This window comes from Phoenix dactylifera, chromosome 15 (genome assembly GCF_051530095.1).
Source record: "Phoenix dactylifera cultivar Ajwa chromosome 15, Ajwa_hap1_PhDact_Kaust_v1.1, whole genome shotgun sequence".
Lineage (NCBI taxonomy): Eukaryota > Viridiplantae > Streptophyta > Magnoliopsida > Arecales > Arecaceae > Phoenix > Phoenix dactylifera.
In genome coordinates, this window is record NC_143204.1 from 19,703,684 (window position 1) to 19,772,500 (window position 68,817).

The 68,817-nt window shown below is 42.1% G+C and overlaps 5 protein-coding genes and 1 long non-coding RNA gene across 7 annotated transcripts; 3 read left to right on the top strand and 3 right to left on the bottom strand.

Annotated features, from left to right (window-relative positions):
• The first annotated feature begins 647 nt into the window (after nucleotides 1-647).
• Nucleotides 648-2,422, top strand: LOC103723731 (serine/threonine-protein kinase-like protein At1g28390). The gene has a single exon (XM_008814748.6). It carries the CDS (start codon nucleotides 1,117-1,119, stop codon nucleotides 2,161-2,163), a length of 1,047 nt encoding a protein of 348 aa, XP_008812970.3. The 5' UTR covers nucleotides 648-1,116; the 3' UTR covers nucleotides 2,164-2,422.
• A 4,264-nt stretch (nucleotides 2,423-6,686) lies between these two features.
• Nucleotides 6,687-9,302, top strand: LOC103723728 (SNW/SKI-interacting protein A-like). Its single transcript, XM_089927640.1, has 2 exons — nucleotides 6,687-6,863; nucleotides 7,216-9,302. Exon 2 carries the CDS (start codon nucleotides 7,261-7,263, stop codon nucleotides 9,046-9,048), a length of 1,788 nt encoding a protein of 595 aa, XP_089783766.1. The 5' UTR covers nucleotides 6,687-6,863; nucleotides 7,216-7,260; the 3' UTR covers nucleotides 9,049-9,302.
• Nucleotides 9,303-20,910: 11,608 nt separating this feature from the next.
• On the bottom strand, nucleotides 20,911-23,675 carry LOC103723729 (transport inhibitor response 1-like protein). The gene is made up of 3 exons (XM_008814745.5): nucleotides 23,084-23,675; nucleotides 22,471-22,990; nucleotides 20,911-22,380 (listed from the first exon to the last, which is right to left on the bottom strand). The coding sequence occupies exons 1-3, from the start codon at nucleotides 23,641-23,643 to the stop codon at nucleotides 21,622-21,624; spliced, it is 1,839 nt and encodes a 612-aa protein (XP_008812967.2). The 5' UTR covers nucleotides 23,644-23,675; the 3' UTR covers nucleotides 20,911-21,621.
• Nucleotides 23,676-24,140: 465 nt separating this feature from the next.
• Nucleotides 24,141-46,833, top strand: LOC103723733 (GLABRA2 expression modulator-like). Of its 2 annotated transcripts, XM_039134483.3 has the most exons (4): nucleotides 24,142-25,530; nucleotides 25,678-25,779; nucleotides 29,445-29,716; nucleotides 46,347-46,833. In XM_039134483.3, exons 1-4 carry the CDS (start codon nucleotides 25,470-25,472, stop codon nucleotides 46,710-46,712), a joined length of 801 nt encoding a protein of 266 aa, XP_038990411.2. In that variant the 5' UTR covers nucleotides 24,142-25,469; the 3' UTR covers nucleotides 46,713-46,833. The 2 variants fall into 2 exon arrangements, with proteins under 2 accessions (XP_088567948.1, XP_038990411.2); XM_088711822.2 differs by lacking the exon at nucleotides 25,678-25,779 and having other exon boundaries at nucleotides 24,141-25,530.
• LOC149751259 (uncharacterized) lies at nucleotides 33,752-35,568 on the bottom strand. Its single transcript, XR_016398571.1, has 2 exons — nucleotides 35,486-35,568; nucleotides 33,752-34,414 (listed from the first exon to the last, which is right to left on the bottom strand). It is a non-coding gene; the product is annotated as an uncharacterized LOC149751259 (long non-coding RNA).
• Nucleotides 46,834-58,672: 11,839 nt separating the features above from the next.
• On the bottom strand, nucleotides 58,673-60,023 carry LOC103723176 (zinc-finger homeodomain protein 2-like). Its single transcript, XM_008814009.6, has one exon. It carries the CDS (start codon nucleotides 59,707-59,709, stop codon nucleotides 58,870-58,872), a length of 840 nt encoding a protein of 279 aa, XP_008812231.1. The 5' UTR covers nucleotides 59,710-60,023; the 3' UTR covers nucleotides 58,673-58,869.
• Between the last annotated feature and the right edge of the window lie 8,794 nt (nucleotides 60,024-68,817).

Sequence of the window (68,817 nt, forward strand, 5' to 3'; positions counted from 1 at the left end):
GGACTTTTTGACTTTTTTGGATGAGCCCTTTCGGAGATCTGGACCTATGAAGCAGAAAATTCAGGTTGCTTATCTAGCTTACCACTGTTAGCTAGACAGGAATGCTTGAGTTTTTGAGGATCGAGGTGGGCACCTGAGAGGCTGCTGGGGGTCGGTGGATCTTCGATCAATCTATCACAGGTACCGAGGTCAGAGCTGCCTGAAAGAGTGTCTCCTATGCGAGATGAATGCTGGGGGCGGATTGCATTATTTTTGAGGGGGATTCCGCGATGGTGATTGAGGAGATTCAAGGTCCCGGAAGTGCTGTCAGGGGGATGTGGCTGCTCCATGATATTCGTCGACTACTCGATGAATGCGACGCCTTCCAGGTAACCCATGTATTCAGAGAGTCCAACAGTGCGGCGAATCGGGTTGCATCATATGCGGGTCATAACTCTGGAGACTTTATAAGGGAGAACCACGTATCTGTTTTATCTCCCTTGCATTGTATTTTGCTGTCTGACTCTTCGGGCTGTACTCATACCCGTTGTGTGTGAGCCTTCGATTTATCAAAAAAAAAACCACATAAAATCAAAAAAAAGAGCAACCGTGGAACCAAATCTCATGAGCAATTTTTTTTTTTTTTTTTTTTTTTGATACAATGAGCAATTCTTTCAAATCAAAAACTAGCGGCTCCAAAACTATTGGCACCTTAAAGATTTATTACACCTTTAATAATTTTTTTTTTCTGATGGAAAGATTACTTAGACATTAATCCTATATTTTGGTGTTGGTGTGAGGGTGGTTGTGATATAGAGGGCCCGGAATACCAGCAAGCAAGCACATGCACCAACTCACGAGTCACGATCTGTCTCCCATACAGCAATATATATATTTCTCATAGAAAATGCCGGTCTCTACCCATTCCTCCACTTGGTTGGGTTCTGGTAATACTCCAACTTCCTCGTCGGTCGCGCATTCCCTGCCTTCAATCTTGGGGAAAACATCCCTTCATTATAAACTCAAACCAAATCTCTCTCCACCAAGCCTCAGATTACTTCAGCTCTCAACAACTCAAAACCCAACTAACCCCCACCTCCTCCTCCTCCTCTCTCTCTCTCTCTCTCTCTCTCTCTCATGGGTCTCTTCTCCTGCGGCAAGGACACCACAGCTCCAGCGACCACCTCGAACAAGCTCCGAATATTCCGGCACGAGGAGCTGGAAACCGCCACCGCCGGTTTCTCCCCCTCCTCCCTCCTCGGCCGCGGCAGCCACGGCTCCGTCTTCCTCGCCTCCCTCGACGGTGGCCGCCTCCTCGCCGCCGCCAAGGTCCCCTCCGACGATGACTACTCCACCTTCGACGCCGAGATCGCCCTCCTCTCCTCCCTTCCCCGCTCCCCCCTCCTCGTCAACCTCCTCGGCGCCACCCCCGCCGCCGGCCCCACCCCACGCATCGCCGTTGTCGACCTCATGCCCCTCGGCTCCCTCCACGACCTCCTCCACCACCCCCTCCGCTCCACTCCCCCCTGGCCCCGCCGCCTCCGCCTCGCCCTCCACGCCGCCGCGTCTCTTGCCGCCCTCCACGCCCTCCAACCCCCTGTCGCCCACCGCGACGTCAAGCCCTCCAACCTCCTTCTCGACGCCAACGGCCGCGCCCGCCTCGCCGACTTCAGCCTCGCCATCCGCCTCCCGCCCCCCCAAGCTCTTCCCCCTGCCGGCACCATCGGCTACCTCGACCCCTCCTACCTCCGCCCCACCGATCTCTCCACCGCCACCGACGTCTATAGCTTCGGCGTCGTCCTCCTCGAGATCCTCACCGGCCGCCGCGCCATCGACGTCGAGTACAGCCCGCCGTCTCTGGAGGACTGGGCGGCGCCGCTCGTCCTGGCGGGGCGTTTCGCGGAGCTGTGGGATCCGCGGGCGCGGCCAGCGGAGGGCCTCGAGGAGGAAGCAGCGAGAGACGTAGCAGTGCTGGCAACGAGATGCATAGCGCCAGCGCCAGAGGAAAGGCCATCCATGGAGGAGGTGTTGGAGTGCCTCCGGGAGGCGGAGCGGAGGGTCCGATCGAAGCCGCCGCCAGCGTGGCGGCGGTTGGTGAGATGGGTGCTCGGTCGTGCGAGAAATGGGAAAGTGTCCGACGTCGCGGCGACTCAGCCGTGCGCCTGCCGCTCTCCTTTTGTTTAATACGATATAAATCGTTTAATTGTGCCACTCTTACATCAGCGCTGTGCCACTTCAAACAGCAAACAGTTACTTCTTCCAGCGTGTCAATATCTGTTGCTGATAATCGCCCCCACGCTGTCACGCGTCGCAAGAGAATGTATCGCTGTTTGAACTGAGACAGAGGATCAACTGAGGGTTAGATGATATATTTATTATTTTATGCTGTCATTTTCTTTTGCGTATGCGTAACGTGATGAATTGGCTGTCGAGAGTTTGTATATGATAATCTGGGATATGTGAGGATTAGTTATCCTGAATGGTAATGCCGTAATGGATGTATCGTGGGTTTCACTTTGGCAGTGGTTGGACCCACCAAGGAGACAAGGGACCGGAAACCACCGACTACCCGATTTTTCTCGGGTCCCACGTCGGATTTCATCACACCCGGATAAGGATTGGTCAGACTTGTTTATCTGCCATCCTGAAGGCTCTTGCTTAAAGTTTTTGAAACAGGGTGGCCGTCTATCTTATTCTTTAAGAACATCATGTCCATCGTAAAATTGGGAAAGGGAACCAGGGGGAAAATTGCATCTGCATGATAGCTACAGAAGCGGAATTCAGAGCAGCATGAAACGACATCACCAATGCAAGATGGCCAGATGGGTACTAGAGACAAATTACGTCTCTTTTGAAGGATATTCAGCCACGGTTGTTGAATGGATTTTGAATGAGGATCTACAAGGGACATACACCCTCAGTGATATTTGCAGAATAGTAAAAGGTTGCGGTTCTTTTCAAGCCGTGCATGTGTTTTGAAAGATGAACAGAATTACGGACTGGGTCGTTTTCTTTATTGCTCAATACTCAAAAGAAGTCCTATAGACCTGTTATATAGCTACTCCCTACTTTTGTGTCACATCCTCTCTCTAGACTTTTATGGCTATACTCACACTAGAGTTGTGTGAGCAGCCGTTGTACCAAATAAAAAAAAATTACATCTGCGACATAATGGTGCATCTTTGGATCATCCATGAAGGGTTCTCAAAAATAGAGAACATGAATACACCATAGAGAATATGCCCTTCGATCCCACCTAAACCCAAAATGAGGTTATCATCTTAATCTTTTATAAAAAAATGAAATACCAATGTTTTCTAGGGAACTTGGATCTTGATATCTAATATCACTATAAAATTATAGTTTATGGTGAATTAACAACTTTTTGTACGTAAATTTTTCAGTAAAAGAAACTATTGCAAATCCATCATGAAAAATCCATGGTAATAGATCGAAACTACTATAGAAGATGGTATAGGTTGGTGTATGTGTGTGCAAAATACAATCTTTAAGAGCCAAGCAAGTAACATGCCCCCAATTTTTCTTTTGAAATGTGCGTGTGTGTATGTGTGTTTGGTTTTTTGAAATCTATTAATTTCTTCTTTTAGGTACATATGAGATAGAAAATTTGACAAAACAGGATGAATTTATTTCCTTTCTTTTTGATCAGGTCAAATCTGCTATCCAATTACGCTTAAATATATTATTAGTCTAAAACTCAACAAAACATAGAGGATTGCCATTGCCCCTATTGAGCATCCATAACTACTTTTTACGCAAAAAAATAAAAAATAAAAAACCATCTATTAATGCCTAAGTGTCGATTTATTTTCCAAAATAAAAAAAAATGTCATTTGCAGGTTATTGCTTAGCACCCCAAACAATTTGGTTGTCAGGATTGTATCAAATAACACTTAGTGTTCAATGCTAGGACAACCTATAGCCAAGTGTCATGCTTTCTCCACGGCTAGGCATGCCATGAATAAACTTGCATTTTGATTTTCTTGCATAAATTGGGTCAAGTTTCGTGGTTTGCTAGGTGTTCAAAGAATTGATAAAATTTGATATGGTTTTCTCTAGAAAAGCAGAGCAAGCATATCAAGTTTTAATTGATTGTGATAAATTTGTATTGGAAATAAAATTTGAATTGTTTGTTCTGTGACACTGGTGTGCTTTATATACAAGTTGAGCCTCCGGATATAGTATAATAAAACAATAAAATCTCATAATAATAAAAAAGATATTAGGAACCGGATAGAGTATAATACAATAGCAAAATTCTATAATTTGGTACAATACTAAATTTGAATATGACAATCAGATCCCATGATCTTTGAAGATTGATCTGAGCTGATATACCCAAATTGTGTATGCAATATGTGATAGTTGTGATATCCAATATTATATATACTATAATATGCGAGATTGATTATGATTCTGACAACTGTAATAGCTTGCTTGCTTAGGAAGTCTTGTGTAGATCGAAGAGCAAAACCTGGTTAAGAGTAGGAAATCTGGAGGATTTGAACTTGGTCTTATTAACTCGTGCTGGAGATTTTACATGGAGGACAGCGCTCTTGGAGGACTTGTGAGAAACTCCTATAATAAGCAAAGGAAGTTTGGACCCAAAGTAAGAGATCGATGATCACTCTTTCTCCATTACGGAGGGATTAAAGCCTTTGATCCTTTGTGGTGCAGAGCCTGGAGAAGCGAAGGCTATCAAATTTTGGACAATATTTGGCTTGATAATTTTAGTCAAGGGTGTCTTTTTCTCAGCTCCAAGGCATAAGAGCTTATCTATGTGTCCAATGGGCAATTTTTTGGAGTAGAAGGAAAAGAAAGCGGATGGTGGCAGTGGGCAAGCCTTTGTCGTGGGAAGAGGAGTGGAGAGATCTTGTGGAGTTGCTGAGTTTGTTGGCTCCTAACTCTGGTCCAAACACTCTTTAGGTGTTCAAACCTTCGAAATCTTTTCTATTGGCTCCTTCTATTCTCTAATCAACCATGCAAGATGATCTCATCTGCCCCTTCTACTCTCATCTCATGCTGATAAGCATTCATCCTTGTAGTCATGAACACATTTACCAAAATTAGTTTTGAACTAAGAAGAAGATTGCATCACATGACTTAGATTTTTAGCCACATTTTGACACATATGCCGTTTACAGAATCTAGGGTTTGTGTTCGGCCAAACTTCTTCAATGGCAGCCATCATTGTAGTATCTTGATCTTTTAGAAAAGCTTGTGGTGCCTTTTTCATTTTTTGCCTCATTTGAAAGTTTTTATAATTTTATTATATAGTATTACCTACCAAAAATGACTATATATTTATGATGATTCATCCCAACAAATGCTACCTATGGCATTTCATACCCGTTCATTGTATATATTATATCAAAACATGTAACATCACCAAAGTATTCATAATCGATCTCTGATTTTTCATCAAAAATATATTTGTCATTTGATCATTGATATTACATTGCTTGGTAGGGTAAAACTTTTCATCTGGTAGCCTCTTTGCAAATATTGTGCGACAACGCTAGCACTTTGTAAGAAGTTCAAGTTTCACATAACGAGGAATTGAGTGAAACAAGAACTAGGCTTAACTTGCTTGAAATGGCCTTGATTAAGCTTAAGATAAGAATCAACAAAAAAATTATACAACATCGTCTCCATGAAATACAAAATATGGTTGCTTGGCATGAGTAGCATGCTATATTTGTACATTCGATTAGCATAAGCTTTGATAGAACGTATAAATGATTTAGCCGGGTTACACAAAGTGGGCTTAGTGCTTCTCTTTGGAGAATTCAGAAGTTAACTAAATACAAGTCAAGGAAAAAAAAAATAATAGACAATGAACTTGATTGAAGTTGTTTGAAATACCAATTGATGATGGCATAGTTACTCATCTATTGTATGCCCCTTTTCTTAATAAATTTTGTGAATAATATGCATGCCAAGATCCAACATGTCTAAAGATATAATAGGAAATGCAGGAACAGGGCTTCCACTATATCATATTTTGATTATGGTGAAATTTGAGTTGTTTTCACTTAAGCCCAACTCATAATTTAGATTTGATTGGAACAACAACTAAGCTGGCCCAACCAACACTACTAAGATCCTGCTTAGAATTACTATAGTTTTGGAAGTTTTTAGAAGTAGGGTTTTAAGGAGTAAATTTTTTTAAAAAAATTGTTTACTATTTGATGATTATATTTTTAAAATAATGTGTAATTTTAATTTGCGTTGGATGACAAAATTTAGAAATTATTTTTGATACGACAAGATAACAAGCAAGGACGATATATAGCCTTGTAAAGTAAAATATAATATAAAAATATTTTTAGAGTATAAAAGAATTTTATGGTAAAATTTAAAAAAACTTCTCAAAATTTTTATGGAATGTTACTATATTATTTAAAAATATTATTTGGAGGCCAAAAAATACTTCCTGTTTTTCCAAAATCTTGCAAAATAGGGTTAGAGCGCACACAAAGTTTGACAAAACCTCGTTCCAGATGCGCACTAGCAACTTAGCAAGTCGGCGGCAATTTCTGGGGTATGATAAAATGACTCCCTTTAACGAACTAAACAGCCAGTGACCGGGTTGAAGAGAAGCTGAATGCTGGTTGGCAACCCGCTATTGCCGGTAAATCGAGTAAATATTAAAAAAGTTGAGTGGTTTTATCGTTCTCTGTTTTAATTCTTATTATATAAAATATCGGTGGACGACTCGATTCGCCCCCAACTCTCTATTCCCGACACGCCTCTAAAGCCGGACTCTAACCTCAGCCCTAGCTTCGGTCCTCCTCCTCTTTTCAATTCGAGCAGCATCAGCGGGATCTTAGACGGATTTCAGAGTCTTTCTCCGATTCGAGGTTTGTAGACTCCGCCCCATGGTTTTTCTTCTGTTTCTTTTCGTGGATTTTGCAATTAATTTCATTGTTCTACACGATCCCCTGTTCTGTGGTTCTTCTTTTGGGAAATTTGGAAAAAAAACTCGTTTTTTACGTTTGTCTTCGATGTTTTAGATGGAGATATTGTTTTCTTTTGTTAATTTGTTTGATAATTATCCAGTTTGTTCGATTTTCTTTTGACGGGAAACATTCTTCCAGAATTAGGGTTTTTTGTTTGTATGTTGAGATTTCTTCTGACCCCCTTTTTTTTTATGATGGTTGATTTTTTTTGGTGAGAAATTGATCTATTTCTGTGGCTATTTCCACTCCTCAGATATCAGGGAATTGGGTTATTTTATCCTGAGATCCAATCCTCCTCATGGCGGCTCTCAAGGAACTCCTTCCCCCGGCAAAATCTACCGGCGCCTCCTTCTATGACCACTCGAAGGACTCTTGGTTCAAGGATAGGTACAGCTCCTCCTCGGACGCCTCCCGGTCCTCCGCTGTCAAGCCTACTCCGGTCCCGCCCTATGGGAAGCGCTCTGGCTTCGTCCCCCGGAAACCGGAGGACTTCGGCGATGGGGGTGCCTTTCCTGAGGTCCATGTCGCCCAGTACCCACTTGGCATGGGCAGGAAGGATGAGAAGCCTGGCTCCAAGATCCTTCCCCTCACCGTTGATTCCCAGGGAAATGTCGCATTCGATGCAATCGTGAAGCAGAACGAGAATGCCTCAAAGATTGTGTACTCCCAGCATAAAGACCTTGTCCCGAAGGTGGTGTCCGAAGAGGAGAAGCATGAAGAAGAGCTGGAGAAGGAGATTGAGGAGACTGCTGAGCGGACGAAGGCTGCTTTAGAGAAGATTGTTAATGTTAGGTTGAGCGCTGCACAGCCGAAGAATGTCCCTACCCAATCGTCAGAATCGAAGTTTATCAAGTACAAGCCCTCACAGCAGTCTGCAGCATTCAATTCAGGGGCGAAGGAGAGGATCATTCGGATGGTTGAGACGCCCGTGGACCCTCTTGAGCCCCCTAAGTTCAAGCACAAGAGGGTCCCAAAAGCATCTGGTTCCCCACCGGTGCCCGTCATGCATTCCCCGCCACGCCCAGTCACCGTGAAGGACCAGCAAGACTGGAAGATTCCACCTTGCATCTCGAATTGGAAGAACCCAAAAGGTTACACAATCCCCTTGGACAAGCGTCTGGCTGCTGATGGAAGGGGTCTTCAAGAGGTGCAGATCAATGATAATTTTGCGAAGCTCTCAGAAGCTTTGTATGTGGCAGAGCAGAAGGCTAGAGAGGCCGTTGCGATGAGATCGAAGATTCAGAAGGAGTTGATGCTGAAGGAGAAAGATAGAAAGGAGCAGGAGCTGCGTGCGCTGGCTCAGAAGGCACGGTCGGAGAGGACTGGCATCGCTCCAGCGCCTTCTGCCCCTCTACCTGCAGATAGAAATATGCTTGATGATGACATGAGAATGGAGTCCCACGAGCAGCGGAAGGAGTTGAGGGAGGACAGGGAAGAGCGGCTGCAGCGTGATAAGATTCGTGAGGAACGGAGGCGTGAGAGGGAGAGGGAGAGAAGGTTGGAAGCTAAGGAAGCTGCAATGGGGAAGAAGAGTAAGATCACGAGAGACAGGGACCGAGATATTAGCGAAAAGGTTGCTCTTGGTATGGCGAGCACTGGAGCTGGACGTCCTGGGGAGGTTATGTATGACCAGCGGCTGTTTAACCAGGACAAGGGAATGGAGTCTGGGTTTGCTACTGATGACCAGTACAACATATATGATAAGGGTCTTTTTACGGCTCAGCCTACACTTTCTACACTCTACAGGCCTAAGAAGGATGCTGATGCAGATATGTACGGAGGTGCTGATGAGCAGCTGGAGAAGATTATGAAGACTGATAGGTTCAAGCCCGACAAGGCTTTCACCGGTGCCTCTGAGAGGCCATCTGGTAGCAAGAGAGAGAGACCAGTAGAATTTGAAAAGCCAGAAGAGAATGATCCCTTCGGGTTGGATCAGTTCTTGACAGAGGTGAAGAAGGGTAAGAAGGCAATGGAAAAGATTGGTGGTGGAGGAACCATGAAAGCAAGCGCAGGGTCTTCACTGAGAGATGACTATGAGGGAGGAGGATCTGGAAGGACTCGCATTGCATTTGAAAGAGGACGTTGAGAACTGGACCAGGTTCGGATATACTTCTGAAGCACCTGATTCTTATGATAAAATTCCAATACTGAAGGTAAGCTTCCAATTCTCAGGTCCATGATTTGTTTTGGAACAGCATCTAGCCTTTCTACAGTTGTTATGTCCGAATGGTTGAAACTCTTCTAAATGTTTGAGCTGTTGTAGCTTTCTCTGATAAGACCATGGTCTTTGAACAATTGATGTATTACTTGTTCATGACTGAAAACTACATGTGCTGTCAACTTCTCTTTTGTTTTTATGCAGTAAGATTTTCTGTTTGTTAGCATCTTAAGAAAGATTTTCCTTTATTGATCTACTGTAAGAGAAGAAGAGAGAGCCTTGCGGAAACTAATATAGCTTCTTCCACAGTTTTGAGAAAGTGCCCATCGAAATAGATGTAAATCTAAATTGAACACGAGAATCGTTACCATAGATCACTAGAGCTTTGGTTAACTTATTCCTTTCTTTTTCTAGAAAATAGAAGCATGTCTCCAAACATCTTTTGTGTTGGTTCCCTCCTCACGTTCTCATTTGCTGCATCTTGAAGCAGCTTTAATGTCAGTTATTTCCTATTTTGGTTTCCATTAACCCAGTTCTTACTTGTGTTTCTAGTCTATTATCTACATCCTGCAATATATGCTGGAATCCACATTTTTCTGCGAGACCATGAAATGTTATTGCTGCATTCGGATACTGACATGTTATTTATAATCGAACATCTTTCTGGGCTGGTCTTTTGGAAATGCTCGCAGGTTGGTTGTTTTTATGTACCTATGTTTAAATTATGCTGTCCTGGGTTTTCACACTATGTACCGATCCCTGATATTTATCTTTTCCCAGAGCTCTCAGAAAGTGCATTTGTTTTTCTCCCCATTTTTTGCCAACAGTATATGTCTTACTGAAGAGGGAGTTAATCTGTGCATAAGATGAATGCCAATTTAAGTTCTTCAATTGAGCTGTCTTGGATTCTCTGCAGCCGATTCCACTTCCTATTTATTACACATGCTCTCCTGGCCTTAAATTGCATTATTGATCCATCAGATGGATTTATCATGCTTGATTGGATCCTCCTGAGAGTGGCATTAAAAGTTTAACTGCAGTGAATCATTGCTGATGGGAGCACTATTGTATGGTGACATCATTTTCTTATGCAGTTGAGTGAATTTGAAGACATTGTCTAAATGTGTAAGGGATAGAGCAAGGAAATCACAGACTGAAAAATTTCTGTAGTGGTCTAATCAAGTCAAAAGAAGCATCGTCAGATTTAGTAATTCTGAAGTTCTTCCTTTTGGGTAATCTGTGTTTAGTTGAATCTTCTTCTTAAACCCCAGACACATGGACCCAAAATTCATGTCAGTGTTTTGGAATCCATATAAGTTACTGAATATCAGCTTTAAAACTTTTTTATGCTATATTTGCATCTAAGATTTCTGAGAAGCTGTTAGGAATTTACACTTTGTATCCCATCATAACTATTTGAGAGGTTGACTAACGAGGTCATATGAAATAAGAGGATGATTTGCCCTCCCGCTTGTTCGTTCCGGTTCCTGTTATTTTTCTTCCCTCCATGTCTCTCACTGTCTTCTCTGCAATTAATTACCTAGCATGTCTGAATTCACCATCATCAATCCACTTCTGTTCAAAATGTTAAGTTATCGCAATTGGTGAGCGAGTTGTTATTGGACTTGATTATCATTCTCAAATATTATCTCTCTACCTAGTTGTAATGTAGAAGCTATAGAATGTTTGCTATTGTTGGTGCATTTGGTTCGGCAGTTGTTTTCCACTGGATGTTCTTGAGGATGGTGGAGTCTCTCATTACTCTTGAGTGTTTCATCATACACATTTTCGGGTATGCTACTTAAATTCTGTGTTTATTTTAACAAGATGATGTTAGTTTTATTTCGGCAATGGAGGAGATGCAGTCAACATTTTTTGGGCAATTTGAAACATGAAATCTGATGGCGCCGATCCCATTGTCGAACTCATGCTTCAGGGTTCACACTTTGATTCCTATATGGATTTTATTTGAACTATATTTTCAGACTCATGCATGCGTAAGTTGAACAAATCATCATAATCTTGAGTCCTTCCCTCAATAGGAGGACTCTTGAACAAATCCTCATAATCTTGTGATTATTTTGATTCCATGGAAATTATATCACAAGATCCATGATCCTAAGAGGAAGCTCTGTTAGGAACATGTGATCATGGAGGTTTTAAGCAGGAGCTCTGTTTAATGATTGGATCAAATCTGCAAATGAAGAACGCAAGAAAAAAAAAATTGAGGTGCAAATTTGCAGGGACCAGAGACACATGTTTATTTGACAGCCATAATCCGGCAATCTAACCAACTTCCATAAAATAGACTTAAAAGATCATGGAAAACCACCTCAGCAGTTCCGTTTTTTAGGAATCCAGCGGTCTGATTTGTTACTACACCTTATAGATTCCAGACCTCTGAATCTAGATTTTGGGCCACCATTTTAGCGCCGGAAAATTCTTGAATTCATAAAATCAGTCTTACTTATCTGCTCAAAAACTATTTAATCGAGTTAAAGAAGACCAATCAGATTTCCCATTGTTCAAATCTTGGGTTGATCCGATGGTCTGATCTGTCTCTCAGCCTCTCAGATTGTGGACCTCTAAATTTGGATTCTATAGACATTTATGAACACTTGACAGTACGCAAATTCATAAAATTGTTTTCACTTACCCGATCAAAAATTGTTTAATATAGTTAAGTAAAACCTATTAAACATCTCATTGTTTAAATCTTGGATCTGATGGGCATGTGAACCTATAGATTTCTGTTGATTTGATCCAACTGAATCCTACCATTACTCAAGCTTCTTATGTTTAATTATCAAGCCGATCGTTACACTGATACCGATCATTATTTAACAACCATCGAGATATAGCTCACCATAATTTATAACTGCTGCCTGACAGAAATAGATACTTCTTTAGATGATAATTCATCACTTTTTAGAAGTACAGTGGATGATCAATTTTAATAATCCAAAAGACAGATTTTGAGCAGATTGAAATTTTACGGCAATAAAATGTTGGATTCGGCTGCAACATTGCATAAATTGCGCCCAATAGGTTTAGATTATTATTGGGTTTAAGAACGAATCAATTGCTGGAAGATGCTCTCGGTGGAAAGTGTGTTTTCCTTTTTTTTTTTTTTTTTTGTGTGTGTGTGTGTGTGTGTGTGTGTAACAGTGGATCAAAGCTTCCACCGGCTTCATTAAGATGGTGAAGAGGATAGAGAGATTGATGATATTACCGTACAGAGGAGCTCAAGGTGCTCGGAGCACTTTGGGATATTTTGTATTTCAATTTTATTGGATGTATTCGTACTCGTAATGTATGAAATGTCTGTTTTTAGTGCCAAAAAAAAAAAGAAAAAAAAAAAGAAAGAGGCTCAAGGTAAAAGTAACAAAATGTTCTCACTAGAGAATAGATGTAAATGGAGACATGGCATCAAGCAGTTATCGACGTGGGAGAGCTTGGAGGCGCATGGTGCCGGTGCATGCTTCTTAGACAGTAGAAAAAAAGATCATTCATCAAAGAGCCTCAATGCTCTGAGCTAGCTGTGCTGTTCTTTGGAGGCTTTTGTGAGGGAAGCTCTTGTTGGTCCTTTCTTTCTTTCTTTCTTTCCTTCTTGCCAAATGGACCAGCTAGTTCTAAGGATGGCGGGTTTTGATTAGAGAAACTATGTAAGTCCTGTTACAAGAACCTGAGGGTTGGTTTGGTTGGGGTATATCATATTATAGGATAATCTAACATTTCGTGAAAATCGTTTATCTTAAAAAATTATTGCAGAGGAAAATAAATTTTACAAAATTTGGTTGATGGAAAAATTACTCCAAAAATAGAATTGAAAAAAGTTTACTATATTTGGCTAGAAGTAATCTTATATAAAAATATTGCCAAATTCTCTTGAATAAATAATTCAAAAAATAATAATATTTTTTCTCAGTCTATTTGTTGTAGGAGCGAGAGTGCGCAAGATAATATCAGACCAGATATATTTTCATATCCAAAATTATTCAGATATAATGAAAATTTGAGCATCTGACTAATATCTATTAAAAAAATGGATATGGATATTGATAGACAACTTCCTGATCCATATTCGAATATCTGATTCTATTTGGATATGTGAGCATTTTGATATGTTATTAACTTAATTTACTATCTACTTAGTAATATCTTTAATTTTATAATCATAAAGTTTAATTATTCGAATTATTTAAAATAAATATAGATATGATTTTTTTTTACATCCGATTAATATCCAATCTTGTTTCAGCCCTAATTTGTTGGCCATTTATAGTCTGCTTACATAAATGCTGTGAATATTGGCAAATATTAAAATATATTTGCATAAATTAATAAATATCTTTTAATTAATTATACATATACTAAGAAATGCATTTCTTATTATAAATAAACTTTAGCATGCTTTGGTACATCAGTAAATATATTGTTGTTAATAAATCCTATGATTTATTTATTAATATATATTCATATATTAAATATATTATTATTTATAAATCTTATTAATCAATATTTTAATATATTTATAAATATTAATATGATATTAATATAGTTAGTATTAATTATATAATATAATTAATATAGTATTAATATAATATAAGTGAGGATATTTCTGTCAAGAAATAATAATTTTAAATTACCTTTATTCGGCAACTCGGCGTATGAAAACAAATACTACGTCCTTAGAGGTATCTGTTTTACCTTCTCTCTCAAGAAAATATATGATTCAAAAGTAAATTAATATTGGAAAGATTCCCTGGATCACTTACACATATTCCTAGGGTGAATTGGTAAAATTATCAATTCGCCTTTTGCTTGGAGATGAGGTAAATTACCTATATGTCTAATAAAATTGACATATAGGTATAACCCAAAAATAATTATAAATCATGAACTATTGCCAAAAGGCATATCATTATATTTGCTTCCATGATATCCAAAGCACAAAAAATGCGTAAAGGGAATTCGATTGTTTCATATCTTTGTATATCTTGCATATTTGTATTTTTTATACTATTTGATTGATTTCCAACCAGTTTAGTCTAACGTAGCTTACATAAATGGTTGGAATTAGCTAGGATATGACAGAAACTTAGAGAATATGGCTTCCACGTTCGCTTAACAGCATAACATTCTGTTAATATTCTTGGTCTACACGAGGTGGAGTCATATTTCTTGATCCAACTTTCATGTCATTCACATAAGAGGTCTTGTTGATACATGATATAAAGGTGTGCCCCATTAATGTTTTGCAATTGTTATCTGCTTAATTATGCTCAATCTGTGTACGCTTGAAACTAGAGTCAATAATGGAAGAGAATGAGTTTGGATGTAAATATTGCATCGTTAGCAATGTTTAAACTTTACTTGAAAAAATACTCTTCTTCAACGGAAACTCTTCTAGAAACTGAAGACTCCTATGGAATTGGTCCTATGAAGGAGTTTGTGGAATAGAAACAGATGATTGAAGATTAATTATTAGCAGTATTGCTGTTGAATCTGAATTGAGATCGGAGCCTAGCTCAGATGACCCTAAAGTTAGCAGGAATCGAGTTGAACCGACTAGCCGAGGTGTGGGGATGGCATGCAAAAAGTCTATTTGCTGGAGAGTTTCCGGTGAAAACCTTCCGATGTGTAAATTAGAATAGAGAAACAACAATATAGAAAGAAAAGCTTTCAGTAGAGTCGAATTCTCTATGAATGATATTGCATACTTGAGCCCCCTTGGACCACCCCTTTATATAGGAAAGTCTATTTTATCATTTACCTAGGTTGATGTGATGCGCACCGGTCGCCAAGCAACGACCAATCATATGTTTACGTCCTAGACATTATTTCGCATAGGCGGCGTACTGACCGCGTGCCAAATGCAGATGCCAGTTGCCAGAACTGTCAGTCCTTATCGGTACATATCGATTGTCTCCTCGGTTAGCCGGCTCGTCGGCTAGGGTTGAAGTCGCTCATCTCGGTTTTTATTCAAGGTCAAGGTCCGGTTTGAGGTTGAAGTGTCTAAATATTTTTTCCATCAAGTAGAATTTGTAAATAAGTATATGTTAAAAAAAAAGTGAACAAGAAAAAGAATTAGTAATAATGGCACCTCAAAAATAATGACAAGAACACTAATATTATTAATAGTTATAAAATGGGTCTATCTCTCTCTCATTACAATTTTTTTTTTATACATTGGCAGCTCACACTAGTCTCGCGTGAGCACTACCATCTAAGTCAAAGGACAAAATACCATACTACCATCTAAGTCAAAGGACAAAATACCATACTACCATCTAAGTCAAAGAATAAAATACTATAGTACCATCTAAGTCAAAAGATAAAATACTATATAAAGGTGGAAAAACAAATATGGGGCGACTTGGAGGTGCCATCGTACTCAAGTAATGAATACAAAGGCAAGAGAGACTTGGATTGGTCTAAGGCTTGCGTACTCGTGTATCTTACACTGAGAATAGATGAGATTCCATAGAAGATGCCAAAACTTGACATTTTACTCTACGTCTAAAGCTTCCAGTTACGGTGAGTTTTTGAGCTAAACAGGCTTTGATTGGAGCTTGCTGTGACGATTGATGGTGATTGCATGGAAGGGATGTGGTATTTGAAAATTGCTGCACACTCATAAACCTCCAAGGACATGTAAGCAGAGTGAAACAGAGGAGGAAAACAACTAGGCCGGTGGATAGGTAGAGAAGAGGCAATGGCTAGGGAAATAGGCTATGTGGGCAAAGATCATTGGGATGAGGAAATAAGAGCAAGTAGTTTTGGCATCAAAGGCGAGGTGGATGTTTGAGTGAGAGAGAAGAAAGGAAAGTCGCCTCCATCTATGATGTCTAAAGGCATGGCTCAGGTGGCGAACATCCTGAACCTAGATGTTGAATTTTTTGGTGTCTTTTTAAATCAAACATCAAGTCATACGATTTTTCTCACTGTCTGGATGTGTCTCTCATAGTTGTGGGTAAAAATTCTCCCTTCCACAACAAGTAGTCAATGCTCAGTATCATTGGGAAATTTTATCTGAAGTTCTACAGGAAGAACAGCTCATCATGAGAAAAAGAAATTTTCATCTTATGTAATCACACTAGTTAGTGTTTGCCCCTTGCTATCTTTTTTTTTTTTTTTTTCAGCTGTATTTGTTTCTGGTCCTGCTTTTTAGTTCTTCTCCCTATAGAGGGTGGAATACCACCACCTTTTTTCTTGAAAAATATGGAATACCCACCTTGCATTTGATTTCAAAAAAATCTTGACCAACTGGTCTAAATTGAGTCTTATTTTTTTTTCTAGCAATCTATTTCTTATGCACAAGATGCTATGAAAGAGCATCTTGGTTTCATTGGCTTTATTCTAAGCTTATCAGCTACATCCTCAATTATCAGTTCATTTGGTGCAGTAGAGTTCAGAGACCATTATAATGGCTTTACCGGCATCTTTTGACCATTGATTGGCTGGTGACATCAATGAGAGTATCTGAAAAGATTTGAAATCAGTGGATCGATAGGATAACAACAATTGAAAATATTGACCAGCTTGTTTGACTACCTCTCTGAAAAGATTGAAGAGATTGGTGCTTGTGACATTGAAACTCAAGCACAGAACTTTTATATGTTGGCCGTGGTACTCTTTCGTAATCAATCGACTCAAATATCTTAGATGGTTGCTTGTCAGCAAATAAAGCTCAGAGAAAATTTCTCTAAGAGAATAAATTAAAAAAGTCAGCGACATAGATCTTTTGCTGAATTTAGAAGCATTATTTGCACAAACTTGGCATCAAAGTCCTTAGCCCACATGCCAGATTTAGCAGCACAAAGTTAAGTATGATACCAGACCTGAAATTGCCTTTCAATTTTAGGTTTAATCTCTGTGTGTATTTGTTTCACTTAGATAAATTTAAATTCTTTCAACTACCATAGAAGGGACTGCAGATTTGGGAACAGATGTTTCATAAGCTGAAGATCTTAGGTTCCCTGTTTTAAGTCATAGCTTGCTTGGCTTACTACTAACCAAGATAGAGATCCAGAACTAGATTCATCTCGCATCTCTGAAATTTGAGATAATTTGATTTTGACATGCCAGCCCATAGAATCCGAAAAATTCTTAACCATGCTTAATAAGATTTTATCCCAAGTAAATGGTAGAATTACTTTGAAAATTTACCAGCAACCCAGCTAGCACCTTCAAATTCGAGTGCTACGAGAACCAGATATATCATAAAGCACACGCAGTTCTACCAAACAAATGAGATTATCGGGTGCTGATACAGAAGACACATCCATCCTTTTTTAATGCTAACAGGTGCATAATACGATTCATATAGGACCTTCTTATGGGGATAGTCTTGTCGACAACTTAATGGTTAACATTGTGTCTGAGCTCTTGATCCCACTCCTGTCTAGTATGTAAGGGTCCAAATGGACTAGAGAGAATCATTGAACATAAAGCATGTTTGGTTGAAAAAGTTTGGGCTCTAGAATGGAAATGGAAATAAGTGACTTCTATTTTATTTATTTTTTTGGTACAACGGCGGCTCACATCCTACGGGTGTGGATACGGCCAACAAAATTTGAAAATAATAAAGCAGAAAGAGACTCCGGCACTGTGTTCTTTAGGGATAAGAAATTAAATAGAAGAAGAAAATTCGATTTTCACTAAAAAGCTATTATGTGGCACATGCCGTCACTAGGGAGACCTCAGTCGACGCTCCCCACCAAAAATTTTTTGTGACTTTTAGTCCAACTGGACTGGGAGAACAACAGTCAGGTGCACCCATTGGACGCTGGAGCCAATGCTCGCGCTCCCTCCAAACAAAGCCTTCAGAATGGTGAGCCGCATAGGAAACGTCCCAATCAGCTGCACAATTCGCTTCCCTGAAGACGTGTGTAGCCTGATGGGTGTCACACGCCTGCAAGAGTCTGCGAATGTCCAGAAGCAGCAGCATGCCCTCACCTGCACGACCCCGACCCCTGATCCAGTCAATCACAGTGGCCGAGTCGCCCTCAAGGATAATCTGGTCTGCACTAAGTGTCCGTCTCGCATAGAATATGCCCTCCCAGGCGGCTCGGAGCTCAACACACACCACCGACGAATCGAAAATCCGTTGTCCCCCGTCGCCACTAGTATGGAATCATGATCTCGAATGACGAAGCCTACACCTTCGCCTCTCCTTTCAGTGGCCTTATTGCCATCAAAATTCACCTTCAGGAAACCAGGAGGTGGGGGCACCCAGGATACGAAAACATATCTGAACGCTACAAGAGCAGAAGGCATACCCCAGATGTCCCTGGCCAACTCGATAGATGAACTCACATCAGTGCTAAGGAACTCCTTCGCATGCAGTAATGCTCTGGCCACCACCGCCCACGGGGGCGTGCTGCGACCCTCAAAGACTCGTGCATTCCTGTCCAACCAGGAATGGTAGGCCAGGTAGGCAACACGAGTCCCTTTCTCCTCCACCCCAGGCCCTGACCCCGGGACCTCCAGGAAGCGCAGGAACTCAACAATGGACGACCACCTCTGCCCCGTATCATAGGAGAGCCCCGCACACCTCCAGATCTGACTGGCCCGCGGGCACTCAACTAGCACATGATAGATGGACTTCTCCACCTCTGGACATACTCCACAATCTGCAACTATCCGCACTCCCCGCCGCGCCAGAACACTCCTAGTGGGTAGACAGCCCCATGTTACCTTCCACAAGAATAGTGCGACGTACGGATAAACATGTAGTCTCCAGATCCAGCAACCATCAAACTGTCGGGCCACCGCTCCTCTCCTACTTCTATTTTAGCTGTTTGGTTTGAGAGGAGGAAGGATGGAACAAGAATGGGCCAATTTGAAGTAGCAATCAAGTCAGGTCGGGTTGGATGCGAGTTAGATTAAAAATTCATCGATCCAAATTCAAACTGTTTATTAAACATGTCAAAATTTTTAATCTAAATTTGACTTTTTTTATTAAACAGGTAACCCAACTTGACCTATATAACCCACTTATTAATAGGGTTAAACGAGTTTTTAACGGGTTAAATGGTTTAAACATGTTAAATAGGTTAAGCAGATCGGGTTAAGCAGGTCAGAAACAAGCAGAAACAAGTTAAGTAGATTTTGAAATAGGTTAAACGGGTTGGATCATAATTTCACCCAATTATTAAACGGATCAAAACAGATTAAACAAGTCAAATGTTTAAACCTGAACCCAACTCATTTAATAGACATGTTGAATCATTTACGACCCAAACACATTTATGTCAAACCCAAACCTACTTCAAGTGGGTCGTTCGTGGGTCGGATTGGCGGATTGGGTCATAAATTGCCACTCTCAGCGCCAATCCCCCAAAACCCAATCTCTATTTTTTCTCTAGTATTCAAATTCCATTCCAATTCCAATTCCAATCACGAACCAAATATATTAGGGATATGGCCCATCTAATTTTCATTCCAATCTATTCCGATCTGATTCCGGTCACGAACCAAACGCATCCTTAATTCATTCTTCCAATTTCTAACAAAGTTGCCTACCCTCCTATTCAGTAGACCAGTTCATGAAAGAATGCAACTTTGGTTCCACACCCACACCAAACCGAGCACCACCTTTTTTTTTTTTTTGGTGGTTTGGCTGCTCAAGCAGTTCTCACATGAGCACATCCAGCTACATCACTAACAAGAATACTAGTAAAGTCAGTCGGAACTAGAACTTACCGGATCCATAGAAACTCTCCTGAATGCTGCGCAGCGAAGGAGGCGACCCAATCAGCTGCAAGCACCACCTTTGCAGTCTGCCACAGTGAAGCAGTTACATACTCAATACTTTCCATTGTTTCATAAATTTGTTCATTTTCATTTGGACCTGGGTAATCAGTAAATGGCACTAAAGATATTCTCATTGTTTTCACCTCAGTTGTGCTGCCAACTAAATGGACACATTGAGATGCACACATGAAGGGATTTACATTAGAAAGCTAGACTGATAGTTCCCTATCCTGATTCCCCACCCCAGTTGGCCAGAATGCAAAACGCAAATCCTTTGGATAAACTGCAATGGATGGGTCATTTTAGTTTCCTTGGGAAGAAGGATACTCAAAGATAAGCACCAAAAATAAGCTCTGGTAGTCATCCTCCTCGCGGTCATGGAAGGTAGTATTTAACATCTTGGAAGCATAGAGCAATGGAAACCAAAGGATAATGTGAAATCAATGCATCACCCTGTTATAGGATGTAAAGATCCTCAGTTCAGACTTTCATTCAAATCAGCTATTTCTTTAAAATAGCTATTCAAATCAGCTATTTCTTTAAAAGGTCTTAAATCTAAATCAAGGAAGCAAAAATTCTTTGACAGCATCCATACTTGTAATCTATTGAATGAATATAAGTAGGAAGAGGGGGAAAAACCCAAAGAGGCGAACTTTATCATGTAAGCTTTAGAATCCATGGCATATCATCAGGGTTCAGGGATTTGGTGAATGCCATTAATAGAAGTGGAGTCAAGTCCATTTAAGCCTTAACTGGCCACATATGATAGATGCAGCGGACCTGCCCACCAATCTGTGCAGAAGAAACAATGGCTTGCGGTCCAAAATATGCACTAATCTGATGATATTGATGTCAATCAATGAAATGTTCCTTTCTTTTGTGGACCATAACCTAACTTATGCTGACCATATGAATGGAAGAGTCGTGAGTTGCTAAAATCTTGAGGCTGTGGCATGCCCACGCCTCCAAGACCAAATCATTAGTAGGGCCTAGGCATATAATTGTTTGCACCGGACTACAGCAGATAAATGAGTTCAATACTTTGTGGCCAGTGCATTCATTGGAGCAATGAAACAGTGATACATGAAGAAGAAACGTGAGAAGGACAAACACTTTACTCCTACAGAAACTGTCTCCATGTGGCCACACAGTCAAAGAACCAGACGAAATGAACTAATGAAGCATACAGAGATGAATCTACCACAAATCCTACAATCAACAAAGAAAATTTTCAAGATTCAAATTTCACCTCAAGATTCGAACACCGCTCCTTGATGCCAAGTGATGATGCACCTGTATTGGAGAAGCCACAATGAAGTTATTGTTTGAGACTTCCATGCACCACCTACCATCTAAACCCCACTTGGACTGGCTCAGCATATCGGGGAGCAGCCTTGCTCCATGAAACTCTAATTAAGGTAGATAAGTATCAATAATGACCTACTGATACAACATGACATCAAGTTCTCTTTCTTCTTCCACTTCATCGAATATCTGGATGTTCAACTGGAACAAATAGATGCACTGAAACAATGACACAGTTGCTTATGAACTCTCTGAGGGGACTGGAACAAGAAAATAAACGCAGGAGCTATCATGTCTACGTTGTGTGGAGCCTATGAACTCTCTGAGGGGATATGAAGACCACCCTGCCCGATTCAAAAATAAGCTCTTCGGCTGTCCCACAAAGAAATGGCAAAAATTTTCTTCCTCTCGACGGTCATATGGAAAGGAGCACTTCTACAAGATCTCCACAAAAGATGGTGCATCATTCCTTGACCCTGCTAGAGATCGGTACATGTATAACTTCTGGACCCCCTCATCGTCATCATCTTCATCTCTGTCCCTGATGACTTCTACCACCAAGCGAGGCAGCCTCTGCGCCACCTCCTTGCAGCCCCTCAGCGACAGCTTGCATGAAGACATCCACACGAACCTCATGTTGTAGTAACGGTGAAGCCCTGAGAGCAGGGCTGAATCCCCGAACGGGCTGTCCCTGATCTCGAGCTTCTGCAATTGGGTGCACCCTTCCAAAACATACCTCAGTCCCAAGTCGGTGTCCCCCGCAAAGGCAACAGAAAGAGTCCTCACCAACTTGCCATACTTCCCAATGTAAGCAAATGCCTTGTCAGTGAGCAATCCAGAGATAGCGAGCCTCCGAAGCTTCTTGCAGTTCTTTACTATAGCCCCAAATCCTTCATCCATTGGCTCTCCGGTACGGTGATCGGGGCGGCGGCGTCCCATGATGCAGAGGCGGAACACCACGAGGTCCTGGCAATTCTTGGACATGGTAACGACGGCCGCGTTGGTCATCTGCTGGCAGAAGTAAAGAATGGAACGGAGCTTCCGACAGCCTTGAGAGATTGCAACAAGGCCGACGTTCGAGACAAACCCCTCGGAGTCCTCCGTTGGATCCAAAGGAAACACCCGCAGCTCCCGGAGGTCCTTGCACGTCGCTGCCACCGCCTGAAGCCCTTCGTCTCGCACCGCATCAAGCACCTGAAGCACAACCACCAGAGACCAAAATTTGAATGCGAAGTCCCGAGACAATGAATCGAGGACAAGATGAGCTGGAAATGTGATCGGTACCCAGAAATTCTGAAGATTGTGGCAGTGGCGGATCACTGGCTTGAGCTCCTCGGCGGTGATATTCGCAAAGCTGAAGTTGAGGGAGGTGAGGTTGGCACAGACGGGGTAGATGGCCGGGAGGCAGTGCGGCGCCACATCACGAAAGCCTGAGAGGCAAACAAGTGACTTGAAGGCGGCAAAGGTCCTTGCCAGATCCACCACGCTGCACCCTCCTCCTTGCAGGAGTGGGGCGGCGGCGGATCCGAAGGACCCAGTGCCAAGGTGGGTGAGCTGGGGAGCCCGCGCCATGAGGCGGCAGAGCTGCTCCACCGAAACGTGGTGGTTCACCCGCAGCCGCCGGAGGGCGGGGGAGCGGGCGACGAGCGCCTCCAGGGCCTCGAAATTGACAGCACTGCCAACACAATCGAACCCAAGCGACTCCAAGCTGGTCGTCGTCTCCGGGAACCTCGAAACCCAGTCCACCGTCTCATCCTCCTCGCCCTCCAAGTAGTCCTCTATCAGATCGAGCACTCGGAGATGCCTGAGAACGAGTTAGGGTTTGGCGTTCTGATCGGTGATATATGTTATTCAGCAATGGATGATTGGATCGGAGAGGGGATTGGAAAAGTTTTACCTGCACTTCTCGGCAATGACGGCGAGGCCGGCGGTGCTGAAACCTTCGCAGCAAATAAGGGAGAGTTCCTTGAAATTAGGGAAGGAGTGGGCAAGGAGGGAGAGGTCGCTATCAGCGACGGACATCCTCTTGAGGCAGAGCTTCTCGAGCCAGGGGTAGGCGGCGGCCATGGCGGAGACCCATGGCTGGAAGTGGGCGCCCCAGTTGTTGGGGACCAGGTTGAAGTCCGCGAAGCGGGGCTTCCCCTTGAGGACCACCGCCCGGATGCGGCGGAACCGCTCCGTGGCCCGGCGAGGGGAAACGGCGTAGCAGTTGCCGATGAAGAGCTCGCGCCGGGTCTGGGCCTCCGCCCGGTACCAAGGAAGGCACACCAGGGACGCCGCGTTCCGGTCCTGAGGCGAGCTCAGGAACTGGAGAACGTTCTCGAGAACGTTCTCCAGCACCTGGTCGGAGAAGGGCACAGGAGTGTCCGTACCACCGTCCCCGGCGCCGTCTCCGCCGCCCGCTCCGCCTCGTCCCCCGTCCTCGTCCTCGGACATGTCGGACCGCTCCCCTCTCATCAGAAAAGTGAAGAGGGGATTTATGGGAGGAGAAGAAGAAGAAGGGAGAAAGGGGTAGTAGTAATAATTAAAATTTTGAATCTCCGAGATGAGAATATGGTCATGTGAAAAATTAATTAATTAAATATCAAATTAATTAATTTTGAATCTAGATTAGATATCTTTCCTATATGGATCAGATTTGGATCCGAAACTAACAAATTATATTTTTATAATCTACCTCGGTAATTTTATCCAATTTTTAGGGATGGCTTTATATTATCGATCATCATTCTATATTGTTAATTATAATTTAAATATTATTTTTTTTTTCTAGTGATAGCTTTATATTGTCGCGTCCTGTATTGTTAATTATAATTTATATATAATTGTCTTTTTTTAAGGGAATTTATATATGATTGTCATTAAGGTTATGTAAAGTGAGTTGGTGATAAAACATATTTAATTACTATTTTTTTACAATATTTTTATAATATAATCATATAGTCCAATGATGTATGTTTCTCTTGGTTTATGTGTGAATTATTCTTAACTCTGTGTAATCCATAATACTTGATCCTATCCAACTTGAATAAAAGATTCAATTTCTAAACTCTATTTAGATATGGATTCGATTGGATTGAGTCAATCGGCGAATCGTCTATCCAACCCGATGTACTTTTTTTACAGCCCTTGTTAAAAATAATAAATTTCTATCTGAAGAATGAATTTTTATGTAGAATAACCATTTTTATTCCATTTTTTTGTGCTTGGATAAATCAAAGTTAAAAATATAATTAAAAATAAATAAATAAATAAATACATGGTTGGGTGAATAGAGAATTTTAGAATGTTTGGAGATTTATGCAGATAACGATCCATAGTTGATGTTACGAAGGATGATCAATTGTATTAAAGGTATGGTTCGAAACCCGCATTAAGCACTAACGGCAGACCTGTTTTTGCTAAGGTTACGATTAGAGCTGCAAATAGGTCGGATCGGGTCAGATCCTAAGTAATTTCGAGCCGACTTGGTTTCTTGTTCGACTTTTAATTTTGGACTCAGATCTGATCTGGTTGAAAATTGGGTCGAATTGGGTCGGGTCCATGCTGACCCGACGGGTCATTCGGATCGGGTCGGATTCGGGTCCAGATCTATGTATTTTTATATTCAAAGTACCACTATATAATAGCAAATAACATCAAGCTAAAAAAATGAATTGAGTCGGATTTGAATTCGGGTCGAGATTGACCTGACCTGACCCAAAAAATAGAATAGATCGGATCCCATCCAGCCCCGCGGTTCTAAAATTTGGATCGGTCGGATTTTATGCGGGTCGGGTCACTGCTAGACCCGCCCCATTTGCAGCCCTAGCCCTAGTTACGGCAGACCTTCGTAGCTTGCAAATGTCCGAGCATGAAAATTCAAAATTTAAGTTGTTTTGGCGCTGCGGATTTGTCAACCGGTATCCTTCTTTCCTAAATAAACGTGGTCCAACGGAGAGCGAAATCCTGACCCCTTTCCGGAGGAAGCCACCGCCCGCGTTGGAACCTCGGCAACCTCGTCGTCTTCGATTCGACCGACAGGACGAAGCGATTTGACCCCCGATTTATAAATCCCTCCTTCCGCTTCTATGGATCCGCATGTCGATCTCCCCGACGAGAAGAAATCCGATGCCTGACATCCGCCGGACGTCGGCGCCCCTCCGCCGCCTCCCCCGTCTTCCACGCAATCCCATCCGTCTGATCCTTCACCGACGGCGCAGAAATCCGTCAACTGGAGTAGCGATCACGCCAGCGATGGCCCTCCCTCTGCAGCCGGCCCCGCCGCCGCCGTCGCCACCAAGATGCCGCCGGAATCCAATCCTTACGTCACTCCTTCCCCCGCCCCCTCCTCTTCCACCATGAGTATCCCATCTTCCCTTCCTTTCTTTATTTCTTTAATTTGACTTCAGTTTGAAGAATATTGTTTTTGCTCCATTTTGATCTTGATTGTTCGAGAAAAGGCTGGTAGGATCGTGAATTTATTTTTATAAATGGGAATTTAATGGGTAGATACGATGGAGACGGTGCGCAATGTGTTCCCGAGTTGGGGGAAGAAGATTGGAGAAGCGGCGAAGAGGGCCGAGGATCTGTCAAAGAATACTTGGCAGCATCGTGAGTATGAGATTTAGATGAATCACCTAACCAAAATTCTTCTTCTGCTGCAGCTGCTGCTTCTCGTTTTTCAAATGGTGACATGTTTATTATTATCGTTTAGTATCATTCATGGGAAATGGTCTAGGATATAATTCCTAGAACTATTCCTCTTAATATGCATGTATGGATTAGTTGCATTAGTATGGATTAGTTGGATGCCCGTAGGAGTTAGGATAGAATGTTTGTAAGCTTAAGCTCGAAAATTATGACCAGTCATCTCTAAGTTTTGTTCAAAATGTTTAAATAATTTGATTATGTTTGATGAAGAATTGTGGAAATATTAGATCAATTCAAGAGTAGGGAAGAAAAAGAAGCAAACAGTAGCAATAACTGCTGCTGGAATTATATGTATCTCAGAGGATGGTGAGTTATGGATGAAGAAGTTTGCTAAAGCTGATTACGAATTGAACTTTCTCTTTCCTTGGAAATAGGACAACCACTTGCTGCTATTGGAGGGTTAATTGGGGATTTTCAGTGGCAGTGATGCTACTGTTTTTTCTTCAATTTTATCAATGCCTTCAAATTTAAGATTTTCTTGATATTTTCTTTTGAGTCCCCTATTTGCTATGAAAAATATATGTTTTTTTTTAAATTCTAAACTACGTTACTTTTTCATAATTTCTGATTTCTTTGGTGAGTGGATCCTTCCATGCCTTGGAAGTTTGAGGTTTCCTCCTCTTTTTTCTTTTTTTTTGGAGTGCGGTAATCACTTTCAAACTCTCTTACAAATTTGATGTCATATGCTTTTTTCCCCTTAAAATTTAGGGTTTACTTTCCAAGAATTTCTACTGTTCATCTTGATTTTGAGATGTATTGCATTCTGCACCTTTTCAAATCCAAGTTGTTGTTTCAAATCCTAAAACCTTACTGTATTTGCAAAGATTATTTTTTTTTTGGGTATATCAAAATTTTGTATTAATATTAAGCTTGTCTGAATGTTTTAAATCTCAAGTTTATTTTTAAAACTCAGTGTTTCTTTTGAAATTCTGGAATCTACAGTTGGCTTCCGTTTTTTAATATTGTGTTAGACCTTGCAATCTTGATTAGTTGCAAATGTTTCAACCTTTTTCTTGTTTTCTTAAGAATTTTGTGTTTATGTTAATTTGAATTTATGTTTTGGGTTATGGTGGAGATTATGATCATATGGAATTTAAAGATGACATTTTTGTGCTTGCATTTATGAGTTTCAACTTGAAGTTTTGTTCCCATTAGAACCTTTTTATATGTTTTCATCAGATCTTTCCAAAGTAGCATGACTGAAACTCTATTAAACCCGAAAAAGAACGCGGTGTAAAAGCTAAGTGGACCCTAGCCAGGTGGTGTAGTGGCCTGTTACAAAATGTCAATAAGAATATGATTGGTTGAGGGAAAATTTTAAAGTCATTTATTTTAGTGGAACTTAAATTCTTTGATCATGGTAGAGGTTTACTTGTTGAGTTGTGTAGCTTGCTTCACTATCAAATGATCTTTTTATTAGACTATAGTGGACCTATACAGTGAAAGAGGACTAAGTGATTAGGAGTTGCTTAATGGATCTAATGATTGTTGAAGTGACACCAACACTGCATTAATTTGTGTTTGTTGTTTGTTTCATATAGTTAACAATTGGATGTTCTATCAAATTTGTAGCTTGTGATATGTTTTTAGTTATGCTTTGTTCAATTATATGGTTTCTTTTAAGGATGGTCCAATGTCGGTGTTACTTTTAATCAACTATTGATGCAAGACAACCCTATGGAATCCAATATCAATACCACATGCAAGTGATGGTTTTCCTTAAACTCTATGAGGATGCAAGCCTAAACCAAAAATAATGTGATGGCAAGTTAACGAACCTGAAAATTAAAATATGTAACATTTGCATCTAGAACATAAACTACATGCAGAAATGAACTATGTAAGTGCTTCCATGCATGCAAGATGCTGAAACAAACATAGGTTTATAGACTCTAAGCCATAACAAAACAAATTGTTGCAAACAGAGGTAACAAAAATTACCTAATCATTTGAGGCATGTCATGCAATGGATCTACATTCACACAATTGAATTGCTGTGGTTGCTATTAGGAATCAGCCACATTCATTCCCTATATTCTGCACTGTGTACAAATGCCAGTGAATCCAATCTCTTTGTGAACAATTGGTAGGATTGATGCTTAAGAAACCTTTCCAAATCAGGATTAGGCTTTGGAAATGGGGAAACCAAATGCTGGATTACAGAACTGTTTATTTTCAGATCTGAAACACAAAATCAGCAACAGGAAAGAACCAACAGCTGATTTTGGAATTGTGTTCAGGGATCAGGAAAACTTCTGCACAACAGAAATCAACTTAGCCAAGATGACCTGTTAGAAATCCAGATTGCTCCTTGAGGAAGGCCCATTTGGTGGTTGCTAACAGGTGCTACATTAGGTTCTCTTGTGGCTGCTTAGTGAAAGGATTTTGGCAGTGGAAGAACAGCCCCAAAGAAAAGAGAAACAGAAACAGATGCAAGAAAGAATGAAGGAAAGTTATGGAAGAAGAGGGGCGATCTCGTGGCGGCTTGATAGGGACTTGCTCCTGAGGGCCTCACACCTGATTTTCCATGCCTGACACGTAGAAGACAAGAAGCTAGATTTATTCATTTATTGGAAAGCAAACACGTACATCATCATCATTGCATCAAAGTATATAACCGGAACAAAGTTTTAAACCTGTACTGGAGTTGTGGGGTCCAATGTTGATGGATCCAAGTTAAACTTCTAGTTTTGCGCATAGAAATTCTTGGAGTTGTGACAGATTATGAAACCTATGATAGAGCTAGTTTTGCGGAGATTGGATAGCAGTTGGTTAGGGGAAAATGTAGATAATTGTTGCTTTTTCTTTCCCTTCTTTTTTTCTGATAACTGGAAATGGGTGAGATGAGCAGGGCACTTCTCAGCAGTAACTATTGAAACTAGATCAGATAAAAGAGTTTGCGGTGAAGTGATTACGGAAGATCTATGGATGAATGGATGATAAGAATGCCACAACCATGGTAGAAGCAAGTGACAAATTCAGCTTACCTGTTCTTCTTTAGAACCTTCCTCATATGCTGCTGTACCTAAAAATCTTATATTCATAATCAAAAAGTAATAGCCATAGGACATTTTTCCACAGTTTTAGAAAGTAACACAAGATTCTCTCACTTGTTATATTCTGAAGTCATTAAGAGAAATTTCATAACGATTGTGCAGAATTTAATGGAAAAATGTGTGATATGTTATGATTACATTGTATCTCCTGTGCTTGATGGAAGAGTGGACCACAAGCCACAACTTTTAGGGAAAGAAAGCAAACAAACAGTGACTTCCAAAATGCTAATGTATGATGGAGTTCATGCATGTTTTATAGTATATAATTTGAAAAGACCCAGCCTTTGTTTGATTGGTCATTCTAACTAGAAATTTCTCTATATGACAAGTCAACTTTACTTGTTTATTTATTTATAATTTTTATTCTATTTATTTCCTTTGCTGAATAGGCTGCACTTGTTATGCTCTTTATACAACCTTAACTGTTCATCATTGAATTAATTTCTTTATAATATCTTAAGGAGTTTGGGTATCTTAAGTTCACAATATGTTATATTCTCCTTTACCCAGTGAAAACAGGACCTAGTTTTGCTGAAGCTGCCATGGGGAGGATTGCTCAAGGAACCAAGGTCATAGAAGAAGGTGGTTATGAGAAGATATTTCGTCAAACTTTTGACACAGTTCCAGAAGAACAACTTATGAAGTCTTATGCATGCGATCTTTCAACGTCTGCTGGTCCAGTTATGGGAATTTTGTATCTCTCTACTGCTAAACTTGCATTTTGTAGCGACAATCCTCTTTCCTACAAGGTTGGAGACCGAACTGAATGGAGCTATTACAAGGTAATTTTCTCCACAATAGTTTGATGTTTTTTTTATCATAACTTGAGAAACATATTGAATGAAATGAAATATGTTCCTTGACATGCCCCCTTTCTTTCGTCCACTCATACAAAACCACACAGCAAAATGGAATGTACCTGTTGCTATTTCACTTTGGATGTGACTGTCCAGAACACATCAATTTAGATGAAATCAACAATAAAATTTTGTTTATTTTTTTGCTAGCGGTTTATGTAGGCATTTTAAAATTCTACCCTTGATATATGTTTGGTTATTCTTTTCAATAATTTTTTCTTGTTTTCAACTCTAGAACTGTTAATTTTCTGTTTCAGCCCATTTCAAATTTGCACTGCTTAACTTTAAGCTAGGGTGAAATGTGCCATGAACTGTATTCAAAATTTTGATAAATAACTATAGGAGGAATTGTGATGCTGCTTCTGTCACAGCAGACGTGGTTCTAGGAGTCCTTACTAACTTAGAATTATGTGGCTGCATGTTTGGCCTACTTAGTGTGCAACTGCATGTATGAGCTCGCCTAGCATCCTATATGGGCCTTTGTAGGTGAAGTCGGTTTAAGTTGATGGTTAGGTTTGATGTAGGTTTCAGGTCATCCTGATACAGATATTAATAATATTTATATTATAGTTATTGCTATTATATATTAGATACTGAACAATAAACACTAATTATTAGTTGTTATTGTTATTGTCCATCCAAAAATATATAACTATCATTATTGTTGTTATTGTTTTATTTAATGTGTTATACTTATTTTGAAAATATTATCTGCGTATGCACCTGCATATGCTGCCTGCATACCGTATATGCATTATGCAGTCCCTTGACCACCCTCACACTGCAGCCGCCTTTTAAAACATTGCCTCAAAATATGCTGATACGTAGAAATGCATCTTTAAGAATCCTTCTTTTTTGACCTCTATGTTCTGCTTGCTGAATTTTTTGTAATCAAATAGAAAAGTTTATTTTGATTCCAAGTGATAATCAAGAGTACTCATGTTTTGTGTTGTCTGTTTGATGAGTGAATAACAAGAGAATCACTTCAGCAGGAACTAATCTAAAACTAATCAAAATTTCAAGGCTTTATCAGTTCTTTTTGTTGATTTGTTTTTATCGAGCCTTTATAATCTCAACTTTGGGTCCTTCTGATGCTTCTCTCTTCACTGTAATGGATAGCTTATTTGTGGGTGTTGAATCAAGTATTTGGAAAGCATTTTTGCAATACTTAACAGAAGTGTTGTAAGTTCTAAGAAATCTTAGAAACTATACAAATTTTAGATATTAGATCTTAAAAATTTTAAAGGAGAAATTTTCCACTGTATTGCAGTGGCTTAATTTGTATGGCTGTTCCTATGCTTCATGAAATCCCCAAATTTTGGGAACAATATTTTGTCAAAAATACACAGTAATTTATATATCTTATTTATTTTGCAGAAATGCTGGAAAAGTGAATTCATTATGTTTCAACATGCATAAAATGAAGATCTTGATATACCTAATCAAATCTTTAAGTTATTATTAAAATGGATATTAGTTGTTCTATGATAAATTTTTTGAATTCCAACATTAGACATGTATTTGGATATCGGTACAATTCTTTTTATTGACACTTTTGTCATTCATATTGTAATAATAATATCTTTTAATGCTTGATATACTAATAACTAATATATTCGATTATATAGGCTATATTTAGCCATTCTTTTGCTTCCTTCATGATTTATACTTGTATTGATGCCTTAGACAATAGGCCTAGTATTACAATAACTGATCAACCATATGCACTAGATACATTCTTTTTTGCTTTTTAATTTTATTTCTTATTTTCTAGTTTTCTTACTTTATATAAATTATAGAATATTTGACTAATTTTAGTCTAAAAATTGGAACTATAGCTGAAATATTCGAAACTGCCAAGACTTCTGAAACATTTTGTGTGGCCTTGGACTTTAGAAACCAAACCCTTGTTTGAAAGTTGAAGCATTAGTTTGTGCAAGGTATCAACCTATTTGTTGGTTGCTTTCTTACATGCAATATTTTATGTATACCTGTAACTTGAGATATTTGTCTAGCTAAGGTATTTGATACATATTCTTTGTAAGTTTACTTGGAGACGTAATGATGCATGTTGACTATTGCAATGTAAATTATCATAACTCTATGTTACATGGACACTATTTTTAGCATTTCTGAAATTTTCGGCACTTTTGGACTCTTGGGCATGATAGGACATGGCATGATTGGACACTTCTTTTTTAAATTTTTACGACTGTCAATAAAAGGTGCCAATACTTTTTGTTTTTGGAGTGTGAAGCAGGGGTTTACTATCAAAGTCTCGATATATGCCTTTTATAAAAAAAATTTATTATAGTTATTTATTAACTTAAGTTTCTTAAAGTCTTAGTATTAAATAATCTAAAATGTACTAAAGGAATAACTTATAAAACTTGTAAACACAAGGATGTTCTATTATTTTATTTGTTGGACAACATATATCTCTCTTTGCTTCCCTTTATTAATTCCTCTTGAATAAGCATCAGAATGGTGGCTTGTGTATAGGTACTATGTTCTCATGGAGGCTACTATGTCTGACACTTGTGGACACTTGGCATGCATGCCTAGTGTCTAGGTAACATTGATCATATAATCAAGGATTTAAGTCCGATTGGTATGGGCCATGCGGATCATTGGCAGCATTGCACGTACCATGCCAAATTGAAAAATGAAAAAAAAAGGCTTGGAACCATATTGATCTATGTCGAACCAGCATGGGTTGACAAGGGCGAATATTGTGCAATATGAGTGGAAACTCCCGATATCCAATACCATCCCAATGCTGAGTAATAGTATTGGTTTGGCATAGGCTGGCATTTGAAATGGTGATCATAACAAACAAAACAAGCCTTATTTTTTCAATGAATTCATTTATGACTTTTTTTTTGTAATTCTTTTCTTAAAAGTTGCAAATCCTGTGAAATCTAGTCTTTCAAACCTTACTGGATTTTTAGGTCTTCCCTTCTTCAACATGCCTTCCACACAAATTCAACTTCTCCTTTTATAACTTGGTCAAAATTATGTCATCTCAATTAGGGTTTGCATCATATCATCCTCCCATGATGCAACTTCTAAGCATTCTTTGATATGCATATTTCTAAATCTAGCAAACATAGAAGTTGCACCCTTATTTACTGGAAGCAGGTGCAAATATAGGAATAGCTAATATTGAGAGAGGAGAGGGAGATGTTGCCTTTGCCATCACCACCCTGTTGTGACGCCTATCTCTGCCTCCACCCTTGTCCCATTGAGAGATGAGATGGAGATGACACCTATGCTATCCCTTCATCCTACTTATCCCCTCTTATTCTCTTCTAATGGTTGGATCTTTTGTTTCTAATCTTGTGTTTTGGATAGTTATTAGCTGTTGATAGATGAGGCAATTGATGTAAGCTTGTGGTGAAGGAAATAGTGTGCAAGCAAAGATTGTGGTACTTGTAGGTTGGGTTGGTACTAGCGATACCTTACTATTCTGACAATACTAAGACTAGTGTTAGACACCAATACCTTCGTGGGCTAGGACATCCCATTAGGGGTGGGGATGGGATCGGGTCGGGTCGGGTCATAAACGAGTTGGGTCACATGCAGGTCGGGTCAGAAAATCATAAACCTGAACCCGACCTGTTTATTAAACGGGTCAGAAATTAGAACCTAAACCTGTCATGTTTAATAAATAGGTAATCTGACCCGACCCGTTTAACCTGTTTAATAGACAGGTAACCTGTTTGCCCAACCCGACCCGACCCGACCCGACCCGTCTAACCTGTTTGCCCAACCCGACCCGTTTAACCTGCCCAACCAAACTTGTTTAATCTGTTTAATAAATTAATAACCTTTTAGGTTGTTAGCCTTAGGCCTTAGCCCAATCCAATCCGACCCAACCTATTTTATACATTAAGTAGCATAAGAACAAAATAAAAAAAACAGATCCCATTCATTACAAAAATCAAGAAAACAGATCCGTCCAAATGTTGTAACCTTTACAACTATTATCAGTGGGTGGTGTAGTTGTAGTACTGCCAACATGGAGAATGCAATGAGTTTCTACAGAAATGTGTGAATCTGGTGTCTCCCAATACAAAGACCTTCGACATGCTTATATGGGGATATGGCGAAGTAAAACAACCATGGAAAGCAGAAGAAATGCTTCAGACAATGAGAGAAGCTGGAGTAATGCCCAAAAAAAATAGCATGCGCCTTGTGGCTGAAGGCTTCATCAAGGAAAGCTCTGAAGCAACAGGTTACAGATGATAATCCAATGGACAGCTTGGAGGGACTTCATCAAGGACAAGCTGCATTATACTTCCACCTACTTATATCTGATAATCTGAGGGCTGATACAAAGCCTGTATTATTTGGACATTCATTAAAATTTGCAATCAGATCCCCTACTTTTTGCAGGAAGCAATCCCAAGTGCAGCTTGGGATCTATGGACAGATTCTCACTTTGCGGCATGTAGAAGAATAGTAATATGTAGATGCAGATCATTTTTCTGATCTGATCTTGTTTCGCCTTGCCTCTGTTCCAAGAATGCTTGTTGAATTTGAGCTCTGGCACACCTTTTTGCATTAAGAAAGGTCCAAGTTTCTCTACCTCTCCATAGCCAATAGAAGAACAACCAGGCCCTGAATACAAATGCATTAGACAAGTTATTTGTTTGATGTTTGCCATTAAAAATCATATTAGGTAAACATAAGATCCACTGAAACGCTTATCTTTTTGGGGGTCATAGTTTTTCAGACCAATTTGTAGCTCAATGGTTTCAGTAAAATTGCGCTTCTTCTCCCTTAAAATAACTGAAGCAAAATACATGAAACAAAATTCACATGGGCCAGAGCTACCTTAAAATGATTTCCTTTAAATAACTTAATGAAAGGTACTAACTCACCACACTGCAATGTTTGAAAAACTTACAATCTCTTCACTTTTGGTTTGGTCCAGGTCAGAAAATTTTAGGTCCCAAACTAGTTAGTTATTGTATCAATGACGAAGGACCCACAACAAACGAAAACTTACACCAAGAAGAGTTAGACTATTATTGAATAAAAATAAAAACAGCATTGCATACATGAAGCATTTTCTTTTAACTCAGAATAATAGCATATGGCATGCCTAGATCATGAAAGTAATTTAACATGCCATTTTATTGGGTATGCTTGTTGCTAGCAACTAGCAAGTAATATTAGCTGCTGTCTGAAAACTTTATTAACAACACAAAAATGACACTCTCATTCTAAGAAAGTTACAGTATTTTGTATGACATGACGGCATGCATCTTGTGTTTTTAAAAGCATTCAAAAAAATCTTACTTAAAAACAATTATTCTCGTGCAGAATCTATGTATACTTTCTATGATATTTCAATGAAAAACCTCCAAATCTTCCACAAGAATTACTGGACTCTTTATACCAAAAAGCATTCAAAGGATCTGTAAACGAGAAATACTTTTCTTTTAAAAGGCATTCAAAGGATCTGTAAACGAGAAATACTTTCCTTTTAAAAAGCATTCAAAGGATATGTAAAAAGCATTCAAAGGACCACAAGAACTCAAATCTGTAAACGTAAAAAAATTTTTAAAAAAATAAATGAAGGAAACAAAGCCAAAATTTCAGATCCCACAGAGAATACAGGAAACTACTAGAAGAAGCTAGGATAAACACTAACCCTAAAAAAGGAGAAGCTAGGATCTTTCTTACCTTGGTAGAGCAGAGGATCTGACCTTGCATAGATGAGAGGGAAGGCGACGGGAGCCAAAGAAATCCACGGACCAGGTCCTCTTTATGAGCTCTTTCGTTCAACTTCAACCTTGGTTCCCAGGACCCGTCGAGCCGCCACGGTCGCCGTCGACGGGGAGGCGGAAGTTGTTAGCAAGGGGGAGGTCCGGTCTGTCCGGAGGAGAGGGCTCGAGAGGCGGAGGTCCGGTCCGTTCGGAGGAGAGAGCTCGGGAGGCGAAGAATCCGGAGGAGAGGAGAGGGGAGAGACTCGAGAGAGGGAGGGAAATAGGAATAGGGCTTGGGCGGCGCACAAACGGCAAACCCTAACACCCCCTAAGGAGACCTGGAGAAGTGAGAAGTCGCGGACGAAACGTCGGGACGTTGGACTTGGACCTTGCCTCGCGCTGAAGTTGGGCTGAGCCGGAGAGTAATTGGGCCGACGCGGTGAAATCGGGCTGAGGCGAAAAGTTGGGCCGACCCTGGGCTTTGTGGGTTGTGGCCCTTATCTATCAGCCCAACAGTTAAACGGGTTAAACGGTTTAAACGGGTCAGATATCTAAAATTCGTATCTGACCCAATTAATAAACAGGTTAAACGGGTCGACCTGTTTACGATCTGAACCTGTTTAGGCCAAACCCAAACCTGTTTATTGCGGGTCGAACACGGGTCGGGTTGGCGGGTCGGGTCATATTTTGCCACCCCTACATCCCATCTAAGTTAGAACAGTCTCGCACCAAGCCTTGTTTGGCTAGTAACAAGGCATGACTTGATCAGGTCGCCTGGTTTTCAAAGAAAAAAGAGAGAGCTACGAGGGTAGGGAGACACTCTCTTTTCTCATTCCTTGAGTCATGACGTTGGGGCATGCAAGCAGAAACAAAGAAAGAGAGGGGGAGAGAGAGAGAGATCAAGGGCGAGGAGAAAGGAGGGCATATTAGGAATCCATTCACTAAATCCAACTTCCTCGATGCTAGAAACCTTATGCATCCGATAAGTTGCCGGTCACCTTTTTCTCCACCACTAATTTGGTTCAAAAATTAAAGAAAAATATGGAAAAAGCCATGTTGGAATATATTTTTATATCCACTATAACTTTATTTGAGATAAAAATAAAAAAGAGAGATTATGTCCTGCTATAGTGTCAGTCCTGAGGGTCGGGACAATACCACCCCAGTACCATTCTATTCCAATAAAATACTAGTATGGGGCTCGGTACCCTTAAAGCTTGTGTACAGATGATACCAAATGCTTGACATAATTACCTGCAGTAGTCGTTGTGCTCAAAAGATTCAAACTAAGGTCTCTTTCTCTTTTTGTTCCACTCTACTTTGTCATGCCTTTTCTTGTTGCTCATTGTAAGTTTCCACCTCCCTCTCCGGTGTTAAGATGTTGGAGATAGATGGTAGCCTTTATTAACCCACTAGCAACATCCTTAGATTGGGAATTTCGACAAAAGACAAGTTTGAGTTCCCTAAAATTCCCAAACGTGGACAAAGTTGATCAAAAGAAGGCAAGTCATCAAGAGAAAGGGAATTGACCAACCTCTTTCACACGTATGACTCGGTTTGAGTTTCCACATTGGATGCCTTGTCCTTAGCAAACTTGGATTTGACTCCATATTTGGGCTTTACACATGTGGATCAGACAAATAATCACCCACTACTTCTCTCGACATCTTTTATGCTATTCTATTTGATTTGATTTTCAGGCTAGATTGGCTTGGATGGTTTGGTTAATGGATCAAACTTGAATTGATTTCAATCATTTACAAACCTAATAATATATAGGCCTATTGATCATTATATAATCACCCTACGATTTGGCCTAGTCAACCTTCGGGGCATCTTGTATTTTTATAAAGTTTAATATAAAAGGTTTCGTTACTATATTTGGATTCTATATAATAAATTCGAAAAATTTGTTACTATCCATCCATATCAAACTAGATGGTCAAGATTGACTAATAGTTGACCAGTTTTGGATGGAAGTACGCATGCTTAGGAGTATGTATGAGGCATTAATATTTGTAGGATTTTGACCATCTTCCACATGTCGTTTAGACAAGGTGATACGGGGCATGGTCGTGTGGCTCATCTAGAGGACAGAGATAGAGGAGGTAGCAGTGGAGATTAAGATAGGGAAGTGGTGGGGGCTGCGATAGTAACTGATATGGAAGTAGACTTGGGCATCGGGCCGTGCCGGGCCGGCCCGGCCCAGGCCTGCTGGGCCCGAGGTCTAAACGGGCCGTGCCTGGCCCGGCCCGTTCAGCACAGAACGGAAGCCCGGCCCGGCCCCAGGCCCGTCTATTGGCGGGCCGTGCCTGGCACGGCCCGTCTGGAGAGGGGGGGAGAAAAATAGCCGTTTTCAATGGCTATTTTGGGAAATTTCCAAAATTGCCCCTCCCAACAGTCCAAAAACGGCTAAATTGAGGGGTATTTTGGGAAAAAAAATTTGGGCTTCTATAAATAGCCCTTTCCTCCCTCATTCTCACCACACCAAACCAACTATTCTCTCCTTCTCTACTACTATTATTTCTCTCTTCTAAAGTGCTCTTCTAGCAATTTAATTTTTAGTTTGCATTTAGCAAGTGTTCAAGTGCTACACAAGAGGAGGTTCCTGTTGAGAAGAGAAGGTCACTCCTGTTGAGAGCACAAGAGGAAGCTCAGAATCTCGGCTCTGCCTCTGCCCTCCGACCCTCTACTCAATTCCTCCTTGTGGTTAGTTTTTATTTTTTGAATTCATCAATTTAGATATGTCATCTTTTGAGGAAAGTCATTTTGGCATTCCTCCTGTTTCTGAGGAAGAAGAAACTAATCCCCAACCCCATGTTCCTAGTTCCTCTAGAACTAGTGAACCGAGTGAAGATCAAACCTCTTCTCGTAAGAGGACTAGTGCTGTATGGAATGAATTTGATAGAGTTATGGTTGATGGAGTCTGGAAAGCTAAATGTAAAAAATGTGCCAAACTTTATAGTTGTAGTAGTAGTGGGAGAACAGGGCATTTAAAAAGACATCAAGAGAGTCATAGGATGCATGATTCTAATGCTCAAACTCAAAGTACCCTTAATATACAAGGGGGATTACTTGTAGGTAATTTTGCATATAATCATGAAAATCAAAGAAAAGCACTTGTAAAATGGATAGTTAAGGATGAATTACCTTTTAGTTTATGTGAATCTTTTAATTTTGAAGAATATGTTCAATTAAACCTACAACCTGCTTACAAAAGAACTAGTAGGCGTACATTTAGAAGAGTAGCTATGACTAACTTTTTAGCAATGAGACAAAGTTTAATTGAAACACTTTCTACTTTAAATGTAAAAATTTCATTAACTTCTGATAATTGGTCAGCATCTGTAGGTAGTAATTGTTTTATTGCCATTACTGCTCATTATATTGATAATGATTGGCAATTAAATAAACGTATTCTTGCTTTTCGTGCTTTTGATTTTCCACATTCTGGGCAACAAATTTCAAATGTCATTTATCAAACTGCATGTTCATATAATATTAATGATAAAATTATGTCTATTACTTTTGATAATGCATCTAATAATAATTCTGCTGTTACATTATTAAAAGACTCATTGCATCCCATGTTAGATGGAAATTTATTGCATATTAGATGTGCATGTCATATCTTAAATCTTTCTGTTCAAGCTGGCATGGGCATGATTCAAGATGTGATTTCAAAAATTAGAAATGCAGTTTCTTTTATTCATGCTTCAAGATCAAGACTTCAAGAATTTAAGGAACTATGTATAAATCATGGTAAACGTTTTAAAAAATTTAAACTTGATGTAATTACTCGTTGGAACTCAACATATAGCATGATACATGATGCATACCCATATAAAAACTTATTAAGTGCATATATTAATGATCGTGGATTAGGCTTTACATTGACTGAAACTGATTGGAATAAAGGAAAAATTTTGGAAGATTTTTTGCTTAGTTTTTATAATGTTACCAATGTTCTTTCTGGTATTTATTATCCAACTTCATGTTCATTTTTACAACAAGCATATATAATTAGTCAAAAATTTGCAGAACATAGATATGATGATGTTTTAATGCCTATTATTGACCAAATGGAATCTAAATGGAATGAGTATTGGGACAAGATATGTCCTATGCATAACTTAGCTGCTGTATTTGATCCAAGAGTTAAATTGAATGGCGTGCTAATTTTACTTGATGCATACTGTGAAAATATGAATCAAGATCCTGAACCTGCTAAAAATGAGGTAAAACAACTTCTTTATGATATTTATGCTATATATAATGAAAAAATTCGTGGATCTAGATTTTCCGTACAAAGCTCTATTTCTTCTTCTAGTAGTTCTCGTTCGTTATCTATTTTTTCATTCATTGCACAGAGAAAACACACACATGCTTCAAGTTTATCTTCATCTTCTTCATCTTTAAGTAGTGAATTAGAATTTTATTTACGAAATGATCTTCAGTCTGCATATGATGAAAATCAAATAGAGAATCTAGATGTATTATCTTGGTGGAAGAGTGTTAAAAATCAATATCCTGTTATGTCTGCAATTGCACGCGATATTTTAGCTGTACCGATGTCCACGGTAGCATCGGAATCCGCTTTTAGTGCAGGTCGGCGTGTTCTTGACGAAAAGAGAAGTAGGATGACGGGCGAAACGGTGGAGATGCTTCTCTGCTTCAAAGATTGGTTGGATGCTGAGGCAAGACTTCAAGATAAAGGTGGACATAATACAACATCCTCTGATGATGATGATACAAACACTACTGAAGAGTGAATACTGAATCACTGATGATTAGTAAGATTTCTTAATTTTTTATAATTGTACATTTTTATTGTATTCTGGAGGTCAGACCAAGGTCCAAACCTCGGCCCTTTCTTATTGTATTCTGGAGGTCAGACCAAGGTCCAAACCTCCCTTCATGTACCATTTTGATTTAAATTAATAAACTGGTAGGGGTCTATGCCAAACCCCCCAACATTAAGGTGGCTTTATATTAATAAATCCTTAGTTTTCAATATTTATTAATTTATTAAAAAAATTTATGAAGCATTAATTTTTATGGAGACGGGCCGTGCCTGGCCCGGCCCAAGCCCATACCGGGCCAGGCCCGCGGGCCAGCCCGGCCCAGGCCCTTATGGGCCATGCCGGGCTGGCCCGCGGGCCGTGCCGTGCTTGGCCCGTGGGCCAAGAGCGGGCCGTGCCGGCCCAGGCCCGAAGCGGGCCGTGCCGGGCTCGGCCCGCGGGTAGAGATGGGCACTGGGCCGGGCCGCCCACGGCCCGGCACGGCACGGCACGAAGCGGGCCGTGCCTGGCACGGCCCGCCAGCTATAGTGACGGGCTGTGCCTGGCACGGCCCCTTTGAGAGGGCCGTGCTGGGCTAGAGGGTCCTGGCCAGCAGGCCGTGCCTGGCACGGCCCGCTTCGGGCCTGGGCCGGCACGGCCCGGTCTAGGCCCGCGGGCCAAGCACGGCACGGCCTGCGGGCCAGCACGGCACGGCCCATAAGGGCCTGGGCCGGGCTGGCACGCGGGCCTGGCACGGTCCGGGCCTGGGCCCGGCTCGGCCCGATAAAAATTAATGCTTCATAAATTTTTTTAATAAATTAATAAATATTGAACACTAAGAATTTATGATTTATGAATATAAAGCCACCTTAATGGTGGGGGGTTTGGCAGACCCCTACCAGTTTATTAATTTAAATCAAAATGGTACATGAAGGGAGGTTTGGACCTTGGTCTGACCTCTAGAATACAATAAGAAACTAAGAAAGGGCCGAGGTTTGGACCTTGGTCTGACCTCCAGAATACAATAAAAATGTACAATTATAAAAAATTAAGAAATCTTACTAATCATCAGTGATTCAGTGAATCAGTATTCACTCTTCAGTCTTCAGTCTTCAGTAGTGTTTGTATCATCATCATCAGAGGATGTTGTATTATGTCCACCTTTATCTTGAAGTCTTGCCTCAGCATCCAGCCAATCCTTGAAGCAGAGAAGCATCTCCACCGTTTCGCCCGTCATCCTACTTCTCTTTTCGTCAAGAACACGCCGACCTGCACTAAAAGCGGATTCCGATGCTACCGTGGACATCGGCACAGCTAAAATATCGCGTGCAATTGCAGACATAACAGGATATTGATTTCTAACACTCTTCCACCAAGATAATACATCTAGATTCTCCATTTGATTTTCATCATATGCAGAATGAAGATCATTTCGTAAATAAAATTCTAGTTCACTACTTAAAGATGAAGAAGATGAAGAGGAACTTGAAGCATGTGTGTGTCTTCTCTGTGCAATGAATGAAAAAATAGATGACGAACGAGAACTAATAGAAGGAGAAATAGAGGTTTGTATTTGTGTTCTAGATCCACGAATTTTTTCATCATATATAGCATAAATATCATAAAGAAGTTTTTTTACCTCATCTTTAGCAGATTCAGCATCTTGATTCATATTTTCAGAGTATGCATCAAGTAAAATTAGCACGCCATTTAATTTAACTCTAGGATCAAATACAGCAGCTAAGTTATGCATAGGACATATCCTGTCCCAATACTCATTCCATTTAGATTCCATTAGGTCAATAATAGGCATTAAAACATCATCATATCTATGTTCTGCAAATTTTTGACTAATTATATATGCTTGTTGTAAAAATGAACATGAAGTAGGGTAATAAATACCAGAAAGAACATTGGTAGCATTATAAAAACTAAGCAAAAAATCTTCCAAAATTTTTCCTTTATTCCAATCAGTTTCAGTCAATGTAAATCCTAATCCACGATCATTAATATATGCACTTAATAAATTTTTATATGGGTATGCATCATGTATCATGCTATATGTGGAGTTCCAACGAGTAATTACATTAAGTTTAAATTTTTTAAAACGTTTACCATGATTTATGCATAATTTCTTAAATTCTTGAAGTCTTGATCTAGAAGCATGAATAAAAGAAACTGCATTTCTAATTTTTGAAATCACATCTTGAATCATGCCCATGCCAGCTTGAACAGAAAGATTTAAGATATGACATGCACATCTAATATGCAGTAAATTTCCATCTAATATGGGATGCAATGAGTCTTTTAATAATACAACAGCAGAATTATTATTAGATGCATTATCAAAAGTAATAGACATAATTTTACATTAATATTATATGAACATGCAGTTTGATAAATTATATTTGAAATTTGTTGCCCAGAATGTGGAAAATCAAAAGCACGAAAAGCAAGAATACGTTTATTTAATTGCCAATCATTATCAATATAATGAGCAGTAATGGCAATAAAACAATTACTACCTACAGATGCTGACCAAATATCAGAAGTTAATGAAATTTTTACATTTAAAGTAGAAAGTGTTTCAATTAAATTTTGTTTCATTGCTAAAAAATTGGTCATAGCTACTCTTCTAAATGTACGCCTACTAATTCTTTTGTAAGCAGGTTGTAGGTTTAATTGAACATATTCTTCAAAATTAAAAGATTCATATAAACTAAAAGGTAATTCATCCTTAACTATCCATTTTACAAGTGCTTTTCTTTGATTTTCATGATTATATGCAAAATTACCTACAAGTAATCCCCCTTGTATATTAAGGGTACTTTGAGTTTGAGCATGAGAATCATGCATCCTATGACTCTCTTGATGTCTTTTTAAATGCCCTGTTCCCCCACTACTACTACAACTATAAAGTTTGGCACATTTTTTACATTTAGCTTTCCAGACTCCCTCAACCATAACTCTATCAAATTCATTCCATACAGTACTGGTCCTCTTACGAGAAGAGGTTTGACCTTCACTCGGTTCACCAGTTCTAGAGGAACTAGGAACAGGGGGTTGGGGATTAGTTTCTTCTCCCTCAGAAACAGGAATGCCAAACTGACTTTCCTCAAAAGATGACATATCTATGATTAATTCAAAAAATAAAAACTAACCGCAAAGAGGAATTGAGTAGAGGGTCGGAGGGCAGAGGCAGAGCCGAGATTCCGAGCTTCCTCTTGTGCTCTCAACAGAAGCGACCTTCTCTTCTCAACAGGAACCTCCTCTTGTGTAGCACTTGAACAAACTAAAAATTAAATTGCTAGAAGAGCACTTTGAAGAGAGAAATAATAGCAGTAGAGAAGGAGAGAATGAGAGGTTTGGTGTGGTGAGAATGAGGGAGGAATGGGCTATTTATAGAAGCCCAAAAATTTTTTTCCCCAAAATACTCCTCAATTCAGCCGTTATTGGACTGTTGGGAGGGGTAAAAGGGTCATTTTCACGAAAATAGCCGTTGGAAACGGCTATTTTCCTCCCCCCTCTCCGTTGCGGGCCGTGCCAGGCACGGCCCGTCTGGAGCCGTTGCGGGCCGTGCCAGGCACGGCCCGTCTGGAGACGTTGCGGGCCGTGCCTGGCACGGCCCGTTTAGCCTTTGGGCCCGGGGGGCCCGGGCCGGGCCGGCCCGGCACGGCCCGTTGCCCACCTCTACCCGCGGGCCAGAAACCCGTGACCCAGCACGACCCCTTTAAATGGGCCGTGCCAGGCACGGCCCGCTTCGTGCCGGGCCGGGCCGCAGTGCCCAACTCTATATGGAAGTTTGCTGAATAACATATCAGGCACGGCCCGCTTCGTGCCGGGCCGTGGGCGGCCCGGCCCAGTGCCCAACTCTATATGGAAGTTTGCTGAATAACATATCAAGGGAAGGGGGAGGTGGAGTTGATAGTGTTGGAATTTGCAAAGTGAAAGAAGCGGGGTGGGTAGTTAACCGAAAGCACAGAGAGGGGTAGAAAGTGAGGAGGCGATGATAGCAAAAGAGACGACAATGGTGATGGATGAAAAGTTTCACTAGATAGTATATCCGGAGGAGGGAGGGGGTGGGGGGAGGGAGAGAGAGAGAGAGAGAGAGAGAGAGAGGAGGAGGAGGAGGGTGGGGGGGATTTCACCAGGTTCACGAACATGTGGAGGGGAGAGAGGTGGCAGTTTTGGTAATGGTGGAATCACATGGTGGGAGAGAGCTGGATTAGATGTTGGGAAGGGCCAAGAGTGTGCATCTACCGATTTAGAACAATTTGCTTGCTTCATCGAATGATCCATTCATCTATTTTTTCTAAATGGGAGTATAAATGAATAGTCTCAGTTTTTCTTAATAGTCTCAGTTTTTCTTAATCCTTTCACATAGTCTTACAGGTATTCAGATTAAAAAATATAAAATAATTTATGTTGCAACCAGCTGTGAGCCGGCTTCACACTACTTTCCATCTATGCCCTTCACAAAAGAAGGGATATGATTGATTTCAACTTTTCCCTAAAAAATAAAAAAAGTGCAGTAGCAAAACCCTTGTATGAAAATAATGCTATTTATCTTTTATTTTTCATATTTGAGAGGAAACAATTGCTAGATGTTGCTGTCCTCTTGATTAGCCAAGCCTCCTTCTTGTCATAGCTCCTGCTCGAAAGCCTGCTCCTTTTGCAAGTGCAATAGGATTTCCTAGCTTCCAAAATGATAGTGTTTAAGGCCAGAACATGAAAACAAAGGATATAACATAGAATTTTCTGTTAATTTTCAGCTCTCTCATCTTTTTCAATTACTTAGAGTAAAAAAAATCCAAAAGTCAGATCCTCTAATAACCATCATAATGCGTCATCTCACTCAACCTCAAACCTCTTGTTATGCTTGAGCTCCAGATCATTCTGAAACGGGAAAAGTGAAAGAGAACTTGAATTGATGAAGCTTTTTGTTGCTTGGACAGTACATGTGTCTTTGTTAGAAACTGTGACGAGTTGCTAATTTCTTACTGTCCTAGATTCTCCACTATAACTAAATTAAGATTTGACGGCATGCCTATTATTTCAACATGTATATGTGCACTCATATGTGTAATTTGTGTTTTATTAGAAGGCAATGGAATTGAATGATGATACGTTTTTACAACATTATAATATTCAGGACAAATTGCTTGTATTTGATTATAAAGCATATCTCGTTAATTATGATTTTAACCTATGAAGAATGCAGGTGCAGCCATCAAACTATAAATATGCATAAACCTTGTGAAAAGCTCTCTCTTACAATTGAAATTTGGCAAGTAGGATTCTATGTTTTTCTTTTTTTTTAATGTTTTTTATTCCTTTACGAAGAAGAGATAAGACAATCTTGCATGGATTGATACCCATTGGATTACCAGGGGAATAAGTGTTTTTTTTTTGTTTGGTACAAGGGGAATAAGTGTTTGATATTGATACTTTAGCAAGATAAAGGATCTCTATAACACAGCGAGCTTTAGATTACTAACATTGCTTTTATTTTAGTACAACAATGTAAGAACAGATTCGTGCATTTCCTCCTCTCTAGTAGTTTCTTCTCTTTTTTATTAGTTTATTCCTTACCATTTTCCAAGAGTTCTGCTGTGCACACCAGATAGACCTTATTTGATATTGATATAGCACTCATGGTGCATTCCATGACTAAGTATTAAGGGAACTTAGCACTAGAATCCAGAATTAGATTTCATAGTAAGCAATTAAAAGCATGACTCTGGTTTGCTGAATTATAATAGCAACTCATATCCCAATTTCTTTTTCTACTGATAAACAAAGTTGCCAAGGATTTTGCTCACTGCAATATAATCCATTTTCCCCAATATCACTCCATTTTTTTGATAAGCTATTTGATTTTGAATGCAAGTTATCTCTTTGCTTGATTAGTTGATTTTGCCCCTGATTCTGTCTTTTACAAGCATAAATTATTATGCTTGTTATATTTCTTTTTCTTTGTTGTGGTATTATATCTGTGACCGAGGAAAAATGCCAACTTATGCACTTTCTAATATCGTCTCCTTTGCAAATATATAGGTGGTAATTCCTTTGCATCGGCTAAGAGAAGCTAATCCTTCGGTGAACAAAGTGAATCCCGGAGAAAAATACATTCAGGTCGTCTCCACTGACAACCAAGAATTTTGGTTCATGGGTTTTGTAAACTATGATGGTGCTGCAAAGAGCCTACAGGAAGCTGTGCAGGCTGCGCATATCTTGCAACTTAGAGATGGCAGTGGGATTTGGTCCTTTTGGATTTTTACATGTCAGCTCTTCCCCGAGGAATCTATTTGCAATAGATATTATGATTTATTAACAAGCAGTTTCTGCTTACATGATTTACTCTCCTGTCTCATATACCCACCCATTGAGGCAGTATTTTTAGGTATTCAATTTGTATCTTAATGAGGTGGTGTTATTGTTTGATCACCTGGCAAACAGTTACCTTTGTCTTGGTTAGACACTCATTCTTGCAAAGTGCGCCTTGAGTACTCTATCTTCATGTTGGATATTTTGTTTTTGCTTATTTGATCCACTGGATGTCAAGGTATGGGTTGAATGGTAAAGTGAACCTGCGCTAATTGAGCATTTCATCTTTGTTTCATGAAGAATTGATAGGGACTCTTGTAGGCAACATGGTGAGAAATTCTCGAACTTCTGAGGGCCAGGGTTAACTCTTAAAATGCTTAGCGATGGCTGTTGTTTGAGTGAACGAAATCAGATTTGTCATTTAGGCTATTCCTGCTTTCTAGTTCATCTTTCATACTGGTCAATGAAAGTATCAGTTGCTGAGCTCACATTCTACCGCAGCCTTAGAACACCATGCACATATATCTGGATAAATTTGAAGTCATGAAAAAGGAACAGTATTCTTCTTCTGAGGTTAACTGGGGAACATCTTTATATCCTCAAAAAGTACTAGACTAGGCATTCTAAATTGGAAGCTGTCATAAACAAATGTTAGAAAGAGATCATACTCCATATTCTCAGGTTGTATTCTAACTCGATCCGTTCGAGCGAATGTTCTCCACACAACCTTGTCTGTGATCCATCCTGGAGACACTAAAACCAGAGAAAGGAGAGATTACAGGTGGATGGACGATTAGTGAGGCTAAAGAAATTAGTGCTTGAATAAATTCAGGCAGTGCACAAGCTTAAGTTTATGGCATAAATTAGTGGACGAACCCAAACACGGGCCAGTTTCGGCCTTTCACATGTTTCATGTGGGCCTGGGCTGACTTTGGCTTGGCCCATCAACACTGGTACAGTCCATCAAGGCTCTGCAAGGCTATTATCATGGAATTGGTTGGCCCTCCTGAGGACGTTTTTAAGTCTTTCTCCTTTTTAGATCCCACTTAAAGACTAATCCCTTTTTTAGGGGACCAGCTGGTATGTAGGCAGGAAAAGCGCGTAATTTTCGGAAAAGCAAAGGATATTATGAAACATACAATTGAATTTTGGGATATCACACACACTTTTCATTCCTCAATGGGTGATGTAACAATTTATACATCTCCGTTAGTTATATATATTTGTCATCCATAGCTTTCATGGTTTCATGTCAGGAGGGTGATGGACTCATGGTTGATATCTGCAAACCGAATCCTTGCCGGGTGTCCGTAGGACTCGAATGCTATTGATGCTGAATTACATGTCGGTGCAATTTGGTGCAAGTTGTTGGGAATTAATGCATAGTTTGGGCCAAGTACAGCTAATTCGACAATAACAGATTATGCAGAAGAGTGAGGAAATAATGCATGTTGATACACAAGGAGACATTTGTTCCACCGATCGTGCAACATAGATCTGAGTTCGACTCAAAGTTATGATTCAAAGTGCGAATAATAAATTTAGATGAACTGTCGTATACTATGCACATCTCAAATAATTCTTAGGAGATTATAGCTAGATTTTACATAAAATATTGTATCAACTGAGGCCTAGCTTGTGCTAAGCTGGGATGAAAACTTCAATTTCTGTAGACCAGTCTACGTTAAAGTTGGTAATAATAAGGAAAATCTATCTGCAGGGTAATTGGTACCTACCTGACTTATAAATTCAACAACCCATGCTTTGGTGATGACCAATCCGATCCAGTGGGACCTACTCCTCTTCCCTCGAGGTTGGAGGACCATGACCATGCCTGCCCTTTTGAAAAAGATATGTGCGAATCTTTGGACCACTTTGGCTCCATGGCAGTTGACCGAGCCCTCATCGTGTTCATCACGGCCTATCTTTTTCGACTCGGGCGCACCCGCCTTGTAGTGAGCGTTCCCGACCGTTGAATAGACTGCAAACTCTGAAAAAGAGAAAGCCACCTTCCAACCTCTAGGCAAGGCAAGGGACAAAGCCCCAAAGCCGAAGAGCGGTCTAAAAAGGGCTGCTTATGTACCTAGTCATTCGGATAGTACTCTTATAGGTTGAAGATGGAGAGTTGCCTTTTGCACTCCAAGGTATTTTGTTTTTTGATTTTATTGGGTGCGTCTGTACTTGTCTGATATGATCGATTCTCCTTAGCCAAAAAAAAGAGCGGCCTAAAAAAGAGGAATTGGTTCAAGGGACACACACACATCTAATCCAATACGGTCCTGCGAATTTGGCTAGGACCCTTTAGGATCCTTTCATTCGGATATTTCACAAGCTTCAATGTGTCTGATGGTGTTAGCACCAAAAACAGTGGCAAGCCCAACGAGTGTGCATCAGGTTATGGATTCAGGCCGAGCTCATATGATCATTCCAGCTTTCTTTGTTATATGGCTTGTGGTATGGTTATTTTGTTGGTTTATGTTGATTAATTATGAAATTAGAAGATGATATTTTGGGAATTTCACATCTTATCTCAACTATCTCTGGATCGTTGTGTGGGACCAAAATTGTTGCTAATTGTTCTGCCAGGCTGTTCTAGTCTTACATCATGTATCAAAGATTTGAGCCAAGCCTTTTCCAATCCTGTCTTGTTTGGGGCAACATTACTGCCTGTACTGACTCATGTGAAAGCCCTACAACGGTTCCTATTGTTTTTTGATTTCCTAGGGAGGTTCAAATTATTGTATATGCACATTAGTGTAATGAAACAATAAAGGTTAGGTTGCAATATTGATGTCAGATGAGCGGTAAAATTACGATGGTTGAGCTAAAAGTTGGCTCAAATCTATTTTTTTAGGAAGCACCAGTCATGAATTAAACTTGTATCTTTAGTTGCGAACTAAGACTAAATTTGTGGCCACTAGGTTAAATTCCATTCTTTAAGAAGGATGGGAAAACTACAGAAAACAGTTGAATTTATCATAATTTTCTTGAGAGAAATGAAGGAAAACCATCAATGACAGAGCAGTGCAACCACCGGGACATCTCCTAGTTTACAAGTGAAGAAAAATTATTTGGAATAGTTGAATTCATCATTCATTGCAATGTAGAATAGATACAACCAAAGCAAAATTTGGGTTATATGATCGAACAATATCTAAATTAAGATATAGGTAATTAATGTAAACCATAAGATAATCCATGTACATCACAAGACATTGAATTGCTTTATGGCTACTAGTTGATATTTACAAGAATGTATTTTTGTAATCAAAAAGACAAATAACTTAGAAGAATAATAAAGCAAAGCCATGAAAGAAAATACACTTTATTTCCATTAAGTGTTTTTGCCATGGGAAGAAAGATGTTAAAAAAGAAAATTATTTATTTATTATTTTTTTTTTGGGGGAAAAAAAGAGGTTCATAAGATCAAAACTTTTCTAGTTTTGTCAGCTAACACTTTTAATAATTTTTTAATATCTAAAATTAATGTATAAAAATAAAGATCCGATGCTGTTTATCTTGACCTGAGCACAGAAACTACTGGAGAGTGGAAGTGGTGGCCATCCTGTCTTGATGTTTGTCTGCAATTTCAACTGTTTGATCGCGTTAGATTCTCTCTTATTCCGACTGCTCTCCTGCATCCTTTTTTTTTCCCCCATGAAAGGTCTATATCAAGTCGAGCTGGAGGCCAATCAATCATTCATATCGTTAGAAGACAAGGATACCAAAGCATTGGTGCCCTTCCCAAGAATCTGTGTGCTAATTTTGGGGCTTATCTAAAGAAACAATTAAATGGTACTTGGTAAATTTATTAAACAGAGCTCCTGTCTGGGATCCAACACATCTTGTCTCATGCATCTGAACTTCAAGTTGACGTACCCCTACAGAACACTACGTGGCCATGTATATTATTGATTGTCGGATAAAATATAATCAGAAATTACATTAGTGGGGGAAGTAGTTCTTGAGATAACTATTTTGACATAAAAAATCTATGCTTAGCTTTACTCTCTCTCAAAATTTCCTTTTATTTAATATTTTAATTAATAATTTAATAGAATGTTAGTCATTAACTTTAAAGAAAATCTAAATATCATGTCAGAAAAAAAGTTTAAATAGCTAAAATAATCTTACATGACATTATAGTCGCCTAAAGATATAATAAAAAAAAACGTATGTATCCTCTTTTTTATTTAAGAACAATTTCGATTTTTCATATGAGACAAATAGATTCACTAATGCCGTTAATTTAATTAGATATAAGTATATGTTTTACAAATTATTGGATATAAGTCTAATAAATATAAATTTTAGAAGAATTTTTATAATTTACTCTATTATTCACTTGCTCACCTCTTCAATGAAGATAATTATGTATTAGATTGGTTACCCAGTTTGGTTAGCTTTTCTTTGACTGGAGCTAGTTTGGTTAATTATTCCATGGAGTAATGATATTGTCCCAACTTAATGCCTTTGCTTTATCTTCAACAGATGAATGAAATTGCTGGCCAGCTTTTATTATTAAAAGAGAAAAAGGGGTGATACAGGTGAAGTGGTGGAAATCTAAGCCAAGTAGTTTTTTTTTTTCTTTTGGATTTTCTTTCTTTGTTTGTTTAACTTAAACGGGTGCACGAACGGCCAAAATTTTCCAATTTTTTTGGGTTCTTTCTGACAGTTCTTGCTTAGTCAATAATAAATCCATTTTCCCTCCTGATCTTCTTTTCTTATTTAAAAAAATTGATTAAAAAAGAGAACCGAATGAATTAGTGTACTGGCTTTCACCTAAAAAAGAAAGAGAGAGAGAGAGAGAGAGAGAGAGAGAGAGAGAGAGGAAAAGAGAGTTATATTTTTTACATTATAACTGTTTACGGTACTAAAAGAAGGGCTACATTTTCTACAAATATAGCACTTTACAGTACAAAGTAATTGCCATATTTTTAAGGATATCAATATAAGAGAGAGAAAGGGAGAGAGAGTTATATTTTTACATTATAACTCTTTACAGTACTAAAAGAGGAGCTACATTTTCTACAAATATAGCACTTTACAGAACAAAGTAATTGCTATATTTTTAAGGATATCAATATAGAAGGATGATATTGTCATTATACATTTGAAATTGTTACTTATTAATGCTGTTGGACAAAAAATCTAATGGAGGAGCATTACTACAAAAACAAAATTATTGAAAAAACATATATACAAGGGTAAATATATTATACATATAGGGTGCATATACCAAAAAAAAAAAAAAGCTAAAATCCATGGGAAGAATCCTTTACATGTGGGGCCATATTGGGATGGAAATTGCTAGGTGAACTGGTACCTTCCCCTTTTCCCATTAGAATAGTATAGATTAATATTGTGGCTCCCATAGAAATCTTTTCTAGCACTAATTTTTCCTTCCCTACTCGCCCCAACCACCTCAATTCACTCACACCTCATGGAAGAGCACACCTGGCACTATTACCGTGGGAGCGGAATTACGGGCAGCCTGAGATGGCATTTTGTGTACGAGACGGGTGCTGGGGGCCGATTGCCTCTACCTCGAGGGTGACTCTTCCACGGTGATTGACTGGATACGAGGTGTCGATACATATGGGAATAGCCATCCCCTGATACGGGACATGCGTAGATTAGTGCAGGAGCTGACCTTCTGTCAGATATCTCATGTATATCGGAAGGTGAACAGTGCAGCAGATTGGATCGCCTCCTATTTTGCCTAGCACTCTGGGGAGGTCTTTTGGACTAGCTTAGAGTGCATCCCACACTCCTTATTTTGTTTAGTTTCTTTTGATATGTCAAGTTGTATTCATGTTAGAGGTATATGAAATGAAATACCGTTTTGATCAAAAAAAATAAAAAACAAAAAAAAAAAAAGAAAAAAAAAGGAGTAGGGAAACGAAGGGGGTTCAGAACACCCCTTCTGCCAGCTTGGTAAAGCAGGCCAGGCTACTTTTCCTACTGGCAATTCAACTTTAATGCTTGAAAGAGGATTCCACCCCATGGAATTGATGCCTTCCTCGTGGCAGCTTTTGCTTTGCGCTTTCTACAACCTAAACTGCAAGCACATGTATTTTGGAAGCATGTAGGCAAAGTTCCAAAGCCATAAAACATAGAATATGTCCTTCTGACAGTAACTTAAATAAATGTTGCTTAGATTCCACAAGGCTTGTCTTGATGAGCAGATCTTTCTCGCATCTTGGCTGACTTGAAAATTGTTGTTTACAACTTAAAATGTTTTCTGTTGCAAATCAACCAGGTTTGTCCCGTGGTTTGTAGGAGGTATATATGAGGTTGATGTAAAGATAATATACAACTTAAAAATGATGCAGTGGGGAAAGATGCCAAGATCTAATAGGTTAGTTATTGCTAATGAATGCTTCAAGTAATGGATGGCTTTCCTAGTATTCAGCTACTTAAGTATGACTTCTTGTAGTTGTACCCTGACATGATCATTGTGACCACAGGTTAGGTTTGCAGCACTTAGTTTGCATCACTTAGAGTTATAAATACATTTATATTTGTATGTACACCACCCCCCCCTTTCTTTCTCTCTCTCGGTCACTCTCTTTGGGAACAAAGTCAACCTTTGCATTGATGGCTGAAATAATTAGAAAATAAGTAAAGGAATTAAAATAACCTTAAAGGTGAATGAACTAAAATCATTTTAACATTTTTGAAAAAATAATTATTACAACAAAAAATGAGAATAATTATTTATTTTTACACATGCAATTAATGAAACAACCATCCCCCCAAAAAAAAACAGGTTGCAATAATCAAACTTACTGTAGGTAAAGTATCGGTAGTTAAGGGCAAATTTACGGAGTCCGTTAAAGTTATGTTAGAGTATAATTTGGACTATAATTATTAAAATGCTAACTCTATACAACTTCATTTACTAGCCAGCGAGCATTTCTTAACCACAATGTCTCACTAAATAACCCAGTATGGAAGAAAAAAAATCTCATTAATGTATATTTTCTTGTTGCTGTAGGACATTTTATTGCCAATATCATATAATAGGTGAAAAATATAAATAATAAGGTATATATATGTTAGATCTCTATTCAAAATTTTCTACTTTCTCCGTATGACTTGACTAAATATTATAAATAAAGGATGCCTAGAGTTATAATTCGATGTCCTTTTTATCTTTACTATACCCTTTATAACGTACACTCGCTGTAGTAGTTGAATAAATGATAATAATGACCACTTAACATGTAGATGATCACTTGCATCATTGACTATGTTTTGCTCTACAGATAATTCTTCTCATTCACTGATTCCCGTTATATTTCTTTTAATCAATATATCTTTTAAGGGTTTTTTTAATTTAAAATTATGCTTAGTTTTATCTAGATGATTTGAGTTGTGATGGTTGCTGCATGTGTGCATGCATGCAATGGTTAAATAGATAGATTTGTCGACTAAACTGATTGGTCCATAATGGGTCTAGTTGTCTCTTAAATTACTTATAACTTTTCTTACAAGAAAGGAAAAGAGATTTTCTGCACATATAACTAATTAGGTCGAAATATTTTGAGATGCAGCATCTGAATCTCGAATTCGAAAACCCTGATTACTTATCAAGTTGGTAGGCATACAAGGGACTAGTGATTGAATCTCACTTTCATTGAGACTCGGGGGTTTAGAAATATTAGGGAAGGGCTACCCCGCATTTTATACACATTATTATTGTCAGAAAAAAAAAATCAGATTCTTGATTGCTAGAAAGAGCACTCTTTATGATGCATAATCAGCCAAGTATAAACGACATAGTGAGAAAAAATAAAAAGCGAGCGTATTGGAAATTCCAAGACCCTTAAGAAGCCAACAAGCCAAGAACAAGATCTTTTCATTTTATATTGTACTTGCCTTAATTTTAGAGGACATAATCATATATTGAAATTGAATGGTTCATTCAATCCAAATCTGTCTTAATCCAAATATTTTCTGCAGATTGTTATATTGAAATGAAATAGTTCATTGAATGTAAATATGACATTTTCTCCAACATCCTGCATATACCTATAACTATTCACGAAAATATATAAACACCTTTATTTGTTGGACACTTTTTCCTTATTAGATTCAAATTTAATGAGCTTTTTCGCTCTTCAAAAAAAAAAAAAAGCTTTCATAAGCTCAGATGCTAAAAAAACCATTAACCCATTATGGAGAATCACCTAAGCCTCTCCTCTAACCGAAACAATTGTTACACGCGCCTCATACTCGATGCTTTTAGTTAAGGTGACTTATAAGAGATTCATGTAGGCTCCAACACTTATATTATAGGTTTACAGAAAGGTTAAAGGATTTCAGAAGTTCATGCCTTATTCTTCCCCATCACTTTCCTCATTGAATGCTCTATATCAGTAAAGGCATCTATTAATGCGGAGAAAGCTCAAGGAACTGGAGGCAAAGGCTATTGAAAGAAAACGTAACTGAGAGCTTGGATCAATGTTGAATCCAAGTTAATAATTATTTTTGTTGAGAAAACGAGGGAGATATATCCATATATATATGATTACCCAGGTCCAAATTCTTGGATATGCACTACGCCACTACCCAGCACTCAACCTAGAACCTTTTGGTTACTAAGTAAAAGGATATAACCATTGGAAGCCCCAGTTCACAAATGAATTGTTAAATTATTAGTAGCTATAACATTTATCAACTAGAGCAAACAGCACAATAAGCATGCAGGCAATCTCAGGGAATCAATTAAAAGAAGTTTTTTGCTTCCTTCACCAGGATAAGAGTCCAAAAGTCCCATTAATTCTTGCATTAATATGATAAAAGCTGCTATTATATCAACATAAGTTACTCTATTAGCCAAATGCGAAAGAGGGTACATGGAATTCCCATGGAACTAAAAGAGGGTGAACAAGTACCTGAAACAGACTTCAAGTGTGTGGTTTAGTGAGGTGGAACTGTCGTCCTTGCCAAAATTTAATGCACACCTTCAAGTTTCTATATTGATATACATTGGCTATTCCAACTATCTAAGATGTTTGTCAACCTCTACATTTCAATTGCTTTGGTTCCCCGCAAGATCAGGAGCAAGCTACAATGAGCAATGTCGGATACTTGAATAGGTCATTAAATAATCTAGATAACATGACTAAACTAAATAATCTAAATAAGCAGCGTCAAATGAAATTGAAATATTAAATTATATGCTTTAACAGTCATATTACAGTAGGTCATTAAAAATCCTCTGAGGTAAACTTTTGAATAGTCAAATAAACCATGCACCCTCAGTTTCATAATTAGAAGTCCCATGAATCTCAAGTTTTATCTCTAGTCTACACAAAATTCAAAAATATGGCCTCATGAGACCACTTTGTAAGAAACAAAACTGAAAAAGATTATCAAATAGTTAGAACCAAGCAATTAAGCTCACTTATAACCTATGTTGCACTTCAACATGAAGATATTAAAGTTACATGTCCCTTTGGATGTGTTGAGACAAAAGTTATAACATTTTTTTTTGTACAAAAAAAAGAAAGAAATCTCTAAAACGGAAGATACAATAACTCTCTGTCGTGCTGCGCAATTGAGGTAGAGAAAGGTGCAACAACCGGAAAGGGAGTGCCTTTGCGAACTTCTTATGCCAAAACTATTTAACACTCTGTATGATGGTCATAGATTATGTTCCATCCATGATACCACAAAGAAGCATCTTAGGCAATTTATATGCGTACTATTTATAATGTAATTCAATTGCCATAAATCAGAAAAAATGCTTAATGACAGTGAAGTAGTTAAGCCATCGATATATCTACAGAATCTAAACTTGTTAACCCGGTGTTACTAAGAGGTCTCTCTCTCTCTCTCTCTCTCTCTCTCTCTCTTTCTCTCTGTGTGAGATTTACGGGAAAAATGCTTCATTCGACAAAAAATTGGATGTTGTAACTCGAGAGAAGAAGACAAAATGTATATGTTACCAACATCTAATAAGCTTCGAAGCCAATCATCTCTCTCCTTCAACTTTGCTGTCCTGCTCGACAAAAACAAGCAGTCTGGGCCTCCACAACTCTTCCAGGTAACTAAAATTATGGGATTAAGCCTCCCTCCTCGCAGGAGACATCCCTCCTCTCAGGGGACAGCTCGCATTCATGCACTAGATCCGGTCACCTCGAACTCCCATGCCCCCTCCCTTTCCTTATCTGGAAATCTAATCCCAAGTTCATGGCCAGCCTCTGATGGCCCTTTTCTTCTAACAGAATCCCACGGGAAGAAGAAGCTATAAAAGCTTTCATGACTGGTGCGCCAAAAAACCCCGAAGAGAACAGCCCAAAACAGAGCCCACATCACATTCATGGACCCCTCTACGGTGGGTCCTGGTTGGGCGACCAAAACACTGGTCCAGCTTTTCCGAGGGACCACTTCTTCATTAGTGCCTCGGATCCATCAGCCTCTCGTCCACTCCTTGTGAATTTGACCCTGGGTCGGAAAAGTTCCAAGGTGGCGGACTACTTGCACCGGCGCCAGTTTATAAGTTATCATATTCCCACGGACCAAGCCACATGGGCAATCCCCGGCCTCCACGGACCGAGGCCTTACTTATTCAACGACCACTTCAAACTAAGTTGTACCTGAGAATCCGCCAAAGATCACACCGTCCCATCCTCTCTCTCTCTCTCTCTCTCTCTCTCTCTCTCTCCCCATCCCTCTTCCGAACTGAAGGAGGAGACGAAGTTGTCGGGACAAGGAGGGGGTCAACGCTGTGGCGTCGTCGGGGAGGACTCACAGGGCTTCTTCCTCGAGAGGTTTTCGAGAAAGACGGCGGTCTCAAAGAAGCTAAGGGGCCAGTGGAACAGAAGGAATTAATAAGAGAGTACGCAGTCTCCGACGTGCTCATTTAAAGGCCATCATCTTTCTTCTCCTGCTCTTGCTCTTCTTCTTCTTCTTCTTCTCTATGTAAGTTGTGTGGGACTTGGTCTCGGGACTCTGAGCAGAGATGGGGAAGTGGACGAAGCCCTAACAGCTATCGTCTGGGTATTTAATGGCGAGGAGCTGCACCCACTTACTCACCAGAAGGTGATATAATAGTAGTATTTAATGCATCCCAGGTGCAGCTCGAGGTCGTAGATGGCTATTAATGTGCACAACCTCATCAGATACCAGTGGAGAGAGAGAGAGAGAGAGAGAGCCCGGGGGGGGGGGGGGGGGAGTTCGCGTGATTCTAATCAATGGCCAATGTAACTGCCCATTTATGGCAGCAAGTAAAACCAGAAAGCTGGAAGTCATCTCAACGTTAGATGAGAGGAGGAGGAGGGGGGGTTGATGGGGGGCGTGATTAAGAATTAAAGGCCAAGGAAAGAGAGGAAGAGAATATATAAGAATGAATTTTCAAGTCTCTTCATCCGATTCCTTTTCTATGGAATCTCATTCACTGCTGCTGCTCTTCGCAACCACCTCTCTCTCTCAAGGTCTCATTAACTATGACGAAAGGCAAAAGAGTGGAAAGGAAGAGAGTAAAGTGTGTTTAAGCCTCGCTTTCCTCAAACAAACAACAACACAAGAGATAAGCACGCAAGCAACACAACAAAGAACAGATGTAGTCGAAAATGCAGGTAGAGCATTGCATGGAGGACACGTTTCGAGTCTCATAAAACAGCTCGTGGAACTACTGTCGTTCTTAAGAGATACATACAAAGCATCAGAAGATGAGCTAGAGAAGAAAATAAAGAAATAAAAGAGAGGGGAATCCAATAGTACCGATCACTACCCACACTTTCCCCAAGAAACCAGTCTCTCTTTCTCATACAACAATCTTCTCTCTTCCCTCGTTCCCTCCCTCTCCTGCATCCATCTTCATTACCTCCCCATTCCACAAGTTTCAAATGTTAACTACGACATACAGCACCACCAAGTTAATGAGCAAAAGCCCATACTCCGCACCTTCCCTTGCACCCACAACGACCACTCTCCCCATCCCCAGGATCATATTCATTGAAACCATCAACCACCAGTTCCTTCCACACCCCGCCCCCACCCCATCAAGACCATAAAATCGAAGAGAGAGAGAGGGAAAGAAGAACCACAAATAGCACTACTGCTAGATTTAAAGAGAAGGATATAATTTAAGCACTTCCCAGCTAGAGAGAAGAAGATAAGCAGCATAGCCTAGGAATATAGATAGAAAGAAGCAAAGAAGCAAAGATAGGTAAGAAACCCTAACTCCCACCCGATCCCTTCGATCTCTAACAGTAGTGTGGTGGGTGTGGCGAAGGAGCTAGGGTTTCTTACCGAGGGTGTGCTTGTTGTTGTGCATCCAGACCTTGAGCACGTGGCGCTTGATGCACGTCTCGTTGCAGAACTGCTGCACCGCCGCCTCGTCGTGCTTCTGGATCCGCCACCCTACCCTTTCCGCGAACGCCAGCATCTGATCCTTCTGCTCCTGCGTGAACTTGGTCCTGAACCGTTTCTTCCCCGACCCCGACGCCCCCCCTCCGCCGCTGACGCCGATGCCTCCGCCGCCCATCATCGGGTTCGAAATATCCTCCTGATCGTCCCTGCTGTGCCCCCCACCGCCGGAAGTCGACGGCAGCGCCAGCGGCGGCGGCCGGTGCTGCTGCTGCGCGGCCGCCGCCGCCGCCGCCATGTGGTGATGGGGATGCAGGTATGCCGCCGGCGTCCGGTAGTAGGGGGAGAACTGGTGGTGGTACTCCGCCCCGAGCGCGCCAGCTCCAGCGGCGCCGCCACCCTCCACCTCCTTCCGGTGGAAGTTCCGGTGGCAGCCGCAGGCAGCGCAGCGGAGCGCGTCCAATGTCCCCTCCTCGCCGGCCGCCATGAACTCCCCGCATCCGTCCACGGCGTGGCCTCCGATGCTCACGGCGTGGTTCTTGAGGCACTCTCTATACCTCCCTCCGCCTCCCCCACCGCTCACCTTCCGGTTACTTGAACCCGGCGGCGCCCCGGCTGACACCATCCCACCTTCCCCTCCTCCTCCTCCGCCGGCGACTTTCCCTCCTCCAGCGGCGCCTCTCATGGAATTCCCCAGCGGAGGCTCGTAGCCGGAGCCCACCGGCAGCCCGATCTCCTCCTCCGGCTCGTCGTGGTCGTCGAAGTCCATCTCCGCATCTGTCGGCCGGCGATCCCCGGTCAGATCTCGGGATCGACAGCGAAACCTTCTCCTCTCCCACCCACCCCCTCCCCCTCTCTCTTTCTTTTCTTTAACTCTCGGTCTTCGCTTAGCTTAGGGGCAGGAGATAAGAGAAAGAGGAGAGTATGGACACCATCAATTCACACGCCGCCTGCGAGCTTTGTGATGATATAGCTCTCTCTCTCTCTCTCCCCCTCTCTCCCTCTCTCCCCCCACCCCCTCTTCCTCTCCCTCTTCCGAAAGCTCCCCTCTTTCTCCTTTCTCTCCCTCCTTCGCTCCCTCTCTCTATACTCGCTATCTCTTATGCTTCCGGTCGCTGCCGGCCACATCCACCGGCTACACCCGGTAGCTTAAGCTCGCCACTAAACCAGTCCCTTTAACTCCTAAGCCCCCACTGGGTTGCCACCTTGCTTGGGTTTTTACTGTTTTACTCCCCGGGGCGAATAGCAAAAGCGTCGCGTCAATATGAAATGACCCGGTGAAAATATTAGACAAAAACTATGTATAATTCCAGACAATTTTACCTTCTTTTTCTTTCTCTTTTTAAAGTTTGACAGGAAGGTCTCAATTTCAATAATTCCTGTATACCCTAAAGACAGACCTTCTGCCTCCATACACCCAGCTTTTTCTAAAGAAAATTACGGCCGTATTTTCTCGAGTGAAGTCTTTGACTGCCTTCAGTTAGTATAAGAAAAATAGTTATTTGAAATAAAAATATTAAGTAATAATCATGAAAGATGAATGCCATTTGAGATTTTAATGCAAAAGAAATTACCTAAACATGCATGGTTGTCTTTGTTATATAAGAATTACTATAGCAAATGCTAGAAAAATAATAATTATTTATGATTTATTAGAAATTTAGTGATATAAAATTTTTATTCAGAAAATAACTCAACTGGTTTGGATTGTAGTTTCTATTAGCTATCAGATACCTGTCACTGTTCTCCAGTAATCCTGCCATTCTTTTGTGTTGATAAATATGCTGCCAACTTGGTCCACCAAAACTGTTAAGAGGGACGTTATGTCATGATAACGTCTGTTATTTTAGACCAAGCTTTTCCAGGATTGACAGTCTTGGCATAATAAAGGAAAAGGAGGGGAAAAAAAACTTTAAAAAGGATTTTACCATTTTTCTTTATTTTATACTATAGTGAATCATACCGGTCTAATATGAGTATAATTAAAAAAATAAAAAAATTATGCTAGAGGTGGAGAACTTAGAGGATCTCACTCGAATGCTAAGCAACGAAGAAGGTGACTAACTCGGTAGCCCTATTCATCTTTCAATAAACATAAACAGTTCGGAATATACCACAACCTCTCATCAGTCTACCGATGTTTAGCAGCAACGGGTATTCATTATCAATTCTATGCTAATTCTGGATCTCCTCGATTACCGTGATAAATTCTGCTTCAAAATGGATATTATCTGCACCCAAGACGAATCTTGCATAGGTAAGGCCTTCTCAAGAAGCTCTTAATTCCGTTTTGGGGATAAACGTCAAAAATGCGTTGACCTCTGGCAATAATTAGTCTAGAATCATGACTTCTAATCACCAAACCAACTTGTCCCCTGATATAGCCATCAGTCTCATTGTTGTTCAGTAGCATGCAGAAGTATCCTATTTGTTACGACCGTCGGAGGCATTCTTCTGTTTTCAAAGATGCAGATATTTTTGACCAAATATAATAGGCCACCTCTGAGACCCGGAGCTACTACAGTAGTGAGACTTTTTATACGATCGATGCTTCAGATCAGATAGCTAAGAAAGTCTTTCAATCGGAGAGGTGGACTGTAAAAAACTGGAGATAGCTCGGCCCCCCCCTCAAAATCTGAATCTCCAGCGGGCAACCAAAGAGGACGCACCTAAAGGAATTACATTGTTGTAACGGATAGTTTCTAGAGAGAGAAACTCTGGGGAAAGGAAACCCTGGAGAGAGGAATCTTCTCGGAGGTGGTCTAACGGTCATCTTCCACCGGCGAAGTGCCTGGTGAGGTCGCCGCTGGTCAAGGATACGAGGCTCACCTGCAACGCGTCGTGCCGCCTGGTTCCTGGAGGGGCACAACGGCAGGGATCCCGTGGGCTTTCTGACGAATCGGGAGCTCTCGCCTTCATCTAACATTCTGTCTTGCAGGTGCTCCATCTCCACAGGGCTCCACTACATGGACCGGAAGGGGAAGCAGCCGGCGGGGGAGAAGGAGGAAGGAACGGCGAGAGGAAACGGTAAGTCTAAATCTTCTTCTGGAAAACAGAGCGGCGGTCGGGGGGAGCACTCCGGTGCCTGGTCGAGGCCGGGGCCGTGGGTGACTCACTGGCCCTCGGCCGCGGAGGTGGAGCGGCTGAGCCGCCGCTTCCCGGAAGTCGTCACACTTCCGGAGGAACCCATCGCGGCGGCTCGGCAAGAGTGGGACGGGCGGGCGGTCATGGTGCGTAGCCTTGGCCGCCGTGTTCCGGCCGAATGGGTAGCCAAGGACGTGGCTACCCGGGCTAACCTTAAGGAGGTGGTGGCCGTCCCTCTAACGGACGGCTACCTGGCTCTGCGTTTCCGGTCGACGGCGGACCGGGACGGGGCCTTAAATGAGGGACCCTGGGTGGTGGCGGGGCAGCTCCTCGCCATGGCTCCTTGGGTCCCTGATTTTGAGCCAGGGGAGGAGGCCGTTACTTCGGTAACGATGTGGCTTCGACTCCCCCGCCTGCCGCCGGAGTATTGGTCGCCGTCAACCATCTTGGAGATCGCGTCTAGGGCAGGCCGGCCGATCGCTGTGGACGGGGTCACCGAGCAGCGACGGGCGATGGGTTTCGCTCGGGTGAAGGCGGTGGTCGATGCCACCGCGCCTCTTAGACCTGGGATTTTGATCCAGGGGAAGACGAAGGTGCGGTGGCAGCCCTTCGTCTTCGAGAACGTCCCCATTCTCTGCCCCCTGTGTGGGCGGATGGGTCACCTGGAGGCAGCGTGCCGTTTTCCGGTGTTTACTCAATCGGCGGAGGGCGGGCCGCCAGGGGAGGGGGACCCTGGGGGTGGCTCTGTTCCGTCGGCTCCTGCAGCGGGGATGGAGACCCAAGGGCCGATTTTTGGCCCTTGGATGGTGGCGACACGGCAGAGACCTCTGCCGCGAGAGTCGCGACCACCACGGCCGAGGGAGCCCGAACCTGGACCCGAGTCCGCCCCGTCTCGGCCGCCACTCCCACCCCCGGCAGCTCGACCGGTGAGGGCCGCGCCTGGCCCTGGACCTGAGCCACCCTTAGCCAGGCCGACATCGCCGGTTGCCCTCCTGACCCTACCGGTGTCCCCGGCCCAATCGGTGAGGGCCGCGTCTGGTTCAGTTCCTGAGCCATCCTTAGCCAGGCCGACATCGCCGGTTGCCCTCTTCACCCAACCGGTGTCCCCGTCGGACACCGACGGCTGGCAAAAGCCGTCGAAAGTGGCCCGGCGACGGTCACCGGCTGGTGGGGGGGGTGGGGCTTACCCGGCAGCTACTGTCCCGCTATGGGTTGACACCGTCGATGACCTTGACGAGGTAGACCCGGAGCCGAGTTCTGGTCGCGCACTGGAGAGGAGGAGCCCGGATCACAGGTGGTCTGACCCGGGTCCCAGTGAACCGTGCAACCGGCCTCGCGGTAACAAGCGGGCTAGGGCCCCGGTGGGCCTCGGGCATCCACAGGGCCCAGGAGCGCGGGCCCAGTCGGCCTTGCCTAGGTCGACCCAGCGGGCCAGGGCCTTCAGGGCCCGGCGTGCTTCGCGTGGGCCAGCGGGCGGGGCCCAAGACGTGCCGCGCGATGGGAGCGGGGGCTGCGCCGTTGGCGCGCCGCGTGCTGTCGGCGCGCCGCGTGCCGTCTGCGAGCCGCGAGTTCTGCGTGCTCGGGGCGCGCGGGCAGGCCGGGCCTACCGGGGCGCGCGGAGTGCACGGGCCCATCCGGGTTCGTTCACCACGCGGGCCCAGCGTGGACCGCGGGGGGGGGCTACTCATGGACAGCAGGCCCTGCTACAGGGACAGGGTCCGCGGGTCCAGCCTGGGGGGGCTACTCAAGCCCAGCTTGGGGGGGGCCCACAAGCTCAGTTAGCTGCATGCATGGGCACCCAGGATGAGCGGGACCTGCAGTTCCAGGGCGATTCGACAGAGGACCCCGGGATGCTAGTAGGCCCGTTTCAGTATAGGTCCCCGGGTGGGGGATTGGCCTCAGTGCAGGGGACCCCTCTGACTGTTGGTCAGACCCCCCTCGTGCGGGCCCCCTGGGATACACTGGAGGGCCTTGGGAGAGGCCCAGATGGGGTCTATCGGTTTGGCTCTCCGACCCCAGCCTTGGGTGAGCGGCTGGAGGCTGCTCCTGAGGGATGCGAGTCCAGGGCTCATCTTGGACTGCATTTGGAGGAGAGTCCGACCGAGCCACTGACGCCACGAGAGGGTGTGGTTGGGATGCCGCCCGGAGGGGCACCCTGTGAGGGGCCCTCTTACAGTGGTGACGGGGGCCATGGTTCCATGGGTATAGCTATGGCAGAGGGGGACCACCCAGCTGTCGTGCGACTCATTAGGGCGGCGGTCATGCGCGATGCATCTGGCGATGCATCTGGTGTGGTAGAGCAGCAGGGCGACCTAGGTCGCCAGCTTGACATAGCTCCCACGACCCAGGGGGAGGATGAGCCTAAGGTCGACCCTGCGGACTGTGATCCATGAAGGTTCTAGCCTGGAATTGTAGGGGGGCGGCCAAGCCGGCCTTCATGTCTTCCTTTAAGCGGCTAGTGCAGGTCCATTGTCCAGAGATCTGTTTTCTTTGCGAGACGCGATTATCGGGCGATGGACTGGTTCGACTGAGGCGGCGCCTGGGAAGGGACTGGGAGACCTATGCAGTTGAGTCCCAGGGGCTGTCTGGTGGCCTTTTGGTCCGGTGGAGGCGAGGGGTGGCGACGATTGATGTCTTCCACTACTGCCCTCAACAGGTAGTCATGGTTGTATCGGAACCTGATACTGACCCGTGGGTGTTGTGCGGTGTGTATGCGAGCACGGACTACAGGGTTAGGAGAGCTCTTTGGCAAGAGATCGCCAACCTGACTGCCCAGGGTATCCCGACGGTGTTAGTTGGTGACTTCAATTGTATCCAGAGTGCGGGTGATAAGAGGGGAGGTGCGGAGTTCACGGATAGAGTGGATAGGAGGGAGTTTCGCGACTTCGTAATGCGGAACGGTCTGGTGGACCTAGGTTTTTCGGGACCGCGGTTTACCTGGTGTAACAATCAATCCGGTAGTGCTAGGGTTTGGGAGCGATTAGATAGGGCCTTTGCGACCCCAGATTGGATCCTCCGGTTCCCTACCTGCTGTGTTAGTCACTTACCCCGGATTGCATCTGACCACTGCCCTCTGCTGATTTCCACTTCATCGGGACCTGGTCATCATAGTCCCTTCCGCTTCGAGAAGATTTGGCTATCGTACCCTCAGTCTTGGGACATCGTTCGCGATGCATGGCATGTCCCGGTACGGGAAAATGCGATGCAACGGGTCTCCCGCAAACTTGAGATTACCAAACGGCGGCTTCGTCGTTGGAATCGCGAGGAAGTGGGCGATATCTTTCGGAGAGTGGAGGGGGTCGAGACTGCGATTGCTGATCTACAGAGGAGAGAGGATCTAGGAGGTGAACTTTCGGCGGAAGACATGACCGATCTCCGGGGACTTCTAGCGACCCACCATTCACTGCTACGGCAGCATGAGATTTTTTGGCGACAGAAATCTCGGGTCCAGTGGGTACGTGAGGGTGATCGCAACACTAGGTTCTTTCATCGGACGACGGTTATCCGGAGACAGCGGAGTATGATTCACTCATTGCGAGATGGGTCCGGTCAGCGTGTGGAGGGTGAGCCTGCCGTCAGACAGGCTTTACTTGATTTTTTCCGCACCAGATGGACGGAGGATGGAGGCCCTGATGTTGATGGCCTCCTTCCGAGGCCTGATGTGGGTATTGCTGATGATGAGAATATGACACTGGTTCGACCGGTGTCGGCGCGGGAGGTGGAGGAGGCAGTCTGGGCCCTGGCAGCGGATAAGGCTCCGGGACCCGATGGGTTCCCCCCTTTCTTTTTTCGGAAATATTGGGGTATCATTCGGGCTTCAGTGGTTGAGGCTGTGCAGTGCTTCTTCACTCAGGCAGCTATGCCTGAGGATTGGAAGGCCACCTTCATCACGCTCATTCCGAAGCGCCAGGAGGCGGTAGAGCCGGGACACTTTAGGCCCATCAGTTTGTGCACAACCTTGTATAAGATTGTGGAGAATAATGGTGGGCAGGATCAAGCCTCTATTGCCGGGCATTATCAGCCAAGAGCAGGGGGCCTTTGTGGCGGGGAGAAACATTTCCCACAATGTTATGTTGGCTCAGGAGATGATGTGGGATCTTCAGCGTGCATCGAAGCGGCGCAGCTTGATGGTAGTCAAGCTAGATATGGAGAGGGCATATGATAGGATCAGGTGGAGCTTTCTGCGGAAGGCTTTAGAGACCTACGGTTTCCATAGGAGATGGATTGGTTGGGTCCTAGGGTGCGTCCAGAGGCCAAAATTCTCCATTTTGGTCAACGGCACACCGACGAGTTTTTTCGAGTCCACTATGGGACTGCGGCAAGGATGTCCCCTATCCCCTTACTTATTCATTATTTGTTCTGATATCTTGTCTCGTTCATTGCAGGGTGCGTGCACTAGTCGGGAGCTGGAGGCCTATGTCCCAGCACCGGGGGTGGGACCTATCTCTCATTTATTGTTTGCTGACGACTGTCTTCTTTTGACCAGGGCGCATGCTTCTGATGCACGGGTACTCGCTAGAGTGCTGGCAGGTTACTGCGCGGCGTCCGGACAGAGAGTTAACTTCATGAAGTCAGCCATTCGGTTCAGCCCTAGCACGGAGATTAGAGTCAGACTGGAGATCAGGAGGATTCTGCAGATACCAGAGCAGGAGGGGACATTGGTCTACCTGGGAGTCCCTATCACAGGCCGGAGACTGCGGGTGACAGAGTGCTCCGGGCTGGTACAGCGGGTCGAGGCCAGGCTGGAGGGATGGAGGGCATCATCTCTATCCATGATGGGGAGATTGACACTGGTCAGATCGGTGTTAGGATCTATGCCGGTAAATCTCATGGCCAACACTGTGGTCCCAAAGACGACTCTGCTGAAGATTGAACGTCTTCTTCGGAGCTTCTTGTGGGGGTCTCATAGTGGGGGCCATGGGGTACATCTGGTGGCTTGGGAGCACGTCTGCCTCCCCATCAGTGAGGGTGGTCTGGGAGTGCATTCCCTCTTGGAGCGGCGTGAGGCCCTTGTTGCTCGACACGCAGCTCGCTTCTTGCTGGAGCCGCAGGGGCTTTGGAGCAGGGTGATGGCAGCCAGATTTGGCCGAGGGGGCTCTGAGGTGGCACGGAGTGGCCGCCGAACTTCCTTTATGTGGCGCGAGATTGCGAGGTATTTGCCGACTGTGTCGGCTAACACCAGGTGGCTGATAGGCGATGGGCGGAGCGTCGATGTGACCGATGATCCATGAGTGGACACTTTGCCTCTGAGATGTTGGCCGACGATGGTGGATACTGAGGCAGCAGAGGGGCTTCGGGTGTGTGACCTCCTAGCACCAGGGAGGACAGAGTGGGATGATACCAGACTACATCAGCTGTTTGGGACACATCTTGCTGCGAGGGTACGGTCCCTTCCAGTACCAGATTGCGAGGGGCCAGACGTTAGGGTCTGGGGCACCTCATGCAGGGCCAGTGTCAGGCTGGGTGATCTATCCCGGGTCATCCAGCAGGAGCATGAGCGAGGACCAGACTGCGCCTGGATTTGGAGGTCCGGCCTCCAGCCGAGGGCAGCACTCTTCTTATGGAAGGTGATGTGGGATCGCCTTCCGACGAGAGCAGTGTTGAGCCGGCGTGCTTTGGGGATCCCCGCGGAGTGCGGGGTTTGCAGTGTTGATGAGACTGTGGATCATGTTCTATTTCAGTGCACTTGGGCGAGATCGACATGGCTGTGGACAGGTATCCCGGAGGAGGTGTGGCAGGAGAGGAGCCTCTTCCTGCATTTGATACGACAGGGGTTGGCCAGTCCCGGGTCATGCCAGGAGGCCATCCGAGCGACTTGCACTGCCCATCAGATCTGGCTGGCAAGGAACGCTCGCATTTTCAGTGGGCGCAGGATGTCGCCGAGGTTTGTTGCGGAGTCTGCTCGAGCACTAGCGATGGAGTCCAGACTTCCTACCCCCTCAGACACACCCTTGACAGCTTGGGACACCTGGGGTTCCTCTACTGCTCAGGCAGCTCCTCGGACGGTGTTTTTCACCTGGGAGCCCCCACCCCCGAGCTTCCTCAAGGTAAACTTTGATGGGTCGGTGTTGGACAGAGGTACGCGAGGCGGGGCAGGCTTCGTCATACGGGACCCTCACTCTAGGGTTGTGGCAGCAGGTGGCTGCCAGTTGTTCGTCACATCAGTTCCAGGGGCAGAGCTGCGAGCTGCCTGGGCAGGTCTTCGCCATGCTCGGCAGGTGCTGCAGGCCAGCTCGATCATCCTGGAGGGTGACTCGGCTACAGTTATTGGCTGGATCCGGCGGGGACTGAGTGGTGAGAGCATCGACCATCCTCTGATCCGGGACATTAGGATGATGGTGAGGGATGGCGTGGCCTTTGAGGCCAAGCATGTATTCAGGGAGGCCAACGGGGCGGCTGATTGGGTGGCTGCATTCGCGGCCCACCACTCTGGATACGCTCTGTGGGTGGGAGAGAGAGAGTTGCCATTGGCACTTCGTGAGATTGTGTATTTTGACTTTATTGGGTGTATTCAGACACGCGTTGTCTGAAAAACCCGGCTTTAGCAAACCAAAAAAAAAAAAAAAAAAAAAAAAAAAAAAAAAAAAAAAAAAAAAAAAAAAAAAAAAAGGACGCACCCACAAGAAAAATTTACTTGGGGTGAGGAAAAACTGAGGAAAAAAGCAAGGGAAAGTAAATTAAATGGTCCAATTAAAGCACCCTGAGCTACCTGCGTCCCCTCTCAGACATGCGTGACGCTCTTGCCGCGTCAACCCCTATTTAATAAGGCCATGACAACCACTCACCATCTCGT

What these genes read in the sequence shown, in the direction of transcription:
- LOC103723731 (XM_008814748.6), top strand. Translation starts at nt 1,117, where the DNA reads ATGGGTCTCTTCTCCTGCGGCAAGGACACCACAGCTCCAGCGACCACC.
- LOC103723728 (XM_089927640.1), top strand. Translation starts at nt 7,261, where the DNA reads ATGGCGGCTCTCAAGGAACTCCTTCCCCCGGCAAAATCTACCGGCGCC.
- LOC103723729 (XM_008814745.5), bottom strand. Translation starts at nt 23,643, where the DNA reads ATGAGAGGGGAGCGGTCCGACATGTCCGAGGACGAGGACGGGGGACGA. An exon ending in GTCATTGCCGAGAAGTGCAG is followed by an intron (nt 22,991 to 23,083) that starts GTAAAACTTTTC and finishes ACTCGTTCTCAG; the next exon opens with GCATCTCCGAGTGCTCGATC. An exon ending in ACAATCTTCAGAATTTCTGG is followed by an intron (nt 22,381 to 22,470) that starts GTACCGATCACA and finishes GTTGTGCTTCAG; the next exon opens with GTGCTTGATGCGGTGCGAGA.
- LOC103723733 (XM_039134483.3), top strand. Translation starts at nt 25,470, where the DNA reads ATGCCGCCGGAATCCAATCCTTACGTCACTCCTTCCCCCGCCCCCTCC. An exon ending in CCCCTCCTCTTCCACCATGA is followed by an intron (nt 25,531 to 25,677) that starts GTATCCCATCTT and finishes TTTAATGGGTAG; the next exon opens with ATACGATGGAGACGGTGCGC. An exon ending in AAAGAATACTTGGCAGCATC is followed by an intron (nt 25,780 to 29,444) that starts GTGAGTATGAGA and finishes TCCTTTACCCAG; the next exon opens with TGAAAACAGGACCTAGTTTT.
- LOC103723176 (XM_008814009.6), bottom strand. Translation starts at nt 59,709, where the DNA reads ATGGACTTCGACGACCACGACGAGCCGGAGGAGGAGATCGGGCTGCCG.